Below are 71,492 nucleotides of genomic sequence, written 5' to 3'. Positions count from 1 at the left end.
TTCTTCTGCAGAGATTTTTTTTTTATATTTTAAATTAAGCATTTTAGTATACAAAATAATGGATTTCGCCGGGCGGTGGTGGCGCACGCCTTTAATCCCAGCACTTGGGAGGCAGAGGGAGGCGGATCTCTGTGAGTTCGAGGCCAGCCTGGGCTACCAAGTGAGTTCCAGGAAAGGCGCAAATCTACACAGAGAAACCCTGTCTCGAAAAAAACAAAACAAAACAAAACAAAAAAAAATAATAATGGATTTCATTTTGATATTTTTATACATGTGTGTCCTCATATTTTTCTCATATTCTGCCCCCTCCTCAATCACTCTCTCTTGCTGGTCACCTTCCTCCTCTAAATAGTTGTTTTTGTAGGATTTTGAGGGTCCTCCACACTGGACATAGTGGTAGCACTAATTTATGTCCCCAGAATCGATGTTGTAAGTCTTCTTTGTTCTCAACATTCTCCCCAGCATTTGTTCTTTTGAGGGTAGCTGTTCTCACTGGGGGAGGGGGGTAAGATAAAATCTCAATGTAGTTTTGATTTGCACTTTCCTATTGACTGAGGATATTATACTTACAGGCCATTTGCATTTCTTCTTACAAGAAATTTCCTTCCCATTCATCTGCCAACTCATTTATTGGATGGTTTGGGTGGTTATATGTGTATCACAGTATTTGAGTCATTTACATATTCTAAATATGAATCACATTTCAGGTGTATAGCTAGCAAAGATTTTCTCTCATTATGTGGTCTATTTTCCATTCTTTAGTTTCCTTTTCTGCAGAGATTTTGCATTTTCCTTTTAACAACATTCTTTTGTTTAAAGAAGGAGAGAGCCATTCTCCAACTCCAAAGCCAGCTTTAATTTTTAATTGAACTGGGACTACAAGAAGACCATTTGTATTAAGTGTCTGTAGAGAAGAGCAGAAAGAAACATTTAGAAAGACTTACGAAATTTTATAGGTGATATACCAATATGCCAATTTACTCTTTTGCTTGAGACATTTTTTCTAGATGATTTGTCCTTTTTCTTTCAGATGTCTCATTTGTTCAGTGTTCTTCAGATTCCTTAGCCTTCATTCTCCTGAAAGACAAAAAAACAAAAACAAAAACAAAAAAACAAACCAAAAAACCTTTCCCCAAGACTAACTTTGGGGAGGTTCCCTTTTGGCAAGTTATATCTGATTAAATGAAAAGCATTTGTTAGTGGTATAAGTTAATTTAAATTGGATGGTAATGCTGGTTGATGAACTATCACCTCCTCTAATTAAGAGGTCTCTCTTGTTCAAATCAAACCTTTATCAATTTTGATGGTATCCACAGCTTATCTTCTCCTGTAGAAACAAAAGCAAAACCTTGTCCCCAATGTAACACATATCCTGGTTTCCATTCTAAGGTCAGCACATCCTTAAAGTATATAGGCTGATTTAATTCTGTAGTTTTTTTCTATTATCCAATGTCTCTCTGCAGCTGTAATTCCTTTCTCATTAGCACTGAAAAAAATTCAAAGTTAATAGAGCATTATGTAATTTATTTCTGGGTTTTTTTGTTATCCCTTTCTATTTATTTAGCATATCCTTTAGAGTTCTATTTGATCTTTCTATAACTGCTGGCCATAGGATTATATGGTATGCCTGTAATATGCTTTATATTTTAATAAGCAAAAAACTGTTTCATTTTACCAGAGACATATGCTGGAGCATTGTCAGTTTTAATTTGTGCAGGTATACCTATGATGGCTATAAATTCTAGCAAATGCATGATTACAGAATCAGCTTTTTCAGAACTCAAAGCAGTTGCCCATTGAAATCCTGAATAAATATCAATGGTATGGTGTGCCTATTTCAATTTTCCAATTTCTGCAAAGTGAAACACATCCATGTGCCAGATTTCATTCCTCTGAGTACCCTTTGGGTTACATCCTGCTGGTAATGGAGTCTGATTGTAAAAAGAACAAGTAGGACATTTCCTTATAATTTCCTTGGCTTGTTGCCAGGTTATGGAAAAATCCTTTTTTAAACCTTTACTATTGACATGATGTTTTTTTTTTTTTTTTTTTTTTTTTTTTTTTTTTTTTTTGGTTTTTCGAGACAGGGTTTCTCTGTGTAGCTTTGCGCCTTTCCTGGAGCTCACTTGGTAGCCCAGGCTGGCCTCGAACTCACGGAGATCCGCCTGGCTCTGCCTCCCGAGTGCTGGGATTAAAGGCGTGCGCCACCAACGCCCGGCGACATGATGTTTTTTATGAAATTCTGAGGCCTCTAGCACATTTCCTATCAATAATTTATCAATTTCATCATTACTTTGTGCTAGAGGGCCTGGCAGATCCATATGTGATCGTATGTGAGTTATTTATAGGGGATGCTTCCTATTCCTGATTATATCTTGTAACTGAATAAATAGTGAAGTTAATTCTGACTCATCAGGGATAAATTCTGTAGTCTCAATATGTAATACCATTCTTTCAGCATATGGAGAGTCAGTAACTATGTTGAGAGGTTCTGAAAAATCCATTAATACCAACAGAATAGTATACAATTCCAATTTTTGAACTGAATTATAGGGTCTTTGAACCACTTTACTTACAATTTCTGATTTGTAACCTGCCTTTCCTTGTTTGTTTGCATCTGTATAAAATGTATGAGCTCCAGATATGGGTGTTTTCTGTACAATGTGAGGCAAAATCCAATCAGCTCTCTTTATAAGTTCAATTCTATTGCTTTTAGGATATTTGCTGTTAATCTCTCCCAAAAAATTACTGCAAGCTCTTTGCCAAGTTTCACTTTCTGCCCATAATTTTTCAATGTCCTCCTTAGTTAAAGGTATGACAATTTCTGCTGGGTCTATTCCTGCTAATTGACAAAGTCTCAATTTTCCTTTTAAAAACAAGTCAGAGATCTTTTCCACATAAGTTTTTAATTTTTTACTCTGTTTATTTGGTAGAAATATCCATTCTAATATCATATCTTCCCTCTGCATTAAAATTCCTGTAGGAGAATGCCTAGAGGGTAAAATAACCAAAATGCAGTCAAGCTTTGGATCCACACGATCCACATGTCCTTTCTGTACTTTTTTTTCTACCAAGGCTAATTCTTTCTCAGCTTCAGGTTATAATTCCCTTGAACTATTTAAGTCCTTATCACTTTCTAAGGTTTTGAACAAATTACTCAGTTCATTTTTTTTTACCCCAGCAACAGTTTGTAGATGGGAAATGTCTCTGAATAATCTTTGAAAGTCATTAAGAGTCCATAATCAATCTCTCCTAATTTGTACCTTTTGGGGTCTAATTTTTTGTAGACCTATTTTATATCCTAAATAATTAATAGAATCTCCTCTTTGTATCTTTTCAGGAGCAATTTGTAATCCCCAGAAGGCAAAATTTTCTTTACTTCTTCAAACATTCTTTCTAATGTATCTGTATTTGAGTCAGCTAGCAAAATATCATCCATATAATGATAAATTATAGATTTAGGAAATTTTTTATGTGTGACTTCCAATGGCTGTTGTACAAAATATTGACACAGGGTTGGGCTATTCAGCATTCCCTGTGGGAGAACTCTCCATTGATATCTCTTAACCAGCTGAGAATTATTGTAAGTAGGTACCGTGAAGGCAAATCTTTCTCTTTTTCTTGTAAGGGTACTGAAAAGAAACAGTCTTTTAAATTGATAACTATAAGAGGCCATCCTTTAAGTAACAGAGTAGGCAAAGGGCTTCCAGACTGTAGAGAGCCCATTGGCTGAATTACTTTGTTAATTGCTCTTAGGTCTGTTACCATTCTCTATTTACCAGATTTCTTTTTAATAACAAATACAGGAGAATTCCAAGGGCTGGTTGATTCTTCAATATGCTGAGCATTTAACTGTTCTTCTACCAGCTCTTCTAAAGCCTGAAGTTTCTCTGTTGTTAAAGGCCATTGCTGAACCCATACAAGCTTGTCTGTTAACCACTTTAAAGGTAGAGCTGTTGGTGTCTTTGGAAGATCAGAAGTTGTTGTGCCCTGTTCTTGTACAATCTGGATGGCTGGTGACCACTGGTTAGAATAATACCTTCTAATATTTCTCTCAGAAACATGTGTGAGTTTATGATTTGTTTCTGAGGTTGGAGGAATGTTAATCTGAGTATTCCATTGTTGTAATAGATCATTACCCCATAAGTTCATAGCTATATTAGCCACATATGGCTTTAATTTTCCTCTCTGTCCTTCTGGACCTATACATTCGAGCCATCTTGCACTCTGTTTCATTTGAGATAATGTTCCAATCCCTAACAGCTGAACAGTTACCTCCTAAAGAGGCCAATTTGGATGCCAAAATTCTGGTGCAATTATTGTCATATCTGCACCAGTGTCTACTAAAACCATCCAAGAAAATGTCATTTATTCATATTTTTAATTTTAGTCTTTGTTCATTTATAGAAGTTTGCCAAAAAATTTGCTTTATGGCTTCTCCTGAATTTTCTGTTCTCTCTGCCTCAGCTGTTCTATCACCCTGAGCAGCCTTGTTCATTCCAATAGGCATTTGGTTATTTAATTGCTCTGAGTTTGGGTTTCTTCTATGATGGCAGGAAAGGTCTGAACTGGATTTCCTGTGGGGGCCTGCATGAGGCCCTCTGGAAGTTTCCTGAGGACAAAGGCAAAGGATTACCTTGTCTGTCCCTTGATCTACATTGTTGGTCCAATGTTTATCCTAACCACACCTTCTGCATACTCCAGAAGGGAGTGGCATTCTGTTGCCATTGTTCCTGGAATAAACATTCTTTCTAGGAACACCCTGTTTACAGTCCCTTTTCAAATGACCTTGCTTTCCACATCCAAAACATCTGTCATTCCTCAAACCTTTTGAAATTGCTTCTCCTTTCCACATTTCATCATGGTCATGAGACTCAACATTCATTATGTCCCTGATCCAATCCTCCAAGGGTGCAGATCTTGCCTTTAATAGCCTGATTATTCTTTTGCATGCTGCATTCATGTTCTCAAAAGCCAAAGATTCAATTATTATCTGTCTAGCTTCTGAATCTGATATCATTCTATTTACTGCTGAAGACAGCCTGTGTAAGAAATTCATGAAGGATTCTTTCGGGCCCTTTATAACTTTTGTGAATGATTCAATTTTCTTTCCATTATAAAGATATTTCCCAGCTGGGTGGTGGTGGCACACTCCTTTGATCCCAGCCAGCACTGGAGGCAGAAGCTGGAGGAACTCTATATCAGTTCAAGGCCAGTCTGGTCTACAGAGTGAGTTCCAGGAAAGGCGCAAAGCTACACAGAGAAACCCTGTCTCAAAAAAACAAAAAAAAAGGGGGTTGGGGATTTAGCTCAGTGGTAGAGCACTTGCCTAGCAAGCACAAGGCCCTGGGTTCGGTTCTCAGCTCTGAAAAAAAAAAAAGTTTTTTTCCCAGTTTTTAATGTGGGAAAAAATTTCTTTTAACTAGTTTCTCCCTTTAAGATATCTGATATCTTAATTGACTTACCAAGTCTGCATAGAACATTAGAAGTCCAAGGGAATTTCAAAACAGCTACCTAGCATGGTTGCAGTCTGAGATGGGAATCGAGAGAGAGAGAGAGAGAGAGAGAGAGAGAGAGAGAGAGAGAGAGAGAGAGAGAGGAGGAGGAAGGAAGGAGGAGGGAGAGGGAGAGGGAGGGAGAGGGAGAGGGAGGAGGGAGGAGGGAGGAGGGAGGAGGGAGGAGGGAGCCTACTACCTACCAGGAGAATAGAAAAAAAGCTAAAAGCTAAGTCCAGCCACATGCTATGGCCTGAGCCATTTCAGGCCTGAGCTAGGGGTCTGTAAACCCACAAGCAGCCTAGCCACTAGTGGCTCCGGCCCCTTTAAGGTTAGGTCACATGAGTTGGAGATCTGGCCACAAGTAGCTCTAGCTGCGAGTAGCCGTGGTCAAGTGCAGCTCTGGCTGCGTGTAGTCCGGATCGCCTGTAGCTCCAGCCGGGCTTGGGGCCTGTAAACTCTGGCTGAGCCGGGGCCTGTCACCCCTGGCCTGTGAGGCCACCAACAGTTTTTTAATGAATTCTTGCCACATGGGTGCCATTGTAGATGAATTTCTAAACAGTCTTATTAAATAAGAAACACAGAGCCAAATACAGGGGTAATAGCCAAAGAGATCAGAGAACTAGAAATAGCCACCAACTAACCTTAGCTCACCACCTCGCTGTAGCTTCCCAAGAGAGCTTCTTCCTGTCTAACCTGCGTCTTTATTGCCTTCCTGTTCTGCCTTCTCATTGACTCTAAGCCCAGCCACATCACTTCCTCGTACCTCCAAATTGGAACTGCTCTGGAAAACAACACGTGGCCTGCCACTATCTTAATTAACTACAGCCTTGTGGGCAGCCACCATTTTGACTAAGGTTGGAGAAGAGGAGGTCATATCTTCAAAACAAACAAACAAACAAAAAAAAAAAAGAGTAATCACCTTGACTTTAGAAACACTAAATTGTTTGCACTATTAAAACTGGGTTTTGCCATCTAGAGATACTAAACTGTTTGTGCCTAACAGATAATGATCCCCTAATCCTCAAACGCTTCAGAGATCTGAGAATATGGCATTTAACAAAAAAGCTTCCCATGATAGAGACATGCCAGCTCCCGGCAGCTCCCTCTATGTCCTCCAAGGAGGATGGATGGCCACAGAAGAACTTGCACCAGGAGTTTCCTTTAAATGTAGCAAAGCCAGCCACGGAGTAGAAAATCCGCCTTGCACCCTAACTGCTGCTGAGACCCTGTCCAGACTGTGGCCAAGCAGGACACTGGGAAATTGTTTGTCCCACTTTGCCAAGACAAGGTAAGCCAGTCTCCCCAAATTCCTACTCCATAGCAAAGTTTGTCAGATCTTCTGGGCCTGCCAACTGAAGGCTGATACTGCCCTGGGACCCCTGTCCCGAATGGCGATGGGGAAACCTGGGGTGACTGCCTAGGGAGTCAGTAAGCTCCTGTCACTTCTGCTTACTCAGATAAAATTTATCCTTCTGAGATCTGAGGGTGTTTGATGACTAGGGTCCTGACATATTTACCAGTTTAACACTTCCCTGACCCTGACCCCCAAGACTACAACCACCTTGGTAGCTCATTAGTTCATTCGTTAAGTTTCTTGTTAAAAACACAGACAGGTTTGCTTTGGTCACAGGCCTCATAGTAAAGGATAAACGGGCTTCAGAGTTTTAACATTGATAACCGCAGTTTCGATAAACTGATAGAGCCCTGACCACAAACAGTCTTCAAGAGTTCTTCAATTTCCATGGATTTTACTGGTCACCGTTTTTAGGTTCTTTGTGACATTAACAGGACTGCACAGAGACTTTTTCAGTATTACTGTATCGTCTCCAGCCAAGTATGGAAAAATTCTGCTGAAGTGTTGCTGAAAAGCATGGTGCTGGTAACAGTTTAACAATGAGAGGCTGCTCATTCTTGTCTACTCCCCTGCTCTGAAACAGGTTAGCACTGAAGGTGGTGTGGAAGTCTGCAGGCCTGTTCAACTCTGTTCCGCCTCCTTTGCTCCTCAGCCTCCCTCCCTCCTCATCCTTCCCTCGCTCAACCTCTTTTGTTCAGTCAATTTCCTCTGGTTGTCTTCTAAGTACAGACTTGAAGGTATGCTTTACTGGACTTAAACCAGGCCCTAGGAAAAATGATCGTGCCTTCCTAGCAAAGATGTTCATGCCTTTTAACCCAAAGCCGAAGCCTCTGCTGTGACACCAAGGTGTAAAATCGGTTCCAGCTGTTTTACAGACACCTGCATGTTCCTGGTGGAAACTGTATCTGTCTCTAGAGCCCCCCTCTGATCCCACCCATCTTTGAGCCCATACTTTACAGGTCCACTCCCCCTGCCAGATGTGCACCAAGGCCAACTCACAGGGGGCCCTCCACATATGCCAGCCCTTGCACCAGCTCCAAGGACACCAACCAGGGGAGAACTCACAGGTTGACTTCACCCGCATGCCCACTCATAAAAAGCTCAGTTGTCCTCCCTTTGCTAATTCCCTGCCGGGTTCCACCCTCCTGAATGCTTAAGGGAAGTTCCTTGTCTGTGTATCCTGCATAATGGGTGTTAACAGCTTAGATGCAAGATTATAAAACATCGATAGCGAACTTCTGTCCTCTGGGGTTCTCCCATTGTGCTGTAAGCCTGTATGCAGGACCTCCTCCCTCCTTCAATAAATGGCATTCAGCAAAATAAATAAAATAAATTAATTTTAAAAAAGCTCAGTTGTCTTCTAACTCTTGTTGACACCTTTACAGTATAGATTGAGGCACTCCCCACCTCCAGGGAAATAGCAGATGTGGTGGCTCAGGTACTTCTGGAACACAGCATCCCTCCATTTGACATGCTACAGACCACCTAAACAGATAATAGACCAGCCTTCACTTCCAGGGTCATTGAGCTCATGTCTGAAGCCTTCAATATCTCTTAGAAACTCCATATCTCCCCAAGCTCCTGGGACATCAGTGCTGGTACCACCTCTCTAGGCTCAAGCAGGCACCTATCCAGGATGAATGGTCTGTCCAGCAACTGAGACCCTGCTGTGGGATGTTCTGTATGGCAAATATGTTGCTCTAATTGGTCAATAAATAAAACACTGATTGGCCAGTGGCTAGGCAGGAAGTATAGGCAGGACTAACAGAGAGGAGAAAAGAAAGATCAGGAAGGCAGAAAGAGACACTGCCAGCCACCACCATGACAAGCCTCATGTGAAGATGCCGGTAAGCCATGAGCCACGTGGCAAAGTATAGATTTATAGAAATGGGTTAATTTAAGATATAAGAACAGTTAGCAAGAAGCCTGCCACGGCCATACAGTTTGTAAGCAATATAAGTCTCTGTGTTTACCTGGTTGGGTCTGAGCGGCTGTGGGACTGGTGCGTGACAGAGATTTGTCCTGACTGTGGGCAAGGCAGGAAAACTCCAGCTACAAGACCCTCTACCCTTTGGTTTTCCTTTTTCTTTTTCTTTTTCTTTTTCTTTCTTTCTTTCTTTCTTTCTTTCTTTCTTTCTTTCTTTCTTTCTTTTTTTCTTTCTTTCTTTCTTTCTTTCTTTCTCTTTCTTTCTCTCTTTCTCTCTTTCTCTCTTTCTCTCTTTCTCTCTTTCTCTCTTTCTTTCTTTCTTTCCTTCTTTGTTTTTGTTTTTGTTTTGTTTTGTTTGTTTTTTGTTTTTTGAGACAGGGTTTCTCTATGTAGCTTTGGAGCCTTTCCTGTAATTCACTCTGTAGCCCAGGCTGGCCTCAAACTCACAAAGATCCATCTGCCCCTGCTTCCCAAGTGCTGGGATTAAAGGCAAGCGCCACCACCGCCCGGCTTGTGGTTTTTCAAAATGTCCCCATGAAGGGCCTATCTGTTCCTCTGTCCTGTTCATTCACCTTTGCCATTCACTCTTACCTCTTTTATCCAACCAGGAAACACCTCTATTCCATTCTTTCTGGCAGTCTCCGCTCTTCCCGTTGCCAACCCTGTTCACAGGGCTGGTGGTAATAATCTATTTTCTCTCCTAGCAATTTGCCTTCTCCACTTACTCAAGAAACAGATTCCTAAGGTCATTGCAGTTAACCAAATGCTTCTTCATCCATACCTCCCGCTGAGCATGGGCCCATTGACTCCTGATTCTCCCTCCCCATGTCATCCCATGCCAACAGGAAGTAGCCAAAATTGAGCTAATGTCCATATAGCCAAGAAGGTCAGGCTATCTGGCTGGACCCTCCGCCTCTTCCCTATTTCTCCCCATTCCAAACCCCACCCCTCTCAGAAAGAGCACCAAAAACCTGGGCTCCTCCCCTGAAGCTTAAGACTACACCTGCGGAGTGTTTAATCTCACCTCTGGGGGAGGAGGTTGAAGTGTCACCCAAGGGCACTTGGCCCAATAAAGCTGGTCTTTTTAATCCAGCTTGATTTGGCTTACTGTGTTGAGGGAGAAACTACCATCGGGTGCCAAAACAAAAAGCCTATCACTGGCCAACTGCCAAACCACTGGAGAAGCCATCAACCTCTTCCAACAGACTGGAAAACTGGGGACAGATAGGATAGTATCCTTCCAGTCTAATGTACAGAATCGATGCAAACTAGCACCATGGAAAAACTCACCTCAAAGGTGGCCTTTTTTAGGCAGAGGCTAGGCAAGACCACCGACCGCCCAGACCCAACCCTCCCTTCTTTCAGAAAATCAGGGATATAAGACCATTTGGAAGATGAGATCAGATACCAATAAGACAGCCCCCAGGAGGATTCAGAAACAGATTCCTAGGCAGACCAAAGAGTGTATAGAATCAACAACCCCAAAATCAAGGACAGACCCCAGACCCTTCATACAGATCTCAGCAAAGATCAGGAAATGGTCCAACAGATAAATTGGCTGATAGCTACAAGGAGTACGGTGAAAACTTTTAACCTCTACCCACCCCTGCACCACTACAATTATGTAATTATTGAAGAAGTAGCAGGAAAACCATTCAAAGCAATAACAGAATATATAGAATTATTAGTCTATAACTTATCTCTAATAATTCCCACAATATTTATACCAGCACCTAACTATGTGCTAAGGATGGATATCATACTCAAATTATTTACCCAATGGCATCACATTAAAAAACTTAAACCAAGCCAGGCAATGGTGGCACATGTCTTTAATCCCAACACTCATAAGGCAGAGGCAGGAAGATCTCTGTGAATCTGAGGGCAGCCTGATCTATAGAGCAAGTTCCAGGACAGCCAGAGATACAGAGAAACCCTGTCTCAGAAATAAATAAATAAATAAATAAATAAATAAATAAATAAATAAATAAATAAATAGGGAGCTGTACTGCTCTTCTAGAGGACCTGAGTTCAATTCCAGCTACTCAGGTCAGGTGGCTCACAACCACCTGTAACTCCAGTTTCAGGGATTCTGACGCTTCTGGCCTCTTTAAACACCTGCACCTATGTGCATGTCCCCCAACATATGTATACATATACATAATTAAAATGTAAAAACAAGGGCTGGAGAGATGGCTCAATGGTTAAGAACACTGGGTCTTCTTTCAGAGGACCCGTGATCAATTCCCAGTACCCACATGGCAGCTCACAACTGTCTATAACTCCAGTTCCTGGGGATCTGACACCTTCACACTGATGTACATTAAATAAAATAAAAAGTAAATGCATAAATATTTTAAAATAAATAAATAAACAAACCCTTGGACTATAATATCACCCAAATCTCTCTTACAAAACTCCCAAAAATTAAGGAATCATTTACCAAGCAATACTCCATTAACAGAGGCAATGAAACCATCACTGATACTATAAGTAAATTATTTGAGGAAGATATTGAACCCACATAATCCTTCAACTTCAGTAGTTCTGTTTGGCCAGTAAAGAAGCCACAATAATCAATGGAGTAATCAACTTTCTTCACAAATACCAGGAAATTTACCTGATGTGGAAGATATATTATTTTGTTTTGTTTTGTTTGTTTGTTTTGTTTTTGTTTTTCAAGGCAGGGTTTATCTGTGTAACCCTGGCAGTCCTAGAACTCACTCTGTAGACCAGACTGGCCTCAAACTCACAGAGAATCTCCTGCCTCTGCCTCCAAGTGCTGGGATTTAAGGCATGCACCACCACCACCTGGCAAGAGATATGTTCTTTTTTTTTTTTTTCCCCGGAGCTGAGAACTGAACCCAGGGCCTTGTGCTTGCTAGGCAAGCACTCTACCACTGAGCTAAATCCCTAACCCCAGAGATATCTTCTTAAAGATTAGGAATTAAAATCCAAAATTCTTTGGCACCATAGGCTTATCAGACATGTTTTTAGTGTACCACTCCATGTGGACTCTAGAGACATTACTACTACTTTTACCTGGAATAATAAAAAACACAGATTCAAGAGTGCCTCAAGGCTGTAAGAAGAGCCTAGTCATTGCCCATGTGACACTAATACAGTCTTTGGAGAAGCGACCTAAATTGGACTGCCTACTATTAAGCTATGTAGATATTTTGGTTGCAGGATTGTAGTAGGAAGTTTTCCTGTGTTCCATCTGGTCCTGCAGCCGCTCAGACCCAAGTAAACACACAGAAGCTTATATTAATTATAACTGCTTGGCCATTAGCTCAGGCTTATTACTGACTAGCTCTTACACTTAAATTAACCCATAATTCTTATCTATGTTTAGCCACGTGGCTTGATACCTTTTCTCAGTTCTGCCTTGTCATCTTGCTTCCTCTATGTCTGGCTGGCGACTCCTGGCTCAGCCTTCTCTTCCTAGAATTTTCCTTGTCTGTTTGTCCCGCCTATACTTCCTGCCTGGCTACTGGCCAATCAGCATTTTATTTATCAACACACATTCACAGCATATAGAACAACATTCCACAGCCCAGGTTACAATAAGGATAATGTTCAAAACTATATGGTGACTGTACTTGACACCTCAGTACATGATGGCTGGACCATTAATAAAGACAAGGAGTAAGGGACAGATATAAAATTTCTAGGTTTCTTATGGATATCTGAAGGACCCCAGGTCCCAGATAGCATATTGCACAAGATTTAAAATATCCTAGTACCCAGGGACAAAATTCAGATGCAACTCCTAGTTGGTATGTTTGCAAACTGGAGGAACCACATACAATATTTACAAATTATTATGAAGTCCCTCTATGGAGTCATTGGAAAGGCAGCTGGTTTCCAATGGAGGCAAGGACAAAGAGGAGCCTCTGAGACAGCCTGTAAGCTCATCTCTGAGCATGCAACCTGGCCAATACTGAACTAGTTAATACCCTAATTATGGACATCATATTTATTAGGGACGATGACAATATGACTCTTCATAAAGCAAAAGGGAGCCCACCAGCATTTGCTTGTTGGCTTCTATTGCAAGTGTTTCTCATATGTGGAGAATACATACTCACTCTCTGAGAAACAAATCTGGACATTTTATGAGGTATGAAGAACCCTACACTCGGTCATTGTCAACCACCCTATGGTCATCAGGGAGCCCATTCTAATGATGGATTGGATCCACTTGAAGGCAGAGCATTCTTCAAAGGCTCAGCCATGGAAGGAAAGGTATTTCAGTGGAACTGGTACCTATCTGAATTCCTTGGTGACCAGGATGGGGTATCAAAGGGATCTGTGCCTTCCTGCACTGAGGAAATAGCTCAGTTGCCTATAACCTCCATCCCTAAACTGTTCACCCCTCCCTGAAAAGAGCTACCTATGGGACTGTGGGGACCAATGGAATGGTCACAACATGTGGCTACCGCGTGGTCCACTGATAGCTCATCAACAACTGATGGAACCAAAACTAAATGGAAGATGGCAGCCTGTAGATGGTGTGTGTGTGTGTGTGTGTGTGTGTGTGTGTGTGTGTGTGTGTGTGTGTAGAGGTGGGTGGTGGGGGTGGAATGGCTGTTACTGAGGAAGGAACCACAAAAACAGCTCAAGACACTGAAGTAATATCAGCACTACTGGCTGTTAACAAACAGCTAAGGAAGGCAAAAGGAAAATCTAGATCTTCTCCAATTCCCAGTGTGCGTGCAATGGTACAGCTATGTGGTCGTCCAAATGGAAAACCACTGCCAGGCAGTGGTGGCACACACCTTTAATCCCAGCACTTGGGAGCCAGAGGCAGGAGGATCTCTGTGAAGTTTGAGGCCAGCCTGGTCTACAGAGTGAGTTCCAGGACAGCAGAGCTGTTACATAGAGAAACCCTGTCTCAAAAAATCCAAAATAATAATAATAATAATAATAATAATAATAATAATAACAACTGGCAGATAAATGGCAAAGATATCTGGTCAAGGGAGGCAGGGATGAAAATGGCAAAACTTAGCAAAGACATCAAAATTTATGTCCCCCTACCGGCAAGACAGACAAGATGTCTAAACATAATGGAATGGTGGACAAACTGCTATCATGTTCAAGTAAGACTAGAATATTATAACTTGCTAGGAAACACACTCAGGACAAACCAGCAAGGAAGATAAATCACACAATTGACAAACTTGAAAGTTTACCCCTAATACTAAAAACTAAGGGAAGATCCAATTGAATCAGGGTAACCCTGTGAGAATAATTATTAAAAGGAACTCAGACTGGGAAACTAAGAAGCCTGAGAGCATTAGCATAACCAGTGAGGAAGAAATCCTAGAATTAAGACATTGGGACATAGAGGCATGCACACTCTGTTCCAGTGGTTTGATAAAAAGACCCTCAATGTATCCTGGCAGACCTGGAAACAGGCCATTAGAGACTTCCACCATTGCCCAACACTTAAAACCAGATCCAGACATCAAATACCAGCTGTCACTTGGTATTCTAAACAATTTCATTTTAAACTACAGATGGACTTCATTGGACTCTTGAATACTCCCAGGGGCCTATATGACTGCACCCTTATAGATGTAAGCACAGGACTTGAACTAGCCAAAGAAAGTCATAGACCAGACCCGGGTAGCAACATTATATACCCTCTGGTCTGGGATAGCCAGATACAGTTGCCCAATGATTATTGAATCAGATCAAGGAACAAACCTTACTGAATCTGAAGTCCAGAAGTGGTCCCAGACTCTGGACATACAATGGGACTTCCATCTAACATATGACCCAACTGCAGCTGGCAATAGAGAATAATGGGATAGATAAAAAGCAAGTTATTACAACTCAAGTGTACCATTAAGGAAGGCTACTGAGATTGCACGCTATGAGTTAAATACTAGACCAAGATTTAATTGAACCTCTGCCTTAGAAGAAGCCATTAAATTAGGCTTAGAGTTAGAACAACCACCAGATATTTCTAGACCACACAGAATAATTCCCTGTAAAAGTGTTTACAGGAGGGCTGGAGAGATGACTCAGAGGTTAAGAGCACTGGCTGCCCTTCCAGAGCTCTAAGTTCAATTCCCAGCAACCACATGGTGGCTCACAACCTTCTGTAATTCGATCTGGTGACTTCTTCTGGCCTGCAGGCAGAACACTGTATACATAATAAATAAATCTTTAAAAAAATGTGAATGGAATTTTTTTTTTAAAGTGTTTACAGGAACAGAAATACTCAAGACTTAAAGGAGACAGAAGTCCTGGCACCCAGAACAGGCAATACAATCTGAACCACAGACAGAGGGGAAATCTGAACCTTAGGGAACTAGATGATCTATCTAGAAGCATAGTGTGCCTAGGACCTCCCCGAGCACATCAGACTTGCACTTTCATAAGGACAGTAATAGTCTTAGGATTAATTTACTCAGCACTAATGCTAACTGGGCATTACCTCCTCTGCCTGGACAGAGAGGGGAATAGCACATGGCAAGGCAGGGCCATAACAAAAGACACCCTGTGTCTCATAGAAACTTTAGCAGGAAATAAAAGAGAACACGCGACGGAGCAACACCATAGCATTGATATGCTGGGCCATGGTACCCAGGACATTGCTCCTGGGACTCCTCCTGTTGAATGCTATAAGTTTAACATTACCCAACAAGTCAAGCTCAGGTTCTTGGACAACACCATTGTCTACTTCACTGTCACCCACACCAACACCACTGAGCAAGCTTGTCAGAATCAGAGACATCATCAGCAACCACGTCTACAGCTATAAGGACAATAAATGAAGCTACAGGGGAGGTAACCACCATACCAACAGCTACAAAAACAGGAAACCAAGAATCAAATATGATACTGGTGACTTACCCTACTACACCTTAGGTGGATTCCTACCGGAATACTGGGATCACGAACACTTCAGCGTAAACCTCACACACACCAGAAATGCATTCTATGTCTAATATGCTCATTGTGAAGCTATTGGGAATATGGTTTGGTGCTGCAAGCTGCAAAAATATACAAAGTAGGATTTCAGCTGATTATGACAAAGCTAATACCTGGAAGAAGCCAAGGGCCTTCCAGAGGTCAAGCTGAGAGGCTCAAGGAGCCTTGGTGATATTTGGCTTTTGATTATCAACCATTTCCTGCTATGAGTTTCTTGTGTGCTATTGTATCTTTCCCATCATTTATTGGGCACCATTCTCCCTCTACTAAAGGAATATTTAGATAACCTTCTGCGCTGACAGCTGTGCACAGCCAGAACCCCACCAGTTCAAGCCTCCCTATAATTATCGTCATTGGCAGCATCCAGCCATGCCTATCCCCAGATGGAAGGAAGTACCTTATCAGAGATACCCCTGTACTCTCTTAAGAACAGACTTAAGCGTCCAGACTGTCCATTTGAGAAGGCCTGGCGGATGTGCCAATTAAGCTTAACTTCCTCCTTCCCCAAATCTTACCTCTAGTTCCAAATCTCCCTTTAACTATCACCAGAGGCATCTAGCTGTACACAGGTTGCCTAGAGACCGAGCACACTTTTCCCCCACCCTGCAGAAAAACGGCAGATAGCTTGGACAGATAGGAGCCACAGGAAAAAAGAAGGCAGTTTTATTTTCTCCCATTGACCTAGCAACTTATAGACTCTTTTAAGACAGGGTTTCTCTGTGTAGCTTTGTGCCTTTCCTGGAACTCGCTTTGTAGACCAGGCTGGCCTTGAACTCACAGAGATCTGCTTGCCTCTGACTCCCGAGTGCTGGGATCAAAGGTGTGTGCCGCCGCCACATGGCCAATTTATAGACTCTTAACATTTTCTACCAATCATGTTTAAGGTTATAGTTGAGCACATAAGATCCCTCTTCTTAGATATTACCCAAATTTAGCCTTTAGTTAATCCATTAGTCACTTCCTTTTTGGGTTGCAAATGAAAATTAACAATTACTGCCCCTCTATATGATTCTTATCACCCCTCCATTTGACCCTGAAAGCCTGGTGGTCACTTTTGAGGAAAATTCTTACCTACCTTTGTGACCCCATAGAATTCAAGCCTGGTGACCTTGCTCAACCAGGGGCTTGCTATTGCTTGGGTTTATAACTGGATTCCGGGGAGACTTAAGAGGAATGTGGAGAACTTAGAGACAGAGAACAGAGAGGAATAAGGAGAATTTTGACCAGAGAGTATATGTGGATGAGACAGAAGATGAGGAAGAGTCAGATGGGGAAGTCCTAGCTGGGTAAGAACAAGCTGAAAAGGACCTAGATGAGGCAGAATTAAGATGAGAGAATTAAGATAGAGCTTAGAGGGAGCAGTAGATAAATATGGAGAGAAATCAGGCAAGAAAGGAGCTAGGCATGAGAACAGAACTGAAGCTGTGTATAAAGGATGTTATGCCAGAGGAATTAAAGCAAGTGGACTATAGAGCTCGGTGTGCTGATATTCTATTTCCCGGAAATAGTCCTCGCCATTAGTAGTTCTCTCCCCTGAGCCCCTGGGATGTATAATATTAAGGCTGGTCCCACTAATATTATACAAGAGTTTGTATAGCTATTGTGATGAACGGAGGAAGGCTAACGCCCGCTGTGCACCAGTTTTGAGAGCCATAGTCAGCAACGGCCACGAGGGAGCAGAAAACACCAGTTTTAAGGAAAGAGACCCTTTGGAATTGAAACACAGATTTGGAGAAATATCACAGAGCATCAGTCATCTACAGTTTCAACTGGACAGAAATATCTCTTAGGTCATCCTTCCACCCTTGTGAAGAACAAGGGGAGAAAAAGACAGGACAGCAGAGATGGAAGGCTCCATGTTTGACTGTGAAATAGCTGCTAACACCGAATTCCTCTCAGCATTCTTCGCCCCGTATGTATGGCAGATGCACCCCATTTGGCTACCGATACAATAAAACTACTGAGACTGAAAATGAAAATTATATGATTATATCAACCCAAGAGTGGATATGATACAATTTGCAACCAGGGGATGCCCTAGATCCTATGACTCCTTTCTGCCAAGGTATCACGTAAAAAAGGCAAACCACAGAAATTTACATTGGTGGAAAACTGCAGGTATGGATCTTTCCAAACTGGAACTCCAGAAACACACACACCCAGGTGTGGTGGTATTGTATTCCCCAAAATATTGTGCACCCTAATAAACTTATCTGGGGTCAGAGAACAGAAAAGCCACTAGATACTTAGGATAGGCAGTGGTAGCACACGCCTTTAATCCTAGCATTCCAGAGGCAGAAATCCATGTGTTCAAGGATACAGACAGGCATGGTGACTCACTCCTTTAATCCCAGGGAGTGATGGCAGATGGCAGAAAGGTATATAAGGTGTGAGGACCAGAAACTAGAGGCATTTGGCTGGTTAAGCTTTCAGGCTTTCGAGCAGCACAGTTCAGCTGAGATTCATTCTGGATGAGGACTCAGAGGTTTCCAGTCTGAGGAAACAAGATCAGCTGAGAAGTTGGCCAGGTGAGGTTAGCTGTGGCTTGTTCTGTCTCTCTGACCTTCCAGTGTTCACCCCAATAACTGGCCTCAGGTTTGATTTAATTAATAAGACCTTTTAAGATTCCTGCTACACCTAGGACTTTCCCATTATTTCTACAGGGTTCGTCCACTACCACAGCTCAAGGAATAAGGCACTGGAATTTTTTTTTGTGTGTGTGTGTGGCCCATAAGCCCATACTCAATATATCACATGCTGGAACTCTGCACAGGGGACCTCAATTCGATGAGGTATATGTCCTCCCCTAATGTAGAAATCCCGTGGAATCTAAGAAGGCAGCCTAACATCACGCATCATTGATGGGGAGAACTGGGTGAGAAAAACAAATTCTTCACAGTCCACTACACGGCAGCATTTATCAACCCTCCTGCTGTCCACCAATGGTCACAGGTGAGCCCATAATGGTGCCTGACCTTAGCCTGTCTGCAAGACTTATAATTATTCCTGGGATCCAGAAGATCTCACTTACCTTCAACCTCAAATCATGGCTCCCACCTGAAGGACTCTGCTCTGAGCCTGAATTTAGAATAGCAATCTTCTCCTCAGGGAACAGATCTGCTGCGAGAAAACCCTTACAGTTGGTGGATGCTGGAGCTGTGTTGGTTGGCTCCTTACATGGAGCTAGCATATTGTCTTCTGTTCTTTTGGACACCAATGCAGACATAGCAGACATCAGAAATCTCACCAAGCAACAAACATCGGCTATTAATGCCTTTTCTGACGGACTAGTTCCTGCTCACAAACTGATTACTGGCCTCCATCTGGAACTGAATTTATTAAACCAACATTGGCAGATACTAACAAGCATACAGCTGAAAATGTGAAGAGACTAGCTGTAGCCAACCAGATCTCTCAAAAATTATCTGCCACAACTCACTCAGAGGAACAGACGAAGAGGAGAATGTATCCAAGTGAGACTCGCTTTTCACAGAGTAGAGAGAGACCTGTCTCAGCTCTTTTCAACAGGATTTGGAGCAGAAATGGCAGTCTACAAGACTCTGCCGCACCCAAGGCAAACCTCTTGGTGTGAGCATGCATTCTGCAAAATACATTTACTCTTAGGTTATACAGTCAATGTGGTCCCAGGTTATCACACACACCCATTGCCTAGGAAACTTGGGGATGGGTTATTATACTCACAGATTCTTTCCTATGGACTAGCTGGACTAAATACAGAAGATTTCTCCTACTTAGAGGAACATAAGATTTCACTTAGGGCCAGTACCTTTGTGACCACCCACCCTCTGTCCAAATATCAAAACTGACTGCTTCTGACCGACTCACAGACCTTGGCAATGGAGTCCTCACCACATGTTCCATGAAAGCCTTCAACCTCATAGTTGACATCTGTAACATCACCATGGACACCTTGGACTCTACTTTTATTCTGTAGAACCTGATTGTAGGGCTATATACAAAGCTATTAGAGTTATAGTACATTTCTTGGGATAGGTAAACATGTCCAGGGTATATACCCTAATCTTTGAACGAGACATGCTTTTGACTCAGGTATTCTATATAACGATATAACAATATAACTATATAATAATATAACTATATAACTATATGACAATGTAAGTATATATATATAGTTTTATATATATGTATGTATGTATGTATCAATGAACACAAAGGTGACTCGCTAGGAAAGACTAGGAAAGCCTTTAATGACATTTCCACTGTTCTCTTCTTTAACATGCCACAGTTACAGTCAGTTGAGATTACTAGGGATAGTGAGACCCTGGGAGGACAGATAGACAGAATCCAACATTTATCAGCTGCACTCAAAGCAGACATGATTGTGAAGTGCTAATCTAATTAATCTTAAAAATTGGGAGTCAAATATTGGGGTAAGAACCTGAAAGATCAGAGAACCGGGAGCATCCACCAGTTGCTTCCTACCTCTTCCATTCCTCCATCCAAAAGGTCCAAGATCCTCTCTCAGCCCCGCCTTACCACTTCCTGTCTCCCCTCTCTACAGTCCTCCAAACCTCTATGGTCAGCTAGTGGCTAGCTCTGCCTTCTGACTCCAAACAAGCTTTCTTTGTCAGAACACAATCAAAATATCACACAACTGCTGTGGGATGTCTTTCTGTATGCTGTGAATATGTGTTGCTACTATTGGTTAATAAAGAAGCTGTTTTGGCCTATGATGAGGCAGGATAAGAGCCAGGTGGGAAATCCAAAAGAGATACAGGGAGAGACAGGGCAGACACCATCCAGCCACCCAAGGAGCAAGATGCCAGCAGACCAGTAACGCCACAGTTATGTGGCAAACATAGATTAATAGAAATGGGTTACTTTAAGACGAAAGCGCTAGCTAGCAAGAAGCTTGAACCATAGACTAAACAGTGTGTAATTAATATTAAGCCTCTGAATGATTACTTTATAAGCGGCTGCGGGACCGCAGGCCGGGCAGGACAGAGAAAGACTTCAGGCTACACACAACACTATTGCCTATACCCATAAAGTTAGCAGGCTCAAGAAATGCTCTTTATCTGATGCGATGTGATTGGTAGGATGCCTCCATGTGACTCTCCTTGCTTTCCCATGTGGAACTTGTTCCGCTGGATAAATGAGAGCTTTGGGCCTTTTGTATACATCATGTTGGCCCTTTGGGCATGTAAATTCCTTATGATTATTTTGGGCTTGTTTAATAAACTTCATTTCAGGAAGAACTATGACAACGAGCTCCAGAGGTTTTCGCACCAGAAGGAACAAACCAGGTACGTATGATTCCGGCTGATACATCTGGGCAAACCGTGATTGGAGAAACTTCTTTAGCAGATGTTTCGTCTCCAGGGTGGCACCAGGAATGTTGTCCTCCAGACTCTTGGTTCTACCCCACCAAATAAATGCCATTTTTTCCCAGAAGAGGCGGTCTGCATACATTGGTGACCCACCACTCGCCTTTCCGTAATACTGGCATACAAAAACCTGAAACTACACGGGAGGCTAGTTATGAAGCTCACTGGACTCCTAGTTGCTCTTTTCATTAATGAAAGAAGAAATACCTGGCCCACAGCCATGACCCACATGCCCCTACTTGACCCCGATCAAGTTAGGATGATGCTGTACTATGACTGGCTCATCTCAGAGCCCTACAGCTCCCACCCCGATATGCACCCTCTTTACTCTACCAACCATTTTTCTCTGAAAGTGATTGCAGTACCCTTTACTTCTGAATGTGTTTTTCAGCTTGCACACACCAACCCTGGGGGAAGTACAAATTTGGGGAAATGCGCATATGCCGTAGGGATCACTGCAATGGCCTGGGATGTGCCACCAGACACTTGCTTCACCGTGTTCTGACCATTTTGCTCAACGGTAGCATGTCTCATTGCCTGAGAGTTATCTCCTTACATTTATTTGTCTCTCGATGATTAGGATGTTCCTTTTCCTCAGCCTAAATTAGCAACTTCCTGTGCAACTACAATGTTAACAATTCTTGCCGGGCAGTGGTGGCACACACCTTCAATCCCATTGCTGGAGAAGCAGATGCAGGCAGATTTCTGAGTTCGAGGCCAGTCTGGTCTTCAGAGTTCCAGGACAGCCAGGGCTACACACAGAAACTCTGTCTTGAAATTCCCTCCCACCCCCCACCCACCCCCAAAAAGAATTCCTTTTTTTTTTTTTTTTTTTGGTTTTTTGAGACAGGGTTCCTCTGTGTAGCTTTGCGTCTTTCCTGTAACTCACTCTGTAGCCCAGGCTGGCCTCGAACTCACAGAGATTCGCCTGGCTCTGCCTCCCGAGTGCTAGGACTAAAGGTGTGCGCCACCGCTGCCCGGCCAAAAAAGAATATGTGTGGTCCTCATTGGCACTGTGTATGCCACAAGGACCATAATGAACATAGTAAAAGATGCCTTTTAGATATGTAAACATAGCTTAGTTAGGGTCCCCACTACACCCAAGGCTGCACCTGATGACCAGAGCCCAATGACATCACTCACTCAAGATAACTGGACACAGCACTAGAACCCCATGACACCCACAGGACAATATAGGTAAGTAGAGACCAAGAGCAATGCTCTGCTCTGCACATCTGGAAAGACGCCATCTTGACCTGCCCTGCAGCTGGAGAGTCTCCCTTAAGATCCTGACTCTCAAATCAGAGACTCCTGTTAGAGACTGGACCTGACCTTCAGCTAAGATATGTCGCACAGACGAGCAGCCTTGGAGAGATAGGCTTAGGACCGTAGTTGGGAATTTAGAGTGTGAACCTTGTGTGATGACCCTTGGCATAATAAAGTATTGCTTTTGTTGTACCAACTGCACACATCTGCCCTCTCGCTCGCAACAAGTAGCCACCCCTCTTAGCCGGTCAGCCATCTCCCCTGCTCTGTTTTGTTTTTCTGAGATCGGGTCTTATATATCCCTGGCTGGACTGGAACCCACTGTCTAGGATGACCTTTAACTTCTGATTCTCCTGCCTCCATTCCTCAAGTGCTGAGTTTAAAGGTGTACACCACTGCTGGGTGGTGGTGGGACACACCTTTAATCCCAGCACTCAAGGGAGAGGCAGGTGAGTGCAACCTGGTGAATTCCAGTGCTGTTACACAGAGAAACCCTGTGTGGGGGCTGGGAGGGGCAGAGAAGAAGGTGTGTACCACCATATCTGTTTTATAGGGGGCTGGGGATATTGCAGGATAAAACATTTTTGAAGTGTTTCCAAATGGCTTGTTTTTCCCCTCCCTCCGCCTCAGACTCAGGAGCGCTTCCTTCTTGGTGAGAAGTATTTGGTCTTGTAGATCTTACTCCTGAGAATGTAGGCCCCCAAGAGCTAGGGATCCTACCTGACTTCCTTGTCTCTTTTGCGGTGCTGGGACTGGAACTCAGGGCCTCACCTTTGCTCCTGCTAGACAAGCTCCACCGGGAAACTCCACCCCCAGCCCCTGGATCTTTTCAAAACTAGTTCACTCTTTTCTCTGCCTTGGGAAACCTTCCGCGGCCCCCCACGTGAGTACAAAGGGAACTCTAGACTGTTGTCACCACCAGGGTTTCAGCACCTCTGCACCCGTTCTTCTCTGGCTCCTCTCAGTCCCCAGTGTCCCTCAGAAATCATCCATTCCTGTCCTCTTGTTCACCCTGCAGAAACTTGGGCAGGTGGGTGGTTTGCTTCAGGTGGAGGCAACACCTGCCCTCAGCCCCGCATGCTTCCAGGCTTACCGAGATAGTATCATCTCCATCCGGGCCTTCCTAGGGCTCCCAAAGCCTGTTGGGACTCTGGTAAACTTTAACCGTTCACCCTGTGGGTGTTGGGTTACAGACCCTTCCGCTGCCGCCTGTGCACCCTCCCCACCCCACCCCCACCTCCTGAAGCTCTCTGGTGGAGGAGAAAATTGATAAGCCAGTGTACTCTGGCCTCCCAGTCTACTTCCCGACGCTTCCCCACATTCAGTCCAGGCCCAAGACAATCTTGAATCATAAGCTGACTTTATCTAGTGCCTTCCTGCCTGGGGACGCCTGGCATTGTAATAGGCATGGCAGGGATGAAGTCTTCCTAAAGGGACACTTTGGCCATCAGACTATTGAAACAGTGACCCCCAAGAAACTAATTCCTTCCAGGAAAACTTGTGCTGGGGGAGGAGAACGTCCTGAACCAGGATCAGCCATAGGGGAGACATTTCTCCCAGAAAGTCACCGCTTGTTAGCGTGGTGACTCACCACACAGAAGAGGCAAGGATAGTCACTCAGTACTAGGTGGGACCACACCTTGATTGACAACTGCTGAGATGGGTGTGACTCTGGCTTTTACTGAAACCTCAACTTCACTTCAGGAGCCTGAAGATGGATTGGGGCAGGGGGCATGGATAACTGCGTCTCTTTAAAATAATAAAAATTAAAAAATTTTTCTTAATGTATGTGTGTCTGTGCATATGGATGCAGGTGCCCATGGAGGCCAGTAGAGGGCACAGTATTCCCTAGAGCTGGAGTTATAAGAAGCCGTGAATTGCAAATGTGGGTGCTGGGAACAGAGACCCAAACTCTGGACCGCAAGAGCAGTACTCATTCCTTTTAAATAACTTATTTTACTTTATGTGCATTGGTGTTTTTGCCTGCATGTCTGTGTAAGAGTTTCAGATCCTCTGGAACTGGAGTTACAGACAGTTGTGAGATACCATGTGGGAGTAGGGAATTGAACCCAAGTCCTCTGGAAGGGCAGTCAGTGATCTTAACCACTGAGCCATCTCTTCAGTCCCCAGTACTCACTCTTAACTGTTCTCGACCTTCCTAATGCTGCAAACCTTTAATACAGTTCCTCATGTTGTGGTGACTCCCCAACCATCACTTCATAACTGTAATTTTTTTTTTTTTTGAGACAGGGTCTCTCTGTGTAGTTTTGGTGCCTGTCCTGGAACTCGCTCTGTAGACCAGGCTGGCCTCAAACTCACAAGACATCTGTTTGCCTCTGCCTCCTGAGTGCTGGGATTAAAATAATGGGCTGTCCACATTAATTTTTGAGACAGAATGTCACTGAACTTATAGAGTTAGATGTCACTGAGTTAGATGACTAGCCAGCAAGCTCCAGGATCCTCCCAAATGCTGAGATTATAGATGTACCCTGCTGGGATTGGCTTTTTTTTTTTTTTCTTGATGGATGGAAGGACTCACACTCAATCTCAAACTTGTCTGAGAAGGCAGTTCACACCTGTTCGTTACCAGCTAGCGATGACTCCAGTCGTGGGTCTGTGTCTCCCCCTCCCCACCCCCTCCCCGGCTACCCCTAGGCAGGCCAAAGGGTTCTGCAGACACCTAGCAGGCCGAGAGGGACCCGCGGGGCAGGGCGGGCTAAGCCATCTTCCCAGAGCCTTGTCTGAGGGTCTTTGTGTGTGTAGTTGTTTTTGAGATAAGGGTCTCAGTATGTAGCTCTGGCTGTCCTGGAACTCACTCTGTAGACCAGGCTAGCCTTGAACTCACAGAGACCTGCCTGTCTGCCTCCCAAGTGCTGGGATTAAAAGTGTGCAGTGTTATGGGCAAAGTCACTTGAGTTTTCAGATGGGAGAAGCCTGCCATCCCAGCATTTGGGAGGCAGAGGCAAGAGGCTTGTCACAAGTTTGAGGCCACATATACATATATATTTATTACCAAGAAAGCCGTGGGTTAAAATGAAACCCAGTCTGAGAAACCCAAAACAAAATAAAACCGGGGAGTCATGAGCACTAACCGGAATGAGAGGGGCAGGCTGGGCAGATAGCTGTCAGTTGGAGGCTGATCTCCTGGAAAAGAAGGGGTGGGCATAACCCGAGGTGGGGGACTGGGAATTTTCTACAGATTTCGCTTATTCGAAACCTCTTCATCCAGAGTGTTCTGAGGGTTGGGGTAGGGTGTTTCCATCTTCTCAGCGTCCTGGACACGGATTTGTGTGGTGAGAGTGACGAACAGGGGCGGACGGGCTAGCGAGGGCGCAGCGACTTCCAGCTGGAAAGGAGCTGGCTGGGAAACTGCCACTAAGGGATTGCAGGCAGTGGGCCTGGCCCTTCCTGAATCCTCGCAGAGCTGCGGGGGTCCAGGGGAGTGGCGTCTGGCTGACTCAAGTTCAGACTCTACCCTTCTCAACTGCAGAGCATTCAAGTAACTAACCAAACCGCTTTGAGCCTAGCTTGCATGCCTTCCTTCCTTCCTTCCTTCCTTCCTTCCTTCCTTCCTTCCTTCCTTCCTTCCTTCCTTCCTTCCTTCCTTCCTTCCTTCCTTCCTTCCTTCCGTCCTTCTTTCCTTCCTTCCTTTTCTCTCTCTCTCTCTCTCTCTCTCTCTCTCTCTCTCTCTCTCTCTCTCTCTCTCTCTCTCTCTCTCTCTCTCTCTCTCTCTTCTCTCTCTCTCTCTCTCTCTCTCTCTCTCTCTCTCTCTCTCTCTCTCTCTCTCTCTTTTTTCATCTGTTAAAATGAGAAAACGGGGTGGTGGTGGGGGGGGCTGAAGAGATGGTTCAGTGGTTCAGAGCACTGGCTGCTCTTCCAGAAGACCTGGGTTCAATTCCCAGCAGCCACATGGCAGCTCACAACTGTCTGTAACTCCAGTTCCAGGGAATCTGACAGCCGCACACACAGGCAAAACACCAATGCACATAAAATAAAAATAAAATAAAATGAGAAAACGGAGCCAGGAGTTGGGGATTCAAACCTGTCTTCCCTGAGCTTGGAAGAATGAGGCAGGAGGATCGCTAGAAGTTCGGGGGCGGGGTGGGCTGGAGAGAAAACCCTCGTAGTGTAGGTGGCCCGGAGGCTGAGAAGGCGGTTCACACCTGTTGGTTACCGGCTAGCGATGACTCTGGTTGTGGTCTGTGTCTCCCCCTCCCCCGCCCTCCTCGGCTCCCCGTAGGCCAAAGGGTTGGGCGGGCACCCCGCAGGCCGAGAGGGACCCGCGGGGCAGGGCGGGCTGACCCCGCCCAGGGTGGAGGGGCGGCGCTCCTGTCCGCTGGGCTCACGCCGCCACCCTCCAGGCCAGCAGTAGCTGCCCGCCGCCGCGGGAGCCGGAGGTACTTGGGGTTTGGGGGCAAGGCAGCGGGCGGGGGTCCTCCTTGGGAACTAGGACTCCCCTGGTCTAGGCCTGGCGCAGGGAGGGGGTGAGCTTCGAGACCCTAGAAGCCCGGGTCCCCACCTGGCCACCTGTTCCACAGGTGACAATTGTCCGCGCACCATTTCCGCGCTGTGGTCCCTCGATCGCCGCCGGTACCCGAGCTGCCCCCCGAAGTTAAGCGCGCTGCGGGCTCGTCTGGGCTGGCTAGGGTTTCGAGATTCACCTCGTAGCCCCGGTGGCCCTTGGTGGGTGAGGTTCACGGGGGAAGGGGGGACAACTGGGGATCCGAAGCCCAGATGCCAAAGCGCTGCTGGGCGACCTTGGGTGCGCAGGAGACCTGGGAGGCCGCGGCGGGGCGCGTCCGGGAGAGGACTGGATCACCGTGCCCTGCTGGGAGGACTGCGGGCCGGGAGTTGGCGCTGACCTTTCCGATGCTCCAGCTTCGGACCCGCCGCAGGGGGGAAGGGTCTTCGGGCGGAAGGGGTAGCCTGGGAAAGGGCTGGAGAGCAAGGAAAGGCGGCGTGGAGCCGCTGGTCCCAGCGCTGGGTCTCAGGATCAGCACGCTCCCGCCTCTCCGCTTCTCCAGATGAGAACAATTGAGGTGGGATTGGAAGCCTGAAGGGCTTAGAAGAGGCTGCGGCTGGGAGATTTATCCTCTGCACGCCTCTTCCCTGTTAGGGCGAGCACCATTGCCTTCAGTTTCCCCGCATGTCATCTGGGGCTAGAAGTTCTCATCTCCTTGACAGATTCCACTGAGCCTCTCGCCCGCTAGAGATTAAGAGTCTCCACTCCGTGGACCCTCTACTCTCTCACAAGCACAGCCAACCAGCTGCTGCAACCCCTCTGGGCTCCCTCCCGGCTCCCCCCCCCCCCGCTCCCCCCTCCCGGCTCCGAAGTGCCCGCCCCCAGCCTCTCCCTCAACACAGCTCTGACCTTTCTGCTCTCTCCTCCCAAAGAATGGAGAATCTGATAGAGCAGGGCTGCCCCCCCCCCAGCAACAGCAACTGCACCCACAATCACCCCAGCTTCTGACCTTCCACGGGTCCCTAAACCCACTTACCATGCACTTCTTAAACAGAAAGCCCACAAAGGAAAGTCCTCAAATCAAAGACCCAAATCTACAGGAACTAGGAGGAGGAGAAGGGAGTCCTGGTCTCCTGGTTTCGTGTTGTTGGTTTGTTTGTTTGTTTTTGAAAACGGTTCTCCAACCCTCAGATGCTGGTCCCTGACCGGACTGCTCAGTATGAGGGGACCTACTTGGAGATTCTGTCAAGAGTTTGCTTTGTTTTCTTCCAACAATGAGGGCCCTGCAGCTGTCTAGTTTGATGGAATTAGTTTCAGTATGAGATTGTGCCCTGGTAGGAGGAGTGATGAACGTCCCAGGGTGTGGGCAGGGTTGGTTGAAACTCTAGAGGTGACTGTGACTTACCACATCAGCCCAAATCAGCCTGGTCTTGGTGCTGATGGAAAAGGGGGCAGTCCAGACCGTCAATGAACCTAAGCAGCACCGTTAGTGACTGAGCCACTTCAAAGTGCCCGTGGTTTTGTTTTGTGATGTATTTGCTTCTTTTAGCCGCTGTTACTTTTCGTTTTGTTTTGAGACAGGGTCTCACTGTGTAGCCCTGGCTGCCCCAGAACTCTGTGGAGACCAGGCTGGCCTCCAACTCGGAGATCTGCCTGCCTCTGTCTTGGAAGTACTAGAATTAAAGGCCTCTGCCACCCCCTCCCACTTAGATACTGTTACATTTTAATAAATGCATACATGTAGAACTTGCTGGATTTTCCTGGAAAAGAATTAGCTGGTCAGTGTGTGAGAATGTGTCACAGCAGGCTCTCCTGAAGCTCTGAGCCTCGGCATTCTTCCTCAGGCTGGGGGTGTATCTCCATTTTCCCTAGAAATAAAACCACAGAGCCAAACAGGAGAAACGTGGAACAGCTAAGGGTTTGTGTGCTGCTTATCAACGGGTGTGAGCTCTTCAGTGAGGAGTTTGCTCCTTGTCTTCCGCAAAAGTTTCTCCTCTATTGTAATTTAGCTTTCTACTGCTGCTATATGTAAATATTTAAAGAGCTGAGGTGGGTTTTTGTTTGTGGTGGTGGTGGTGGTTTGGGTTTAGATTTATTTATTTGACTTTCTGTGTATGAGCATTTTGCTTGTATGTATGTGTACCCCACTGGTACCTGGTGTCCTTGGGGGTCAAAAAGGGTGTCTGATCCCCCGGAACTGGAGAGTCATCACCGTGTGGTTCCTGGGAATTGAACCTGGGTCCTCTGAAAGAGCAACAAGTCCTCTTAACTGCTGATCTATACCCCAGTCCCAGGAGTTGAGTTTTATGTTTTTGTTTGTTTAGGTTTTTTTTGGTTTGAGTAGAATCTCAAGTAGCACATACATGCTACGTAGCGTTAAGGCTGCCCTCAAATCTCCAATTCTCCTGCTTCCCCGAATGCTGGAACTAAAGGTCACGGTGCCCAGTTTTATGGGGTGTTGGAGATCAAACCTAGGGCTTCATGAAACCTAGCAGTCTAGCAACTGGGCTCGACCCCTCCTCCCATGAGGAACAGGTTTTTAATTTTAATTTTTGCTGTGTGTGTGTGTGTGTGTGTGTGTGTGTGTGTGTGTGTGTGCATGCGTGAGTGCGTTGGGAGAAAGGGACTGGGAGAGCCCTCTTTGAACTGGCTTTGAGCCCCTTTCGGGGGAGATGAGACTCCTCAGGGAGGGCAAGCCTTCTGCACCCCAGATGAAGACTGTCTGGGGCTCCCTAGGGTTGGACTGGCTGTTTGAGTCTGGGACCTCTAGAGTCCTCATGTGAGATAGCAGCTGTTGATGTCCCCCATTGACACACTCCAGAGATGGAGAAATCCTCGCAGGTGGCGGCTTCCCTTGTGGGGCTTTGTGTCTGGTAGATTTCAAGAAGTGGAGCCCAGCAGCTCCAGTGTGAGTGAGTGTCCCCCGGTCTCTCCCTGGGGACCTTCATTTCCTTCTGGGTAGAGAGCCCTACCTGCAGGACTGGGAGAATGGCCTTTCTTTCTGTTCCGGAGTCTGCACACCCTTGAACCTGCACCTCTCCCCTGGGCCCGGGGTTCTCCCCCAGCTCTGACAGCACAGCCTCTGAGGCTACACCTGCTGATGGAAGCTGGCAGACAGGAAGCCTGGGCCACCATGCCCAGCCAGTGTGGAAACTTTCAAATGGACCCAAATCAGTGCTTTACTAATTTAGGTTGAAAGGTCTCGACCCACCCCACCCGCTACCTACCCTAAACCTTTCTAGCCCAGCTCCTCGGCCCTATATAAACCTGTCATTCCATCCATGCCTTCTCTTGGTTCTTCTCTTCTCTTGGTCCTTGGCCTCTGTCTTGGTCCTTGGCCTCTCTACCCACCTCTCCTTTACCTCCCTTCTCTCATGGCCCGGTTCTGTCTTGACTCTTCCAGATGCCTCTGGCTGTACTTTCTCATATCTGCAATAAAAACCTTCTCCTCAACCAGACCTAGGATTGATCACGTCCTCATTTTCAGTCATGGGTGCTCAGGATGTACTCTGCAACTGAGATAACCCACCCTTACACACACACACACACACACACCTATATAATGATATATTGTGTACCCCAATAAAGCTTGCCTGAGGATTAGAGGACAAAGCCAGCTACTATATTAAACATAGAGGTCAGGCAGTGGTGGCACGCACCTTTAATCCTAGCATTCAGGAAGAAGAGATCCATCTCCATCCAGATCTCTGTGAGTTCAAGACCACACTGGGAACAGAGCCAGGGGTGGTGGCACACGCCTTTAATCCCAGCACTTGAGATCTCATGCCTTTGCTTGAGAAGCATATACACCTTTAATCCCAGGAAGTGATGTCTGTACACAGAAAGGTATATAAGGCGTGAGGAAACAGGAAGTCTTGATCTTGAGGCTAAGGATTTTGTAGAGAGGTAAGATCGTGGCTGGCTTGTTCTGTTTCTCTGATCTTTCAGCTTTCGCCCCAATATCCGGCTCTGGGTTTTTTACTAAGACTGTTTAGCAATTCTCGTTACACACACACACACACACACACACACACACACACACACACACACACACACACACACACACAGCCACCCTGGATGGGTGGGGCTCTGTGAAGGTCCCGGAGCCCCAGGTTCATGGGGCTTTACTGTGCCTTTCATGGGACATCAGAGGGTGCCCTCACCCTGTCCCAAGGAAGCCAACAGCAATTCCAGGACAGGACAGGTGTGACCCTGGGAGGAACAGGGAAGGTGTTCTTAGGAAGTCCAAAATATGCGTCTTTATTTGCACCCTCAGGTGGTGAGGTGGATTATGGTAGTTACAGGTGTGACTTAATCCTTAAATCCCGGCACTGGGGAGGCAGAGGTAGGGGGATCTCTGTGAGTTCCAGGCCAGCCAGGGTACATGCAGTGAAACCTTGTCTCAAAAAGAGTTTTGAACAGGCGTGGTTTTTGTCTTTGGATGGGAGTCAATAATTTACAAGCAGCATTAGTAACCTGACTTAGTTACTGCATTGGATCCTGAAGGAAAGACGACAAGTAATTCACTCACTATTCAGAGACTGTACAGGCACACACACAGTGTGGTCCTGCGGTGGTCCTGGGCTGCTTCAGGGAGTGACTGACTGTCCAGAGTCGGTCCCCTTAAGAAGGACCTTGGGTTTTTCTAATCTTTTCTGATTGTAAACAAATCCGTGACCTAAGACCTTGCACAGATGTTGCCTTTCTGTAGGACAAATCCCCGGAGCAGGTTAGTCACGACAGAGATTTGTGTGTATCTGTGTATGTGACGCGGAGGTCACACCCTCCAGTGTCTCCTCAGGAGTTGACCCCCTTGCTTTGTGTTGTTGAGACAAGCACTGACCTGGAGGCACCAGGGAGGCCAGACCAGCTGGCAAGGGAGCCCTGGGGATCCTCCCTCGGCTCTGTCTCTGCAGCTCTGCCATTACAAGCACACTCTACCACACTCAGCTCCTTTTCTGTGGGTTCTGAGGATCGAACTCAGGTCCTGGTGCTTGGGCAAGCACTTACTGCCTGAACCTTCTCCCCAGCCCATGCCTTGGAGGTTGTTTTTTGTTTTTTTTTCCCAATTAATTGATTTATTTTTATTTTCTGTGCATTGGTGTTTTGCTTGCATGTATGTCTGTGTGAGGGTGCCGGATCCCCTGGAACTGGAGTTGCAGACAGTTGTGAGCTGCCATGTGGGTGCTGGGAATTGAACCCCGGTCCTCTGGAAGAGCAGCCAGGGCTCTTACTGCAGCCCTTGTCTTGGAGTTTTGGTAACTGTCTAAATGCTGTCTGCTGCTGAGCAGCACTGTTTGGGATGCATACCATATAAAATGTCTACTTAGCCAGGCGGTGGTGACGCATGCCTTTAATCCCAGCACTGGGAAGGCAGAGGCAGGCGGATCTCTGTGAATTCGAGGCCAGCCTGGGCTACAGAGTGAGTTTCAGGACAGGCTCCAAAGCTACACAGAGAAACCCTGTCTCGAAAAACCAAAAATAAATAAAATAAAATAAAATAAAATAAAATAAAATAAAATAAAATGTCTACTTAGCCTACAGCCTTTCTGCAAGCCAGTGTTTGGGGTTTTGCTAGTTAATTAGGTGAGATGTTATCTGCATGGTTCAATTTGCTTTTCTCCTCCATTGAAAAGTAGCCTGGGGGGCTGAGGATTTGGCCCAGTTGGCTGATTGCTAGCCTAGCATACTTGAAGCCCTGGTAGTGCTCCACTCAGGAGGTGGAGGCAGGGGAATATGGAGTTCAAGGTCTTCCTCAGCCTGAGGCATTGAAGCCCCCAAAGCTGAGTTACAGATGGTTGTGAGCCTCCTGGCTTGGTCGCTGGGAACTGAACTCAGGTTCTCTGCAGGAGCAGCAGGTCTCCTAACTGCCAAGCATCTCTCCAGACTTCTTTTCTTGTTTTGTTCCTCTAATTTCTTCCTCCTGTCAACCTGCGTTCAGGAGTGCAGTATGTACAATAGTGATCAGCCAGGCTGGCAGTTGTATGCGTGTGTTAAGCCCCAGCCCCAGGGGATGGACCCGAGATCCCACATCCCCCTGGGTGTGGATCTGGCTTTTGTGTTAGTCTACGTAACTCAAGGAAATATCCCTTGATTTCTCCCTTACTAAAAATAAATGTGGGTTGTTTTTACCTGAATGTTTTTTAATATCACTGTGGACCCTTGGATTTATTAATATGGTTAATTACATTAATGTGTTCCTAATATCAAATCACAAACGAATTCCATTTAGATTGGCCATTTTATCCTTTTAATCTGTTCTTGAATTCTCTCCTCCTGCTGCCACCTCCCAAGTGCTGGGATCACAGGTCTAAGCTACCACCCGCAGCCTTCTTTTTTTGTACTTTTTCTGATACTTTCTTTACAACCACTTAAATTATTTGATCTTATACTTTTTGTTACCAGTAGTGATGATCTTCTGGTCTTTCTTGTAACTGTATCCTATAGTTTTGGTCACATGGTATTTTGTCTTTTTTTTCTTTTTTCTTTAAAGACAGTCTCACTGTGTAGCTCTGGCTAGCCTGGAACTTATCATGTAGACCAGGCTAACCTGGAATTTACAGAGATCCTCCTGCCTTTGCCTCCTGAGTACTGGAATTGAAAGTGTGCCTCACCACACCTGATTGGGGTTTCTTTTTATATTTAATTTCTTAATTAAAATGGTTTGTTTTTATCTTAACATGGACAGGTGTTTTGCCTGCATGCATGTCTGCGTATTATATATTATGTGTGTGCCTGGTGCCTTCAGAGGTCAGAAGAGAGATCCCCTCGAACTGGAGTTACAGATGTTTGTGAGTTTCCATGTGGGTGCTGAGGATTGAACCCAGGTCCTCTGTAGGAGCAGCTGGTGCTCTTAACCTCTGAGTCATCTCTCCAGCCCCTAATTTCTCAATTACTAAATTAATTTCTACTTATTATTGCTTTATGACCATAAAGTGTTTATGATCATAGATGTTCTTAGAATTCCCTTTCTTCTCCTTCCTCTCCTCCTCCTCTTTCTCCTCCTCGTAGTCCTGGCTTAACTCGGAGATCTGCCTGCCTCTGCCTCCCTAGTGCTGGATTAACAGATGTGTGCCAGCTTGTCTCTTGACTACAAGATAGGGTTGGGGTTTGCTGGGATATAACCTAAAAATCTTTTTCTAGGCTGGTCAAATGACTCAGTGGGTAAAGGTATTTGCCACAAAGCCTGATGACCTGAGTTCAATCCCAGGGATCCACGTGGTAGAGGAGAAAACTGACTCCCACGAGTTGTCCTATGACCTCCACATGCTTGCCATGGCACACATTCCCTGCCCCCATCACACACACACACACACACACACACACACACACACAAAATAAAACAAGTAAATAAATAATGTAACGTTTAATTAAAAACCTTTTCTTCTTAAAGATATGTGAGTTCAAATATGAATTTGGGGCCAAACTGTTTTAAAAATGAGAGCTAATTGAGTTTATCCTGTTTACTCATGAGACAGATGTCTCCAATCTTCCCTGCCACGTGATGGGGTGGGAAAAATTCTGCTTTATAAAAACTGTGGTCCTAGAGGCCGGAGAGATGGCTCAGCAGTTAAGAGCATGGGCTGCTCTTGCAGAGGATTGGGTTCAGGTCCTAGCACTGTCTGTAACTCCAGTTCCAGGGGATCTGGTGCCCTCTTCAGACATGAGGCATGCACATGGTGCAAATACATACATACAGGCAAAACACTCGGACACATAAAATAAAAATAAACCTGGGGCCAGAGAGGTGGCTCAGCAGTTAAGAGCACTGCTGCTCTTCCAGCGGACCCAGGTTCAATTCCCAGCACCCACATGGCAGCTCACATACAGCTCTGTCTGTCTGTAACTCCAGTTCCAGAGGATCCAGCACCTTCACAGACATAAATGCAGGCAAAACACCCATGCCCATGAAATAGAAATAAAAATTTTAAAAAATAAATTAATAAATCTAAAAAACATATCAAAGCTGTGGTCCTGTCAAGCCTAGGGATACGCACTAGGGAGGTAGGAGCAGGTGGATCTCTTTTTAGTTCCAGGCCAGCCTGGTCTACATAGTGAGCACCAGTTAGTCAGAGATACCTAGTGAGACCCTGACTCAAAAGAACAAAATCAAACCAAACCAAACTGGTCTGAGCCATAAGATGCCTTAGAGCAGCGATTCTCAACCTGTGGGTCATGACCCCCATATGGGATTGTGTATCAGATATTGAAGTAGTAACATTAATTTTATGGTTGGGGGGGGTCATCCCAACATGAGGAACTGTACTAAAGTGCCACAGCATTAGGAAGGTTGAGAACACTGCCTTAGTGGGTAGAGGCACCTGACATTCGAGTATTGGGTTGTGGCAGGGAGCACAAATAATAAGGTACAGACCACCAGAGTCTATTAAACCAGAAGCAAACTTTATTCCAAAAAAGCAAAAAACAAAAACAAAAACATGGGGTCAAAGAAAGCTCCCAGTTGACTGGGACCACAGTCAGTTCCGGCTTCTGTTTCTGTGGCTATGGGGTCAGTTTTGAGCCCCTTTTTTATAGTAAAAATTAAGCATCAGGCATGGGATGTATACTAGGAGTCACGTAGAAACAACTAATAAAATTTAACTTTGGAGCAGGGCGGTGATGGCATGGTGCAGGCCTTTAATCCCAGCACTCGGGAGGCAGAGCCAGGCGGATCTTGGAGAGTTCGAGGCCAGCCTGGTCTACAGAGAGAGTTCTAGGACAGGGACCAAAACTACACAGAGAAACCCTATCTTAAAAAGCCAAAAAAGAAAAAAAATTAACTTTGGTCCACAGCAGTTATTGGCTATAAGGGGCAAGGGGGTGATGGTTAAAAGTTAACCCTGGCTGTTGACAGAAGAGCTGGCTGTGAAGCAGAGAGCCATTGTGAGCAGTTAACCTTTAGTTGTTGACAGAGCTGAAGACTGTCAGGCTCTCATTTCTTTAGAATTTTATTTTTTTATTTTTATATTCCTATTCCTGGACCCTTCACAAGCTTCACTGACAACCTGAGTTCAGGTCCTCAAACCCAAGTAAAGCTGTCCTCTGATCTCCACACAGGCATGCTCTCTCCACCCCATCTCACACACACAAAATAAAAACAAATGTCTTAGTTAAGGGTTTCTACTGCTGTGGTAAACACCATGACCGAAAGCATCTTGGGAGGAGAGGGTTTATTTCATCTTTGAGCTTGTACTTCATTATCCAGGGAAGTCAGGGCAGGAACCTGGAGGCAGGAGCTGATGCAGAGGCCATGGAGGAATTGCTTACTGCCTTGTACCAAAAGCTTGCACAGCCCGCTTTCTTATAGAACCAGGACCACCTGCCCAGGGGTGGCTCCACCCACAATAGGTTGGACACTCCCCCATCAATCACTAGTTAAGAAAATGTCCTATAGGGCTGCCTACAGCCTGTTCTTACAGAAGCATTTTCCTTCCTTTTTTTTTTTTTTTAATGCCGTTTATTGAAGAAGGGAAGAGGTCTTAAATACAGGCTTACAGCACAATGGGAGAATCCCAGAGGGCAGAAGTTTACTACTGATGTTTTACAATCTTGCATTTAAGTTGTTAACACCCATATGCAGGATACACAGACAAGGAACTTCCCTTAAGCATTCAGGAGGGTGAAACCCAGGAGGGAATTAGCATAGGGAGGATATCAAGGTCAAGGTCAGCAAGCAAGGCAACTGTTACCCAAAACTGAGGCCAGGGCCCTGCAGGTCCCCCTTTTATTAAAAAATGAGCTTCTGACTTGGGTTGCATGGGACGTCAGCAGGTCACCTTACCCATCATGGAGACACCTGCCCAGGCCACACAGGCACTCTGTCTTAGGTTGGTGAGCACCCCCCAGGCATTACCCATCTCTGAATACTTGTTATCATACAGGCTCAGTCATGTGAGCTGCAGAGTTAACTGCTGCCAAAGATCTCAAAGTGGTGCTGGGCTTGCAGAAGCATTTTCTTAATTGAGGCCCCCTCCTCTCAGATGACTTTAGTTTGTATCAAGTTGACGTACAACTAGCCAGCACAAATAACTAAAGTTCCATGGTCCTGATATTGAGGAAGGATTTTTTTCTTCTTTGTCTTAGTGGTTCTTCTCTCTTTCTCTTGTCTAATCTGATTTTTTTAATTTAAAGAAATTATGTATTTTGTCTGAAGTACGTATGTGGACCAACCACATGCATGCCTGTTCCTGAGGAGATCAGAAGAAGGCATCAGTTATCCTAGGACTGGATTTCTAGATGGTTCTGAGCCACTGTGTGGGTGCCGGGAATCAAACCCGGGTCCTCTGCAAGAGCAGCCAAGTGCTCTTAACTAAACTGAACCACCTCTCCAGGTCCTGTGTTTGATTTTTATATAGGGTCTTGACCTGTAGCTCAGGTTGACTTTGGACTCCAGATCCCATGCTCCATCTCCAAAGTCCTGGGATCACAGGCGCATGTAGCCAACCCTGCCTTCCGACAAAGACAGATGTCACTTGTCAGCCCTCCTCACCCTCCTCATGGCTCTGCCCCATTTTAGCTGATACTGTGATCAGTTCTAGGGAGACGTGTCAAAGTTTTGCCATCTTTCAGGGCAGTGGACGCACACAGCACACTTGTGAAGATCAGAGGACACCATTCCTTCCACTGTGGGTTCTGGGGTTCGAACTCAGGTCATCAGATTGCACAGTAGTCACTTTTCATCTGCTGAGCCATCTTCTCGGCTCAGTAACTATAGTTTCTAGGACAAAAGCCAAGGCTCTGGTCACAGCAGTCCTGTTAAACTCAGCAAGGCCGCCTGTGCCAGCATACTATTGAGAGGAAGAGTGTAGCTACAGTTTTCCTGCCTTGCCCACAGTCAAATCGTTGTCACCAGCCAGTCCCACAGCTGCTCAGACCCAACCAAGTAAACACAGAGACTTATATTGCTTACAAACTGTATGGCCGTGGCAGGCTTCTTGCTAACTGTTCTTATAGCTTAAATTAATCCATTTCCATAAATCTATACCTTGCCACGTGGCTCGTGGCTTACTGGCATCTTCATATGCTGCTTATCCTGGCGGCAGCTGGCAGTGACTCCTTCTGCCTTCCTGTTCTTTCTTTTCTCCTCTCTGTTAGTCCAGCCTATACTTCTTGCCTAGCCACTGGCCAATCAGTGTTTTATTTATTGACCAATCAGAGCAACACATTTGCCATACAGAACATCCCACAGCAGAAGAGTTGAGAAAGCCAGGTTTACTTGATGTGACCACGTGGAAAAAGGAATAAAGAGGTCCAGTAACTCCCAGTTCTGGCTTGGGTCACTTTTTTAAAAACTTTTTTTATTTAATGCCAAATGTTGTTTATTGAAGGAGGAAAGAGGTCTTAAATACAGGCTTACAGCACAATGGGAGAACCCCGGAGGGCAGAAGTTTGCTACTGATGTTTTACAATCTTGCATCTCAGCTGTTAACGCCCATTATTCAGGATACACAGACAAGGAACTTCCCTTAAGCATTCAGGAGGGTGGAACCCGGCAGGGAATTAGCATAGGGGGCTTGGGTCACTTACTGGCATGGACTTCAGGTTTAAATGATAGAAGAATTAGGGCAGGAGGCAAGGGGCATGTCTAGAGAAACAGTCCTGGTCAAGGTGTGATCTGATTGGTCATCGACTGTATTCTGGTTTAAGCAGTGTGGTCAGAAATCATTGCTGTCGTTACTCAAGTGGATCAGTGTTGTTCCTCCAAGATCTCCTCTGCCCCAGGGTCTAGTCACCTCTTCATAGATAATTGCCTTCATCTGGGCATTGGTCTTCAGGTAGGGTGTGTGTGTGTGTGTGTGTGTGTGTGTGTGTGTGTGTGTGTGTGTGTGTGTGTGTGTGTGTGTGTACAGGGTCTCAACCTGTCCTGCTTCAGCTTCCCATGTGTTGGGACTTCAGAGATGTGTCACTATGACCACGGCTCCTTCCTTCCTTCCTTCTTTCCTTCTTTCCTTCCTTCCTTCCTTCCTTCCTTCCTTCCTTCCTTCCTTCCTTCCTTCCTTCCTTCCTTCCTTCTCCTGCTTCTTTGTTTGTTTTTTTTTTTTTGAGACAGGATTTCTGTGTGTAGCCCTGGGTGTCCTGGAGCTCTCCCTGTAGACCAGGCTGGCCTTAAACTCACAGAGATCCATCTGCCTCTGCTTCTGCCTTCTGAGTGCTGGGATTAAAGGTGTGTGCACCATACCTGGTGAAGTTTTATGACACGTTTGTGGGGGCCAGAAGAGGGAGTTGGATCCCCTGAATCTGGAGTTTCGGGTAGTTATGATCTGCCCCATGTGGGTGCTGGGAACTGAACTTGGTAATAGGTTTTCTATACCCCAATAATAGGTTTCTCTCCCAATGCAGTAAGCCAGATCAAGCTGAATTTAACAAGTTAAAGACCAGGTTTATTTGGGCAAAGCAACTCCCAGGTGAGTCCTCCAGCCCCCAGAGATCGAGGCAGGAGAAGTCACGCACCTGAACTAAAGCAGGGAGCTTATATAGGTTGTGGGCAGGGGGTGCTGATGTGTCTGCCACAAGCTGGGTTTATGCCCAAGTATGGTCAAAATCTGTAATGCTTGGGCAGGGACTTGGGCTGCTGGCTGTAACCGGAAGGTTTCTCCGGTCTCACCTGGCCCTCAGTCCCTCAGCTGCTTATAAAATAGTCATTCAGAAACTTAATATTATTTACAAACTGTATGACCTATGGCAGGCTTTTTGCTAGCTAGCCCTTTCATCTTAAATTAACCAATTTCTATTCATCTGTGTTTTGCCATGTGGCAGTGGCATTACCCGTCTGCTGGCATCTTGCTTTTCTTTGGGCGGCGGCTAGGCATCTCCCCCTCCTCTCCTTTCTTCTTTCTGTATTTCTGCTTGGATTTCCCACCTACCTCTAAGCTGCCTTGCCATAGGCCAATGAAGCTTTATCTGATCAACCAATCAGAGCAACATATATTCACAGCGTACAGAAAGACATCCCCCAGCAGCTAGAAACTTCAGGGGAGGAGCTGCAGTAGCCAATAAGAATGTGGAACTGGATGTTTTGGTGGCTTCCCTTTGTTAGATATTCTCTGAGAGGGTGGGGTTTAGAGAGAGAGAGAGAGAGGAATGGCGCTTTCCGGAACAAGCAGGAAAGTTCTGGAGGTTCTGACCGAACCCTTGGGTCCCTGGGAACTACAACAAGCAACCTTAACCATGGAGTCATCTCTCCAACTCCCATCAATAGTATTTTTAGAAATGCATGTACATTTTTATTTTGGTTTAACTTGTCTGGATTGAGAAACATCTAGACTAGGGCATTGCTGAAACACCTTGGTCATGTCTTTGAGGGGGTTTCTGGAGATCAACACTGGTAGGCAGTATTTCCCCTAGGCTGGGGGAGAAGAGCAGCATCGGAGTAGCCTAAGCAAAAAGGGAAGACAGGAGAAAACCATTGTGTGCTGGCTTCTCTCGGATTCACTGCCCACAAGAGCCATCAGGAACTCCACCATGCCTTCCCTGTCATGACGGACACCACCTTCTCACAGCGTACACCAAAACAAGCCCATGAGCTGCTTTATATGAGGTATTTGGTGACTAATTAAAAAAACACAGTGACTAATGTTGATTTCTAAGTTATTACACAGGGGCACTGTTTAGAGTGCAGTGTGCGGTCAGGTCTAATTCCCTTTGCTTAAGGGTCATAGTCAGGCAAGGGTGCAGCTCAGTTGTACATTGTTTGTCTCACACGCACAAAGCTCAGGGTTCCATCCACAGCACCGTAGACCCCAGGCATGGTGCCGTGTGCCTGTAATCCCGGTGCTATAATAACTTAAAAATATAGAGGTAGAAGCAGAAGGATCAGGAGTTCAAAATCATCCTCAGATACATAGAGCTCAAAGCTACATGGGGCTGCAAGAGACCCTGATATAAAAAAATAAAAGGCAACTACCCCCCCTCCCGCCCCCGCAATTCTCACATCTTGTCTCTCACCTCCATACACACATATTGTGGATTATTCGTGTACACATGCATGCACACACGTGCACACAATTAAACCAGAGGATATGCCTAGATAAACCATAAGCTTATAAAAGGCTAGTTTTCTCGAATTCGCCACAAGACCATCAAGATCTCACAGACTTAGCATCTCCCATAGTTCCATATGTTACAATAGAAATGTCTGTGTCCCAACACTCTTGTTTCTGTGTGGGTTAAGTCACAAAATTAGAGAATTCAACCTCCCCTGTCACACTAGCATATGCTCAAATACTTCGCCTGAGCCCACGTCTGCTTGCAAGAACCCCCAAAGACAGATGGGAAACACTTAATTCAGTAGAGCTCCAGATTGGCTCCAAAAAGCCTGGAAACTGACAAGGAAAATGGAGGGCCTGATGTGCACCTGGTAGGGAAATGCTCCCCTAGTGTCAGAGTTCAGGACCCACAGAATCTAAACACCCACCTCTGCCGCTCTGGCTAGTGGTAGGAGCAGCGGACAGGCCAGGGTGAGAGACAAGAAAATTCCCGCAATAAAGAGATCCCAGCCGCTTTGTGGACCATCCAATCTTTCCTCTCTTTCCGGGGCCAGCCTGCTCTGAGTGGCTGACCCCAGAAGGTGGCTTTCCCCTGGTTCTGGCTGCCACAGTCATAACGGGTATATTTAGGGTGAAAAGCCTGGACACCCACCCCAGCTTGCTAATTAAGGGTAGTGGCAGTGAATGACAGCGACGAGGCTGGCTCAGTGTAGCCACACTGGGGAGCAGAACAAAACAAGGGGTTCAGTGACACCCCAGGTCCGTCTCTGAGGTGCTGACATGCACTTTAGTTTTAAATGAGGTGCTGACATGTACTTTAGTTTTAAATGGCGGGCGAGTCGGGGCAGAGGGGAGAGGTAACACGAAACCGGGCAGCCCTGGTCAAGGTGTGGTCTGGCTGGTGTTTTCACTTCTGGTTCTGTAAGATGACTGGGAAAAGCTCTTAACTGGCTTGCTCCACCCTTGGGATGGGGGAGGGGCAGTTCCGAGTTGACTCTGGGCAGGGTTAGAGACTGACTTCTGTCTTTGTGCCTTCAACCACAGTAAAGGAGATGGGCACCAAAGGAAGGCAGAGATGCCAGACATCCATCTTGCTTGTTAGCTAACCCAATGATCCCAAGCAAGGAGCCTATGCGTTTGGTAAAAGCAACTTCCTAGCCATACGGGAATATTGGCGTATCTTTGAGAACCATGGGCTCAGTTCCTGGAGAACTAGGGTCCCAGCAACTTGATTATTGTCAGATCTGGCCCAAGCCAGTAGCTTCTGAGTTCTTGTCGTGGGGAATTTGAAGAATAAAACTGATGGACCACAGAGGGTGAATTTTAAGAGGGAGGGAGGAAGCCATTTCTTCTGAGTTAGGAATGGAGCTCAGCCTTGAGCCATCTAAGCAGCCACATGCAATGGGGTCGGGGAGAGAGGTTTTCAAGACAGAGTAAGAAGCCCAGAGTGCCTGCAAAGCATGCTTAGGCTCTGACCAGTGCTGAGAAAGTTAGCCATTCTGCGTCAGGACTCCAAAATTTCCAGTGACCCAACAGAACCTCATGATGGGTGCGGAAGACTATGCTTAGGGGCAGGAATTCTGGGAAGGAAGAGTCCATTATCTCAATAAAGGGGTAATTATTCCTCCTATCCCTTTAGTGGGCTTAGGATGAATGGATCTACTTTGGTAGGGGTGGTCCTGCCTTCCTGAGAGGTGACCCTTTAGCTAGGTGATTAGCCTGTCCAACCAGATTAACTCTTTCATGTTTTGGGTAGCTTGGAAATGCTTACACCCCCCGCCCCCCCACTCCAGACCAGAGAAATAGCTTTCCCCAATGGGCCACCCCAGAGTCCTAACCAAAGCTACTGAATATTTAACCCTGTTTCAATCACTCAGAAACCAGGAGAGGAATCAGCGGCTTGAAGAATTCTGGAGGCCATAGTGAAGCCATGCCCCCACCCCCACAGTAGAGGACACAGGGGCCAAAACACAGAGGAGTCAGGCTGGACAGCTGTGAATGAATGAGTGGCACAGCCTGCTTAGCAGGAGCCAGGCCTAGGGTCAGTCCCCAGCTGTAGGCGGAAGTTTCTGTCCCACCCACCAATTCCCAGATAACCAACTCAGAGACCCAATGTTAATTACAAATGCTTGGCTAATAGCTCAGGCTTATTACTAACTCGCTCTTACAACTTAAATTAACCCATTTTTATTAATCTATGTATTGTCACATGGCTCGTGGCTTTACCTGTCCTTCAGCATGTCTTGCTCCCTCTATCTCCTGGCGACTCCACTGATTCTGCCTTCTTCCAACATTCTCAGTTTGGCTGTCTTGCTTATACTTCCTGCCTAGCCACTAGCCAGTCAGTTCTTTATTAACCAATGAGAGTAATATATATTCACAGTATACAGCAGGATTATCCCACAGCACGCAGCACTGAAGAAAAAGAGAGAAAGGGAGGAGACACTTCTTTCAAAACAAACATTCTGTATGATAAAACAAAGTGGCCTGATGTAATTGGTACCGTTTTATTTCTTGGTGGCTCATGATGTTAATGGTACACCTTTTGAACGGGGCATATGAGATCAATGTCAATAAAAATAGAGCCGAATCACGCTTCATTGCAGTTATCTTTGTAATTTATAAACATGCTGAACTCTCGCTATTTGGTTCTTTTTTGGTGCTTTTTCCCCTTGCCCGAAGATGGTGCAGCCAATGTAAGGGGTCCACTCTCTGCTCTCTTCCTGGCTCTCTTGCCAGGTTTTCAGGGTGGTTTGGTTTGGTTTTGGCGTTTGAATCTTGCACCTTAAATGCTCTAGTCAAGTGCTCTTACCAATAAGTGGCACCCGACCCTCCCTGCTGGTTTCATTGTGGTTTGAGATAGGGTCTCATGAGGTAGCCCTGGCTAAGTTGGATCTTAGGGTCTCATGAGGTAGCTCTGACTAAGCTGGAGCGCAGAAATCCACCTGCCCCCTGAGTTTCTGGGATCCTGGGCTTTGCTGTGGAACCACGGGTATATGCCGGTAGAGAGCCAGAGACAAGGGAAGATAACGGAAGTGTCTCCTTTCACAGGCTCCCAAGGAATGCTGACTTCTATCTATCTACCCACAATCCTTCAGAATTTAGCCTGAGCTGAGGGAATGGGACCTAACAACTGGATCGCTGTATTTTCATGATAATTTTCTTTTTTCCTAATTTACTGAAAGTCAGAGGGCAAACTTCCCATCTTTCCCCCCACCACATGGGTTCTAAGGACTGAGTTCGGGTCGTCAGGCTTGGTCGTAAGCACCTTTACCTGAAGCATCTCTCAGGCCTCTAGTCAGTCCTTTTCATTTTTTTAAGTTTGAGGGGACAATTTTATTAGAGTTTAAAAGAAAAACATTCAGGACAGGCAAGGTGTAAATCTTAGCAGCTACCCAGAGTTCCAAAAAGAATTTAGTTTCTAGCCAGCCCCTGAGAGAGAAAGAAATATTCTATCGTTCCATGTGAAGACACAGAAAAACAGATGGACCCAGCCAAATCTCGTGATACTCGGCTAGTAGGACAGCCTGGAATTTTCTTCATGTCTTCTAAAGCAGAGTCGAGCTTTTCCTTAACCTTTAATTTTCTAATTTACCCCCATATTCAATTTAGTAAAATTGTCCTGGCTTAACAGGTTTGTTTGTTTATTTGTTTCTTTTAGAAACGGTCTTGCTATGGAGCCTTGCCCAGACTGGAACTTGCTGGGTAAACGAGGCTGGCTTTGAACTCACAAAGATCTGCCTGTCTCTGCTTCCAAATTAAAGGTGTGCACCACCACGCCGGCCCTGACATTGGATTAGAGGCCTGGGCGCTAGGTCTCGGATGAAGGGCATCCTCGTCCTCTGTGGCTATGGTTGCTGTGTTCCTTTCAGAGGGAACCCTGGTTTGGGGTGAGCAAGCTGTGTTACGGTGTCGAAAACCAGGAGCTAAAACCGAGATACTGTGAGGTACACTTCATTCACAGCCGGAGCAAACTTAGAGTTGCCCTCCTCAGGAGTAGAGGGTAAGCGACCCTCAGCTGCTGCATCTTTTATAGGTCCTTTACGACCTTTGTGAGCAAGCTTAAGCAAAAGTGGAACTTTTCTGCTGTTAGCATTTAGCATAAACACATTGTCAAAGCTTTTGACGTTGTTGTGATCGGCCAGCTTCAGAAAGCCTCTTTTCCAAGTCAAGTCGACCTGGTGTTTCAGAAGGTCTTTGTGGTCTGTTGGTTTGAAAAATAGTCTACTCAACAGGAACATGAATCTTCTCTCACCTAAGAAAACCACGTAAAAACAGCAAGGTTCTGGGAACAGGCCTGGGAGCTGAATAATGGGAGGACTGGAAACTCTGTGAGTTTATCAAGTAAATTATTTAACTCATATTAAAATCAATAATGAAAATAAAAATGGGGGAGTCAGCCTCTAATGAGCTGCCTCTAGCCAGGAGCCCTTTGTCAAGTTCAAAGGAAACTCCATTATTCCAAATTCTGGCTGTTAGACAAAAGCATTCCTCAGAACTTGAAAGGCCAGTTCCCCTCTACCAAAAGGAGCCATTTCCCTTATTACTGGCAAGAGGAACATGTGGCTTCTTGTGGTGTCTGTCAGCTGGCCTCCAGGCTCCCTCAGCATCACAGGTACCTACTACACATTTCAAAGTCCCTGCTGACATCTTGGCACTCTCTTCCCAACTCTTCTCTCCTGCCCTTCCCCAAACCGCTCCAGCTTGTGGGCTTCCGTCTCTGAGCTACTCATTCTCCTTATAACCCTGCTATTTCGGCTGTGTTCTCTTTTCTGCTTTTCCTTGCCCGCACTTCTTTCTCTCTGTCTTCATTTCTCATGATCCCTTTCTCTCTCTTTTTCCCTGTCATTCTGCTCCTGGCCAGGTCCAATCTACTACTTTCTCTGCTCTGGACTCTTCCAGATGCCTCTGTCTGTTCTCTCCCTCGTAGCTACCACAAAAACCTTCCGCTGGGCCTGGCGGTGATGGCGCACGCCTTTAATCCCAGCACTCGGGAGGGATCTCTGTGAGTTCGAGGCCAGCCTGGTCTACAGAGTGAGATCCAGGAAAGGCGCAAAGCTACACAAGGAAACCCTGTCTCGAAAAACCAAAACCAAACCTTCCCCTTAACCATAATGTGGAATAGCCATGTCCATTTAGGCCACAGTTCCTGCCTTCTCCCACTTCCTCTTAGAAGTGAGGTTTGGGGCCAACATAATCACTGGGGTTGTCTGAGATCTTCGCTCCTGGGTCCCTGTGCATCCCGTCCCACACCTCACTAATGTGTGTCCCAGTTACAGGTGCTTTGGGCCACACTTACATATGGGAGCAAGTTTGGGTTTTCTCTGTACCCCAGATTCTCCAAAGTTGTAACTTACTTCTCTGTACTGTGTTTGATTCCACAGGAGAAGGGTCAGGACTAAGCTCTCCTTTTCTTCCCATTGGCTGGAGCCTTTTCTCCTCAATACTGCTTTCCTGTAAGTGAGGGTGCAGTAAAAACCAAAACAAAACAAAACAAAACAAAAAAAACCACCAATGGATAGTGGTGGCGCACAATTTAACACCAGCACTGGGGAGGCAGAGGCAAGCAGATCTCTGTGAGTTCAAGGCCAGCTTGGTCTACAAAGCGAGTTCTAGGACAACCAGAACTATTACACAGAGAAACCCTGTCTTGAAAAAAAGAAAGGGAGGGAGGGAGGGAGGGAGAAAGGAAGGAAGGAAAGAAGGAAGGAAGGAAGGAAGGAAGGAAGGAAGGAAGGAAGGAAGGAAGGAAGGAAGGAAGGAAGGAAGGAAGGAACCACTGAAATGGATGCTCCATGATTAGGGGGAGGCTTTCATTGTGGATAAAAGTGAGAGAGGGGACATCCAGAGGAATCTGGAAGAGTCCGGAGCAGAGGGACTGGACATGGCCAGGACTATCTGTGAGAGAAGTGAGGATAGCAGAGAACAGCAGGAAGGGCAGTGGGCGGGGAAAACCCTGTCATTATAGAGAGTGAAGGCGGACCTGCAGAATGGTACCTGCAACAGCCCCTAGGCTAGCATCATGGAGGAGGCGTGGGGAGGTGAGGAGAGCCAGGATGCTCGCCAGCCTTGGGGTATTTAGCAAGTGCATGTAAATAGAGGCCAGCCTAGGCCTGTGTCAATAGACAGCCATGTGTCCCTTCTGCCAGAGGCAAGGGAAATGGTGTCCTTCGGTGGACAAGTTCCTGAGGAATGCTGGCTTTTTCTAACTGCGAGAAATCCTTCTAGGTCAGTGGTTCTCAGCCTTCCTAAAGCTGCCACCCTTGAATACAGTTCCTCATGTTGTGGTGACCCCCAGCCCTGAAGTTATTTTCATTGCTACTTTATGAGTATAACTTTGCTACTGTTATGAATCGTAATGTACATATCTGATATGCAGGATGGTCTTAGGCGACCCCTGTGAAAGAGCCATTTGACTCCCAAAGGGGTCGAAACCCACAGGTTGAGAACCACTGTCTGTAGTCCAGCTTGAGCTGAGCCTAGACTCAATTTTGGACCCAGTCAATCTGAAAGGCCCTTTGGGGAGGAAATGGGGTGTCCTTTGGGCCTGACACATTTCTTTCTCCCCTCCCTTCTTTTCTCTCTCTTTTTTTTTTTTTTTAAGACAGGATCTCATGTCCCAGGTCAGCCAAAGATGACATTGAATTTCTTATCTTCCTGCCTCTACCTCCCAAGTGCTAGAATTATGGGCATGTGCCACCGTGCCTGGTTTGTGTGGTGCCGGGGATGAAATCCTGAATTTCATGGGTGCTAAGCGAGCACTCTGCCAACTGAACTACTTCTAGAGCCCAGCCCCCTGTGTGGGATGTCCTACCCTCTCTCCAGCCCCAGAGCATCAGCTTTAGTGGCCCTGATGGCCCAGGAAGCACAGTGGAGTCTTCTTTCCTTTGCCCCCTGGGTGAGCCTCTGCCCTAGGCCTACGGTCCCCCATAGCCTAGCTGCTGCAAGGGACCCCAGGCTCAGAGAGGTGACTTGTCCTGTGGCATGTGTCCTGGACCCAGCCCTGCTAGGAAGGGGCATTGGAGTGGGCTGGGGGACTCTGGGATACCTGACTGTCTGTTGGGAAGGGACCCTGAGTTGACTGTACCAGAAGCAAGTGTGATCACGGAATGGGGACTGTGTGCTCTGACAGTTCGCTCTTGAGAGCCGGGGGTCAATAATAAGAAAGAGGGACAGTCGTGGTCAAAGGCTGCTTCCTGGCCACATGCAGCCATACTGCTGAACTTAGAGATGAGAGGGCCACGGTGTCCTCCATGGCCTTAGAGAATGTCCATATTAATTGAAAAGAAGAAATAAGCAAGGACAGACATGCCTGCTCCTAGGTATGGGGGAGGAGGTCTACTGTAGCTACCAGGGGGAACGTAGCCAGAGGCAGGGACCTCTGTGAGAGTCCAGAGTGGATATGGCCAGACTGAACTGGGCCATATGAGGAGAGGTGGGAGGGGAGAGGGGAGAGGAACCACTGACCAAGAGGGGCAGCCTGGGCTAAAAGACTGGCCAAGAGAGTAAAGGGTAGACCAGAAAGGGCCAGATAACCAAAATGGCTGGATTATATAGAGAAGGACGAGTTGGGGGAAAGGTAACCCAGACCCTGGCCTGGAGAAGTTGAGGATAAGGATGGGGTATACCAGCCAGGAGGGCCCTGTACCAGGTAGAAACTGAGGGATGCTGGGAGAACCTGGCAGCCAGGTCCACTTTGGTAATGTTAACTAGGCACCTCAGCCGTCGGGACCTAACGCCAATGTCCCTTCTTTCCCAGGCCCTTCCCGGCTGCCTGACAAAGCACACCTGTCACTGTGGCCTGTGGAGGCCTGTCTCTCAGGCAGGGCCCCAGACATACGTCGTGCTCTCCAAGGCCGGATGGGCTTTGTTTAAAGCCTGGTCTACAGAGCAAGTTCCAGAATAGCAAAGCTCCACAGAGAAACTCTGTCTCATAAAACAAAACAAAACAAAACAAAGAGAGCCAGAGGTGATGGCTCCGCAAGGCTTAGAGCCTTTACCTAACCTGGGGCTTTGTCTTGCCACTCCTGGGGCCACGCGCCGTCATAGGTCGGGGGATTCCACCCCATCCCAGCCTGACTTGTCCGGTCACCTGGAAACCCCAGCAGACTAGTCCCTGGATGCTGATGAGGTCTTCCACTCCCTGGATGTCCCTGGTCCTATTTCCTAGGCATGTCACTAAGAGACCCCGCTTGGTTATCGATGGAGTCGTTTGTGATTCCTTGCATCTTATGAGGATCCCTAGAGAGGGTGCAAGTTCTGTCTGCAGAGGCCTGGGGAGGGAGCCGGGGAGGGACCACACATAGCAAGCCTGGGTGGGGACCTTGCCTGAGTCAGCCTCAGAACATCTGACCCTCGGCGGGCTCGGCACTGGTTTTCTGTGAGCCATTCCGTTGGCACTGAGCCCAGGTGTAGGATCGATGGAGTCCAGCGTGGGCTGCATCTGACCATCCCCATGACACTGTCCTGGCTCGAGGTCAGCCAGGGAAACAGATGGAGGGACAGCCATTAAGGGTGCAGCACTCCGGTTGGAAAACAGGGCTTGGAACTGGTGCCAAGCTCCGCCTCTCTGCCAACTGGTATTTCTGCTCAGTCTCATTTGCCTGCCGTGAATCGTGGAAGGTCCTGCTAATAGGAAGCCACGAGAGCAGCAGAGTGGCCAGTTAACCCACTACCTGGAAATAGCTTCCTGCCCTAGGGAAGGAAGCCTGGGGGTGGGGGGCAGGGGCAGGTAACAGGGACATGACAAGCTCTTCTGACAAGGGCCAGGACTTAGGGTGCAGCCACAAGGCCCACCGGGGGGGGGGGGGGGGGGGCTGGGAGCATGCTTTGGGCCTGAGGTCACATGGGTATTGAGCTGTGGCCAACTTGGCCTGGGATATAACTTCTATTCTTGGGTCTTCAGCTCTGACACCAAATATGGCGTGGCTTGAGTCTAGTACTTCCAGTGTGGCCAGGCACACTCTATCCCACCTCGGGCCTGGGCTCTACCCTATACCATTGCACAGTCAGGGCATCCCAGTACTTGGGGTCCCCCAAATACTCAGAGGTGCACGCTACTGATGTCTGATGATCCACATTCAGGTGGATGTCTGTCTGTCTCCCACTAGATTAAAAATGCTTATGACCGAAGGGTGATAGTGGTACCCTTAATTCTAACACTTGAGAGGCAGAGGCAGGTGGATCTCTGAATTCAATGCCAGCCTGGTCTACAGAGCGAGTTCCAGGACAGCCAGGGCTACACAGAAAACCTCTGTCTTGAAAAACCAAACCAAAACAAAACAAAAAAAGTACTTATGACCAAAATAGCCTCACTCCCCATAGGAGGACAGAGCTGGTGCTATTCTGGGGTCTGTCTCAGCTCCCTCACATGCATGGCCCTGGCTGGGGTCCCAGGCAGCTCACTGGCCTTGACTCCAGCTTTGCTCCCTCACGGATGCTCTGGGTCATTCAGCAGTTGCCCCTCTGCTTAGTGGCTCATCTGCTGGCTCACTGATTTCCTCACCTGCTCATTTGTTAACTACATCTTTCAAGAGCTGGACAGGGTTCCAGATGCTGAACAAATACAAACCCAAAATATACTTTTCCAGCCGGGTGGTGTAGCACATGCTTTGTTTGAATCCTAGCATTCAGGAGGCATAGGCAGGCAAAATCTCTGTGAATTCGAAGCCAGCCTGGTCTACAGAGTGAGTTCTAGGACAGCTGGGGCTACAAAGAGAAACCCTGTCTCAAAAACAGAAAGTGTGTGTGTGTGTGTGTGTGTGTGTGTGTGTGTGTGTGTGTACACTTTTCCTTGAGTATTGTGTCATGCGCTTCTAATCCCAGCAGGAGGGGAGGTTGGGAGCAGGACCATGAGTTCAAGGCTAGCCTGGGCTACTTTAAGATCGTGGCTCAGAAACAAAATGAAACACAAGGCTGTGGTGTAGCTCAGTTGGCAGTGTTTGCCCTGCTTACCTGAAGCCCTGGGCTCCATGCCTGCAAGGGATAAACTGGTGCAGTACTCACCTAGAATCCCAACACTGGGAGGCAGGAAGATCGGAAGCTCAGGGTCATCTTTGGGCTATACAGTAAGCTGGAGACTAGCCTGCTCTACATGTGTCACTCAATAAAACACCATCGGTCTTGCTGGGCTATTTCTAAAGAAATCCCCTAAAGAAAAAAGCCCACTATGTTGGGATAAGTGCTAGGGAGAACACAGGCAAGTAGAAGGTGGGGGGAAGGCTGGGGTCTTGGGGGTTTGTGGTGGTGGTGGATTTTACTCTTTTTTGAGAGGCCCTCCGCCCAGCTCCCAAATAAATCACACACGGAGGCTTATCATTACTTATGAATGCCCAGTCTTAGCTTGGCTTAGTTTCTAGCCAGCTTTTCTTATCTTAGATTATCCTATCTTTTGCCTCTGGGCTTTCCCTTTTCTCTAATTTCTGTAGATCTTATTCTCTGGCTTGCTGTGTAGTTGGGGGGCTGGCCCCTGGAGTCGTCATCGTCCTCCTCTGGCTGCTAGATCTTAGTTCGCCAATCCCTCTTCCCAGAGTTCTCCATCTATGTATACTCTCTGCCTGCCCATGCTGCCTATCCTTTCTCCTGCCTTGCTATTGACCAGTTCTTTATTAAACCATCAGGTGTTTTACACAGGCACAGTACCACAGCCTCACAGAGTTAAACAAATGCAACATGACCAAAAGGAACACACCTGAAAATAATATCCTACTACAGGTTTGAGTCATGAGGGTGAGTTATGAATGGAGAAAGAGCTGTCCACACAAACAGTGGCAGGTGTCCAGGTCCTGAGGCAACATCTTGAGTTCTGAGTCAGGCAGATACGGTTTAGATCAGGAACCAGGGCGAAAGTGGTATGAAGTCAGGGGTGTAAGGCAGATACAGGGAGATACTTGGAGACCTGAGTTTCTCACATTACTTAGGGTCTGTGCAAGGCTATGATGTGATCTGCTTGGGTTTTTGTTATTGTTGCTGTTGTTATAGATAGGGTCTTATGTAGCTCAAGCTGGCTTTGAACCAAGGAGATATTATAGATAGATAGATAGATAGATAGATAGATAGATAGATAGATAGATAGATAGGAAGTCAAGGATACCCTTGAGCCTCTTGCCTCATCTCCCTAATGATGAAAATATTTTTTTGTTTATTTGTTTTTGGTTGTTTGGTTTGGTTTTTCAAGACAAGGTTTCTCTGTGTATCCCTAGTGTCTTGCAATTCATCGCTTTGTAGACCAGGCTGGCTTCCAGCTCAGAGATGGGCCTGCCTCTGCCTCCTGAGCACTGGGATTAGAGGTGTGTGCCACCACCCTCCCCACTGTTTATTGTGTTTAAATAATATCTGGCTATTTTGCTCAAACTGGTCCTAAACTTGTGAATGGATTAAAGAGCCCCTCCCCCCAATCCTGCAACCCAGTCATTGTGTTTAGCTCTGAGTTTATAATTGTTATTGTTCTTGGCTTTTGAGACAAGGTCTCACTATGTAGCTCAGGCTAGCCTGCTACTTGTAGTGACCCTCCTGCCTCTGCCTGTCCAGTGCTGGGATTCAGCCTTTGACTCTCATTTGCTGAGAGGGAGCTGGTCGGGTTCCCCAGTGCTTCCCACAGTCCCTTCCAGGCGGTAGTGCTGAGGAAGGTCCATGGTTCCAACTGGCCAACACCTCCTCCATTTGACCGACCCTTTCTTCTTCCCCCTGGAGCCCCGTCCAAGTGCCATTTCAGCCAGTGCCATTTGAACCTAGAATTGAGTTCTAGTCGATCATATTGTCCCCTGCCTCCAGATAGTGCTCCCACGGGGCTGAGCACGGGCTAATGTGCTCAGTTTGGCAACAGGGCTGAGCCCTGAAAGCCGAGGTAATGAGCTGCCTGCCGATGGCCTACCGCTCTCTCACGCTGTCTGCCTTTCATCTTTTGCAGGGGGGCTGGCACCACTAAGCATGAGAAGACAGGCCATGTTGGCATAGAAGATGGATTCCTAACCCAATGTGCATACCCAGGATGCCTGCAGGTGGCTAGGACTCCACCTCACCATGGGCTGCCCAGGCTGGTCAGTAGCCCTTTAACCTGGAGAGTGTCCATCCATGTGGCTCCAACTCCAGCTCTTCCCTGTGGGATGGCCATTGGCAGAGTCCCGGAAGGGACTCAACTCTCGGGTTCCCGTTGCACCTACCCGGCTGTGCCTAGTCCTTTTGCCTCTTTCTGTTCAGTGGTTCTATTCCTGGTTCCTAATGTCAGAATTATGCAACTGTCCTCTGGAGTGGCCAAGGGCCTGAGGGGTGTGAATGCAACCTGGAACATAGAACAGGTATGGTGTGACCCAGGGCCAGGGTTGCTGTTAATCTTCTGGGTATAGGACTGAGTTCCTCCACACCCTTTTGGCCACTCCCTTCCCAGACCAACTCTCTCCCCAAGAAGAAGTAATGTGGTAAGAGCCTAGGCCTGTACCCCCAGCCTACCCACTCCCGCCATACACATCCTGCCACTTTCTGTCTGGGGACAGCATGAGGGAGATAGACTGTCCACTTCCCTATCCTTAAGGCGGAGGTGAGGATTAACCCTTTCAGGTGCTTGTAAGGGTTTGATGGGTTTGTACGTATGAAATGCTGCTCTGTTGGTTAGATGGTCAATATTTATTGAAGGAGCAAACGTATGAAGTAGTAGGGCATGGTGGTGCAGAGCTACAATCCAGTACTTGGAAGGCTGAGGCAGGAGGATCACAAGTGAAAAACCAGCCTTGTTTACGTTGTGAATTCAAGGTCCCCCTTTCCAACTTAAAACGTCTGCTACATAGCCGGGCGGTGGTGGCGCACGCCTTTAATCCCAGCACTCGGGAGGCAGAGGCAGGCGGATCTCTGTGAGTTCGAGGCCAGCCTGGGCTACCAAGTGAGTTCCAGGAAAGGCGCAAAGCTACACAGAGAAACCCTGTCTTGAAAAACCAAAAAAAAAAAAAAAAAAAAAAAAAAAAAAAAAGTCTGCTACGTATAGTCGTCGCTCACGCCTTTAATCCCAGTGCCTGGGAGGCAGAGGCAGGCAGATTTCTGTGAGTTCTAAGACAGCCAGGTCTATACAATGAGAACCTCTCTTTAAATAAATAATAAACAAACAAACTTGCCTTTAATCCCAGCACTCAGGAGGCAGAGGCAGGAGGATCTCTTTGAGTTAGAGGCCAGCCTGGTATACAGAGTGAGTTCCAGGACAGCCAGGGATACACAGAGAAATCCTGTCTCAAGGACTCCCCTCCTCAAAAAAAAACAAGTCTGAAGGGGTTGGAAAGATGGCTCAGCAGTTAAGAACACTTGCTGCTCTTACAAAGACCTGAGTTTGGTCCCTAGCACCCATGTTGGGTGGCTCACCACCACCCATAACTCTAGCTCCAGGTGATCCAACACCCTGTTTTAATCTCTGCAGGCATCTGCACTTATACACAATGTGCCCCCCACACACACACACAATAATTAAAAATGAAATAAATCAAGGCTAGAGAGCTGGCTCAGTGGTTATGAGCACCAACTCTTCCAGAAGACCCAGGTTTGATTCCCAGCACCCACACGATACCAGCTCACAACCTCCTGTTTCTAATCCCAGGAAATCCAGTGCCCTCCTCTGGTATCTGAGGGCACTTTGTGCATGTGGCACACACATATATACACAGGAAGAACACGTATGCACATGAAATAAATAATATACAATAAATAAATCCTTAGATGAAAGACCACTTGCTCCAAGTATTACTGCCTCTACCTCCCTGGCATTGGTACTGCTGTTCCTGTCTTCCATGGGCTCCCAGGATCCGAACTCAGGTCCTCCTGCTTGTGTATTTTACCTACTGAGATGTCTCTGCAATCCTGAGCCCAGGTCTTTCCGCCAGATGTGTTTGAGACATTGAGCAGCCTGTCTTTGAGTGAGCCAAGACCTGGTCATGGAGCCGGGGGTGGGGTGGGTGGGGTGGGGTGCAGAGGGGTCAAAGGACAGGCTATCACCCCAGTGGGCCAAGAGAGGCAGATTTTGTCAGGGTTAGGGTGCCATGAGGCAAAGTTGTTGCTTCTGACTGTCCTTGTATCTGCTAGACTCTGGCTGCACACTGTGAAAGACACTGGTTCTGGTCCCCAGACATTCACAAGTTTACTACGAAAGACAAAAAGGACCTTGCCCAGGCTCCAGCCCACAACTCCTGTTTTACAGGTGAGCAGCCAGCTGGCTAGGGTGCAGTTCATGCCTCTTGGGTCCCAGAGACCCCAGGCTTTGGAAGCTAGTAGTTCCCTGGTGTTGGCAGGAAACACGTTTCTTGAGAGTCAGGGATCCCTGCAGCCAGCCAACCTGAATGCTGGTCCTCATTTCTTACAGGCCAGTCAATCCTCGTGGGCATCTCCTGCCGTGATCTGGGGAGACCATGTTCAAGTCCCCTGACTGCCTGCTGAGGATGCTCAGGGGCACCCCCAGACAACGGGTCTTCACCCTCTTCATTATCTGTTTCAAGATCACACTCATTGTCTCCATCATGATCTATTGGCACACAGTGGGTGCACCCAAGGACCAAGGACAACAGAATAGCCTGCCAGTGCACATCTCCTGCCCCCAGCTGGCCTTTCCTAGCATCCTTGCCCCAGGTAGCATCTTCTTCCTAGAGACCTCGGACAAGACCAACCCCAGCTTCCTGTTTATGTGTTCTGTGGAGTCAGCTGCCAGGGCACACCCAGAGTCCCAGGTGGTGGTGCTCATGAAAGGGCTGCATGGAACCAAGAAACTGCCTCAGAATTTTGGCATCTCTCTTATGAGATGCTTCCCCAATGTCCAGATAAAACCTCTGGACCTGCAGGAGCTGTTTGAGGACACGCCATTGGCAGCCTGGTACTTGGAGATGAACCATCGATGGGAGCCTTACTGGCTGCCCGTACTGTCTGATGCCTCTAGGATTGCACTTCTCTGGAAGTCCGGTGGCACGTACCTGGACACAGACTTCATCGTCCTCAAGAACCTGAGGAACCTGACCAACACGCTGGGCCTCCAATCCCGATACGTCCTCAATGGAGCCTTCCTAGCCTTCGAACGCCACCATGACTTCTTGGCACTGTGCATGCGTGACTTTGTGGACCACTACAACGGTTTGATTTGGGGCCACCAGGGCCCCCAACTGCTCACCCGGGTCTTCAAGAAGTGGTGTTCCACCCGCAGCCTGGAGGAGAGCCACACTTGCCGTGGGGTCACTGCCCTGCCCCCTGAGGCCTTCTATCCCATCCCCTGGCAGGACTGGAAGAAATACTTTGAAGACATCAGCCCTGAGGAGCTGGCCCGGCTGCTCAATGCCACCTACGCCGTTCACGTGTGGAACAAGAAAAGTCAGGGTACATACCTAGATTCCACATCCAAGGCTCTGCTGGCCCAGATACATGCCCGCTACTGCCCCACGACACATGAAGCCATGAAGATGTACTTGTGAGGGTTCTCCAGGCTGCCTTCATGTTATATCAGCACTGTGACTGCCTTTCCCAGGGAGGCAAGATGAGCGAGCAGGCGGGAAAGATGGCTCCGGGCTGCTGCTGCCAACTTCAGAGGAGATCAAAGCTGGCACAGGGAGCATGTGCCACCTCTACGCACCTGCCCCTGCAGGCCAGGGTGAGACTGGTGGATACAGTTTGCCCAGTGTTCTGGCCTGGCAAGTGATGCTAGACTTAGTAGCATCTGGGACCTTAATGAGCTAGATCAGCAAGCCTGGAACATGGGAGAGCATCCTAAAGTAGCTGGAAGTCAACTGGGGCCAGGAGCAGAGCTCAGAGAAGCCTGGGTAGAAATGCCAAGAAGGGTGGGGCTCTCCCAGCTTCCTGAGCCCAAGGGGCAGGGCAGAGCTGGCTGGGAACTCCATCTTTCCTCCCGTAGGGCACTGCTCTGAAGATCTGCCACAGTCCATTCCAGTGTGGAGGGGATATGGAAATTCTTTTGGCTAGGGAAAAGTATTCTTTGGTTTGGTTTGGGTTCTGTTTGGTTTTGGTTATTGGTTTTTCAAGGCAGGGTTTCTCTGTGTAGCTCTGGATGTCTTAGAATTCACTATAGACCAGGCTGGCCTCGAACTCAAGGAGGTCTGCCTGCTTCCACCTCCCGGGTGCTGGGATTAAAGGAGTGCGCCACCACTGCCTGTCTGGGGAAAGTGTCTTACATCCCCTTCCTGTTGTAGACACTGGAGGCTATAATAAAAGTGACTGACCAACATCTAGTACCTCATAGTCACATAACACATTTGTGAACGCCGATTTCGGCCAACACACGCCGTTCTACAGACGGGAAAGGAGCTGGAGGGTGGCCATCTCCTGGGTCACAAAACTCACTTGGAGAGGCTGGGCTTAGAACTGGGGGGCTGGCCGATAAGGCATGAGAGGAATCTGTGGTGTCACCTCACTTCTCAAGGCACACAAATCACAGAAGTGGAGCCCCAGCCTACTCATGCCTCTCAATAAGCCTACATCTATTTTAGCCTACATGGGGCTCAATGTGAACAGCCAAGTGTGAGGCTAGGGGCCTAGTCACAGCCATGGGAGGGGACTCTGGCCTCACATGGAAGCCCGGCCAGGCTTCTGGGAACTCCTGGAAGTGACCTGCTATGTAGTCGCAGGGCTGGGCCACAGGAGCATCTATGTGGTTACAGCTGACTCCTTCCTCTGATGGCTGGCCATTCCTGTGGGTGGTGGGAGGTCAGGAGGCTGCCAGGATCCCTGGGCTGCTCTCTAGCCACCAAGCTGGGAGACATATCAGCCTCTGGGCTCTCTCTGCCTGCACACAGGCTTGGACGGCTCAGTAAGGGGCTGAGCTGCCTGGCTCCAAAGGTATTCAAGAGCGGATGAGGTTTTCATTGAAGGCAATAAACTGTAAGCCAGGTCTTTCTCCAATCAATCAGAATGTCATTTGAAGACGGTTCAACTGTAGGGGCTGGAGAGTCGGCTCATCTGTTAGGAGCGCTTGCTCCCCTTCCAGAAGACCAAGCACCCTGGTGGGCAGTTCACAAGCCCCTGTAACTCCAGCTCCAGGGAATCGCCACTAGCTCCTCACTCACAGGAGCACATATACACGTGCACACTAACAACAACAACAAAAACCTCTACAATCACAGCCAGCTGGTGTGGACTTTATAGCAATTCTCCTGCTTCAGTCTCCCGAGAGGTAGGATTCTAGGCATGGGCCACTGTGCCCTGCTCCACCAATCTTGTTAAATTTCTTTCTGTTTTTGAATTACAGGCTTTAGCAACACAAACACTATATGTGATTACATATTGGAACAAGTGAAGTGATCTCTTAGGTTGGGGTTCTTTAACCTCATGATCGTCCTATGGTGAGATCCTAACATGCTAGCACACACACGAAATACCTCCCCCCCCCCCCCCCTAAGCTCATCCATAGCACCCTGTTGCCTACAAAACAAAACCTAACACTTAGGCCCAGCATTCAAGGCCCTCTATAGCTCGCCCCCCCCCCTTCATCCACACTAATCTCCTATGCTTGGCCCCTTCTCACTCTCATAGCTGAATCTTGACAGCCACTGTGCTCCTGGCCTGCTGCCTGCAGCCTCTCCAGCCATCTCCATCACCAGCTCTCATTGCTGCCCACAATGCACACTGCCTTTTAGGAAGCCTTCTAGGCCTGTGCCTCCCCCTGCCACACAGCGCCCAGGGGTCATCCTAGGTTAGTGTCTCAGCAGAGGTCTTGAGAGTAGGAACTTGGCCGAATGCCTCTCAGGGTCACTCCCAGGCTTGGACTCAGAATCCCGTGTAATCAGGTGAGGGTCTCAAAATGTTTGTGTCCCCTGCAGAGCTGAGGGCCCAGAAGGGGCCTGCCATGGTCTACCTAACTCCCTGGTGCACATCATCCGTCTGAGACATGGCCACATGACTCCTTGACACACAGCTGCAGCCCTCTCTGAAGGCCTGTGGGCTGGCTTTCCAGATGGATCCAGGCGGCAGCCTTGGCCCCAGATCTCCCTTGAGTCATGCTTAGCTGGGCTGCATCCAAGAGCAGGGAGCTGAAAGATGCTCTGAGAATGGGTAGCACTGAGCAGAGGTTCCTCTGCGTTCTCTACCTACCTTCATTCAACAGCCTGTGTCTCGCCCAACCAGCTGCCTTTCAATCCAGCTGCCATGAACTGTCAGTCAAGATACAGCACACCAGAAATAACATCATACCCTGGAGAACAGACAGAATAGGGAGGCAGGGCCTGCCTGGCTGACAAGAGCTGACTCATTCCTAGACTGAGAGGCTTTGAGACCCAGAGAGGGGATCCCAGCATCCACCATCACATGCCTTGTTCATGCACTTCCTGGGCTGGAAAAAGGCTCCCTAATGTCCGGCTAAAGAACTCCTTTGCCAGCTCTGAGTTGTGGCCAGGCATGGCTTATTCCCTTTTTGCAAAGAGGAGCTGAATGATGTCACCTCCCAGCATGGATGGGGCTGTCAGAAATCAGTTGGTGCCTGGCACATACACACTGTGTGCCCCCAAACCCATTATTATAACACCCCCCCTTCCACACTGGGGAGCGGAGGTTCAGTCTAGACCCTTCCTGCATTTAGAGAGCGATAGATGGAGGCAGGCTGGCAGGGCTTGTGTGGCCTGAAGCTGAACATCCTCATCACTCCATTGCACCCACAGACAGAGCCCCGGACCCCACCCCCTACCACCATCACCACCACACACACAACTCCCTGCAGGGTCCCTCACCCTCTGCCTGGGCCTAATTCCAGATACCCTGCAAGCATTTCCCCTGCCCTGGGCCAACCCCACAGTGGGCGGATACCCTGGCAACCTTGGGCTGCCTCTTTATGGAGAAGTCAGAACATTCACTGTGCAGCTGGATTCTGAAAAAGGAAAAGGGAGGGGTGCCTTGGGTGGAACATGTCCTGGGGACATGAAATCAGATCCTCAGGCCCCTATGGTTTCTCACTGGCTAGTCTGTTTACAGATGCCTTTGTCCAGGGCTCAGGAAGACAGAACCCATAGGGGTGCGAGGCAAGCTCTCTGTCAATTAACTAATGAATCTTCCAGGCTAGCCAGCCAGGCACTGGCCAGCAGGGTAGTCTTTCCCAGAAGCTCAGGCCTGAGGGACTAATTTCTCCCCTGCTGCTGTATCAACATTCAGCCTCTTGTTTAAATATTAAATTGGACCGCCCTCCATCTGAGTGCCTGAGCAGAGGCCAAGGATGGGTGAGCACTGTGGGCCCTGTTCCTGGAAGTCTGCTTTCCTGCTGTGCTTCTTACAGACCTCTGCTTAGCGCCAGCTGGGCGCTAGGCATGCTGGGAATGCTGCTGTGAGGCTGGAGGACCGGACTTGGCAAGGATTCAAATGTGATCTATGCCGGGGGAGTGGGGGGCAGCAAAGGGGATGGCAAGCATGTCCTCATTAGGGTTTCTAGGGCTGTGATAAACCCCACAGCCAAAAGCAACTTGGGAAGGAGAGGATTTAGTTCATCTTTCAGCTTATAGTCCAGAATCCAGGGGAGTCAGGACAGGAACTCAGGACAGGAACATGGAGGCAGGAGCTGATGCAGAGGCCTTGGACAAGTGCTGCTTACTGGCTTGCTCCCCGTGGCTTGCTCAGCCTGCTTTCTTATAGAGCCAGGACCACCTGCCCAGGGGTAGCACTATCTATATTGTTGGGCCTTCCTACTGATAAGTTTTAAATCCCCAATTGCTGGTTATCCGCTGCCACCAATGTAATAAGCCAATCAAACCGAATTAATAAACCCAGATTTAAATGAACAGAGCAAAGCAGTCCTGGGTGACCCTTGGAAGGGCAGGGGAAGAGTCACATGGCAAATATGGCTACCAGGCCTTAAGTAACCTGTAGGCATGGTCTTGAGCAGCTCCAGGGAAGGGGCTGACTTTTGGTGGACTTTGAGGAGGTGAGTTTGGGGAGAGAGAGATGGGGGAGGGGAGTTGAAGTGAAACTTCCACCAGAACATTCCAGACTCTTTGGTTATATGGGTGCCAGGGGCTGAGGTGGAGCTTCCACCAGACTCTTTGGGTATAGGGGAACCAGTTCAAATCTGGCTACTTCCTGCTGGCATGGCGCGACGTGGGGAACGGGAAGTCGAATCGGTGGGCTCACATTCAGCAGGAGGTGTGAGTGGAGGACCATCTTGTTAACAGCCATCCTGGAGACCTCAGGCACAGGTTTCTTGAGGAGGTGGAGAAGGCAGGTTGCTAGGAAAACAGATTACTAACACCTGCCCTATGTGTGGGGTTAGCCACGGGGAAAGTGATATGATTCCCAGAAAGAATGAAACAGAGATGTGCCCTGGTTGTACAGAAGAGACAACGGTGAATGAGCCAGACGGAAGAGCAAATATGCCCTTGAGTCTGGAGGGGAGGTACCAGCGCTGATGTTCCGGGAGCTTGGGGCGCCAAATCGAGGGATGATGTGTTCCAGGAGTACAGGATCCATCACATCTTCTGTTTCCCTGGAGGATGGGGGTGCATCCATCCGTAAAAGTGTCAGTAAGAGTGAAGAGATTACGTAGCTTTTCATGAGTGAGGATGTGGGTGCAATCAACCTGTCAGTACTCACCTGGTATGGCGTCCTGGGAGCTGGTACAAGGGCTGGCGCATCTGGAGGACCCCCTGTGGATTGGCCTTGGCATGAGTCTGGCAGGAGGGGTGGACCTGTGCAGGAACCTGCAGGTGTCTGTAAAACAGCTGGAACAGATTTATATCTTGGTGTCATATCAAAAGGGTTAAAAATCCATAGAAAGTTAAGGACCCCTAAAAACTGTTTGTAGCCAGTGCTCTATCAGTCTATCAAAACTGCATTTATAAGCCAGTTTATCCTGTATGGAGTCTCTGAATGAGGCTTACCTGTCTGTACTTTTAACAGGAAACTCACTAATGAGCTACCAAGGTGCTTGTAGCCTTGGGGTGGGGGGAGAGCTGTAAAACTTGCAAGTCTATCAGTACCCTGGTCATCAAACACCATCAAATCTGAGAAGAAGGAAAAGTAAATGAGCAGGAGTAAGAAAGTTTCCTAGCTACCTAGGCAGCCATCCCAAGTCTCTCCGTGGTTTTTGAGGACACAAACCCCAGAAGCGGTATTTGCCTTTAGCTAGCTGCCAAGCCCAGAAGATCTGACAGATTTTTTTGTGGAGTAGGAATTTGGGGAGACCCACCTTGACTTTGCAGTGAGGGGCAATCGATCCCCCTTACTCCACTTAATTCACAGTCTGAACAGGATCTCGGCCGCACTGTAAGGCAGCCTTTGACTGTGTGGCCAACCTTGCCATAAGCCTCCAGGAAGAAATTCTTCTGTGGCCATCCATCTTGGAGAAGATACAGGATGCTGCTAGGAGCTGACGTGTCTATCAGAAAGGGCTTTTATATTAAATGCTATATTCTCAGATCTCTAACGGTGTTTGAAGACTAGGGGAACAAAATCTGCTAAGTATATCTAAATTGGACAAATGTTGTTTGGGCTTAACTTTGAGGGCGTATATAAGTTAAATCTGGATACACAGTTTTCCCAGTTAGTTACAGCTTACCAATGGTAGTAAAAGCAAGAAGAGTCAGTCTCTAGTTTTCAGTTGTGCTCCTAAGATATAAAAAGCAAAATCAAGTTTTAACATTGTAAACAATTTAGTTGTAATATCAATGGCTTATTCTAAGGTCACAATATCTGGCTGCCTGTACATGGATGCAGAGGAGCAGCCTTAATACCTCAGTAAACCATCATGGCCCCGCCCACATGGTCATCCTCACCATGGCAGACCACGTGGTGTTTTCCAGAGCAGTTCTAATCTGGAGTTATAAGTTTTACAGATTTCATGACGTCAGATTCAGCAAAGCCCAGCGGCAGATCCCAAGCCAGGGCAGCTAGCTGTAATCATCCGTTAAGCTATAACCAAGACACACAGGACACGCAAATTCAGACACCCGAGACCAGTTAAAACAAGCATGCAGGCCACACATTTATACATTTCCATCCACATGCAGAAAGTGGACAAGATTTTAACAGAAACAAAACTTTTAACAGAAAGACGTATAAACTTTCCCCAGGAATCCATGTCAGATGACCAACTTAACATTTCCCGCCCGGCCATAATGCGGCTCCTGCCAGGTTGGGCAGCCGGCTACCCAGGGCTGCGGAGGTAAAGTGAAGAATACCGGAGAAGCACATGCTGTCGGGTTGAGTGAGTTGGAACAGCAAGCTGAGAAATTTGGGAAAAAAGAGATTTTTTAGGAGAGAGAAAGGTATACTAGAGCATACTGAAGGAGAATGGATTTAAGGGCGAGTGGAAGGTAGAATTTTAGGGTGCATGGGGGAAAGAGCACGGGAACCAGGAACCAAAGGGGGCAGCTGGCAGAGGGGCAAGAGCCACGTGGAGAACACCCCCGGCTGCAGCTTAAGCTGTGGGTCTCCCAGGCTGTTGGGGGAGGAGCAGCGAACAGCCATGTGTGAGGTATGAGTCCCAGCTGGCTGGACCAAACATCAGGGGAGCATCCAGGAAAACAACGAGTCGGGGAACTGGGAGAGCAGTTAGACAGAAGCATGAGACACAGGCAGGCAGAAGCCTGGGTCAGGGAGAAAGGGCAGAGACATAGACAGACGGCAGGAAGGGAGGGGCAGGACACAGTGCTCATGAACCTGTCCCGGGGGAGCTCAGACTGACCTACCATGAGACAGCCTCAGTTTGGATAAATCTCATAGGGTGTCTAGGGAACGAACTTGGATGTTATGCCCAGATTGCAGGGACCCCCAAAAGACCACCATGGAGACTGAATCCCGTATGTAAAAGTGAAGAGCCTTTATTTTCAAGCTGGGAGCTTGGACTCTGTCCGTGGGGTCAGCTTATGGCTTTTCCTGGGTCCAGGTGTTGCCTGCCAGAAGCTGTGTCTGGGCCTCTAAGCCTGTCATGGCAGCTGTGTGGTCAAGCTGTTTTGGAACCCCCCACCCGAAAAGGACCCGGAAGTATACATTCACAAGCTGTTAGCCTGAGACCCGGAGAGTATGACAGAGTGTCCTCCGAGATAGTCTGGAGCCAACAGTAGGGGTTTGGGGTATCCCTGTGCAAGATGTCTCTCAAACAAGGAATCCCAAGAGGCAGAGACTGTCTCTACCCCAAAATGGGCCAGTTGCCTGGCACTGAGGTGGCTTGGCAAGCAGACTGGCAGGAAGGTACAGAAGGGATCCCAGATCCCCTTAGAGCCCATTGGCTTGGATGTGGGTAACTCATGGAGCAAGTCCATTCAATGGCCGGAAGGCACATGGTTGTTGGAAAACTCAACTCTAATCAGGTTGGACACTAAATAAATTTTAAATCCCCGGTTGCTGGGTAGCCACCAACCAACCAAACCCAATTAATAAACCCAGATTTAATGAACAGAGCAAAGCAATCCTGGGTGACCCTTGGAAAGGCAGAGGAAGAGTCACATGACAAATATGGCTACCAGGCCTTAAGTAACCTGTAGGCATGGTCTTGAGCAGCCCCATGGAGGGGTTGGCTTTTGGTGGGCTTTGAGGGGGCAGGTTTGGAGAGAGGGATGGGGGAGGGGAGTTGAAGTGAAACTTCCACCAGAACATTCCAGACTCTTTGGGTATATGGGTGCCAGGGGCTGAGGTGGAGCTCCCACCAGAATACCTACATCATTAATTAAGAAAACACACCACTGCAGGCTTGCTCCCAGGCCAGTCTGGTGCGGGCATCTTCTCAGCTGAGGTTCCTTCTTCCAAAATGACCCTAGCTTGTGTCAGGTTGACATAAAACCAGCCAGCACAGTACTTCCAGGAGAGTCTGGGTGGGTGGAAACCAGTTAGTGGTGACAGACAGTGGGGACCAGAAGCCGTTCCTAATGTCCTTAATACACCAACAAAACTCATACTCGACCCAGCTTCACCAACTGCCAAGGAGAGAAGCAGGTGAGACCCTAGAGGAGTCTGGCTGCTACTCAACCAGGTGAGAACTGAACATATGCCCAGGATGGGTTGGTTCTACAGTAGCCTGAAAGCCTCTGTAACAAAAAGCCCAGTGGTTTGTGGAAGACCCCGTCTGCCTCACATTAGTCCAAGGCCAGAGGTGTCTCAGCCCTCCTTGGGTTGTGGTTTGTAAAGAATTCAGCTACTGCCACTTTCCTGTCAGTCAAACAGGGCCACGCGGGTGTCCAAGGCAGATGTCTGCAAGGACATTATCCAGAAGTTGCAAGACTTGCAACTTTTGGACCACATCAGAAAAGTAGACAGAAGAGGAAGGAAGAGCCTCACTCGGAGTGACCTAAGGACTGCTTCCCTCTCGGCTGCTCTCAGTGACTGCCTCTGCCATCAGACTGTGAGCTCCTCTAGAGTCTGATCCATCCACGAGCCTGCTTCCATCCTGCCTGAGCCCTGACTCGGGAAGACCCATGACTGCTTGCTAAAGGAATGAAAGAGTGCCCAAGTGATTGAATGAATGAGCAGAGTCCCTGCTGTCATTCAGTGTAGAATGTCCCTGAAGGTGGTACTCCTGGGAAATGGAACCTTTCAACACATGGGCCTGGTGGGAGGTCTTTAGGGGATTGTGGGACCCAGTTCCTTCCTGTTTTGCTCGCTGGCATGTGGTAAGCAGTGTGTGCCCTCCATTGCCATCCAGGGCTCCACCAGAGGTCTAACACCTACCTAGCCATGGATTGGGATGTCTACAATTCCTTGCCAAAACAAACCTCGGGCCTTTGTTACAGTCACAGAAAACAGGCAGCTGGTCTAGTCGGGAACCTCGCCAATTATATTATGACAAAGAATTCCATGAACAAAGCACAGTGGCACACCCTGTAAGTTCAGCATTTGTGAGGTAGAGGCAGAAGGATCGCAAGTTCATGGCCAGCCTCAGCTATGCATTAAGTTTGAGGTTAGCCTGGGCTACGTGAGACTGTCTCAAACAATCAGAAAAGGGAGAGAGAATTTTTTTGTTTGTTTGTTTGTTTTTGGTTTTTTTCAAGACAGGGTTTCTCTATGTAGCTTTTCGCCTTTCCTGGAACTCACTTGGTAGCCCAGGCTGGCCTCGAACTGACAGAGATCCGCCTGGCTCTGCCTCCCGAGTGCTGGGATTCAAGGCGTGCTCCACCACCGCCCGGCTTGTTTTTTTGTTTTTTGAGACAGGGTTTCCCTGTGTAGTTTTGGTTCCTGTCCTGAATCTCGCTCTGTAGCCCAGGCTGGCCTCAAACTCACAGAGATTCGCCTGTCTCTGCCTCCCAGTGCTGGGATTAAAGGCGTGCGCCACCACCGCCCCCTTCAGGAGAGAGAATTTAATGTAGGGTGTAGGAAAAGAGGCATAACAAGTCATTAGAAGGGGCAGGGGGCTGAAGGACAGGGAGGCGGCCTCTCCCAAGAAGTAGCCGCCACACCTGGAGGTGGACATTGGTAGAGGAGGCAGATTCCTTGAGCCAGAGTTTAGAGCAGCTGCAAGGTGGGAATAAACTAAATGTCCATCAGATGGTGAGAGAGAGCCTGAGTCTATCTGGATGTCGACTTGACAGGGCTGAGGAATCCCTGGGAAGCAGTAGAGCATTGTTTGGGGTACACCTGGGAAGTTAACCGCTGAGCCTGTGTGGACCAGGTGGGAAAGATCTGCCTTCGGTGCTTAGCATGGTCTAGTCCATCACATGGCTCCCAGTGAGAGAAACAGGGTGAAATAGTCTCTTCCGGCAGGGTTGGGTCACGCTCTTCCACTTCGGCCATTACCCCTCCGGGCTCAAGCTGGAACTGCAAGCAGCAGGACTCTCTGGTGTCCTGGTTTCCAGGCTTCCAGCTTCAGGCTGTGGTGACGCCATCAGCTTCCCTGGTTCTGAGCCTGGTCTCTGGAACAGGAAAGAAGATTTCTGTGCCAGTGACAGGGTGTTTCCCTGTAGGGGCCATGGAGATCTTTATGCTCACAGATATGCACTAGGGGGACCAGGAATGTCTAGCACGTAGAGTTGTTCCTTGAGGGGAGGAATGTAAAACCTGTTTTTTGCCTAGAAGGCTGGAGCAAAAGTGTGGTTTAGCCTGGTGACCTTTACGTAATCTGTGTTGCCAGAGCCCGTACCAGACTCTCCTCTAGAGCTTTCTCGTAAACTTGTTTTTCTCAGTCAATCTTAGAACCCATCTTTATGGAAGGTATCGAGTGTACTTTACAGAGAGTTTCAAGGCAATCACGTCTGATCTGTATTTAGTTTGCTTTGTTGCTCACAGCGATGTTGGCATGCTCTGTCGGGACTGAGTTAGTCGGCACAAGGACAGATATCAGCAGACTGTGCTGTGTTTAAATACACCTAAAATAAACAGCTCAGAGCCAGGCTTCCCAAGTCTGAACTCACCGGCTCCTGAGTTGTGTTGTTCCGAAAGTCTTGTCCCTCGTGGCTCGTGGATCTGCTGTCCATTAAGGTCACACAGACCCTCGGCTTTTCCTACTCCCCCACGAGATGTCTCACACGGATCAGCAAATTTACTGTGCCTTTAAGCCAGAGCCAGAATGCTTGTGTCCTGTCCTCAGCTGGGGTCGTTACTCCTGCTTCAGCTTCAGGCTCCCATTCTGGGTTTTGCCACAAAGACAATGGCCTACAAACCACCCATTCTGCCTTAGAAAACCCCCTCTGAGTTTTGGGTGACATCTGCATATTTGTACCTTGCCCCGCTACTGCTGAGCCAAGCTGGGACTAGGGACAAAGTGTTGGGGGGTTTCATCTTGACCCCAGAGGGCTGTACAGTCACCAGGACCCATCATCCTCCATCCTAGGGCAAAACCAAGTTGGTGGAGCTCGTGACTCTAGAGTCTTTTTTTTTTTTAAAGATTTATTTATTTATTATGTACACAGAAGAGGGCATCAGATCTCATTATAGATGGTTGTGAGCCACCATGTGGGTGCTGGGAATTGAACTCAGGAACTCTGGTAGAGCAGCCAGTGCTCTTAACCTCTGAGCCATCTCTCCAGCCCCAGGCTCTGGAGTCTCATAGGGATGAGAAATGGGATGGTGACAGTGGGGGCTGAGAAGTAACAGACTCAAGTCTCCAAGACTCAAAGTAAAAGTGAGGTGCTGTGGGTAGAGTGCTCGCCTCGTGTGCGTGAGGTCCTGGGTTTGATCCCCAGCACTGAACAGACCCAGTTCGTTGGTGAATCCCAGAACTTGAGGAGCGGAAGCAGGAAGATTAGAAGTTCAAGGTCATCCACCACTACAATCAATCAATAAAATGGTGATGTGTCACAACCAAGCACAGTGTGATTGAACTGTATCTTGACAATGGTTGAGAAGGAGCCAAGTGTGGTGTCAAACATCTATGGTGGCTGAGGCAGGAGGATCAATGCAAGTTCCAGGCCAGCCTGGATTTCATAGCAAGTTCCAGGCCAGCCAGAGTTACACAGTGAGAACTGGTTTAAAAAAACAACAAAACAAACAAACAAAAACAAGCAGGAACAGGACAGTGGCTGTAACTCGGTTAGTCGAGTGCCTGCCTAGTATGCACAGAGCCCTGGGTTCAATTCCCAGCTCCACATAACCTAGCATGGTGGTGCACACCTGTAATCCTGGCACTTAGGAGGTGGAGGCAGGAGGAACAGGAGTCTGAGTACATCTTTGACTAAATAGTAAGTCTGAGGCTAACCTAGGCTGCATGAAATTATACAACACAAAAACAAAACCACACTGGGTGCAGTGGTTTGTGCTTTTTAAAAAAAAACAACAAAAAACTGGGTTTGTTTATTTGTTTTATGTGTATGAATGTCTTGCCTGTATGTGGTGTGTGTGTGTGTGTGTGTGTGTGTGTGTGTATGGACCACATGTGTTTCTGGTGCCCCTGAAGATCAGAAGAAGCATCATATCCTTTAGAACTACGGTTACAGACAGTTGTGAGCCACCATGTGGGTGCCGGGAATCAAACCCAGGTCCTCTGCAACAGCAACCAGTGCTCTTAACCACTAAGCCATAGCTCCAGCCCCAAGGTAACTTATGTTTTTAATCTCAGCACTCGGGAGGCAGAGGCAGGTGGATCTCTGAGTTCAAGGCCAGCCTGGTCTACAGCGCAAATTCCAGGCCAGCCAGGGCTATGCAGAGGGACCCTTTTTCACTAAGAACAGAATGATGTGCAGTGAAATCATAGGGGCTGTCGTTCTCAGTGGCTGAACCTGAGGGTCACCTGCCGATGTGTGTCCATGGTGTGCTTATAAACAGATACCTCCACTCTGGGAGTAAGAAACAGAGACACCCACACCCATACCCACTTCGGGAGTTCCCCCAACTTTTCTTGGTCAAAAGAAACTCGGAACTTCTGTAAATAACTGTCTACTTAAAGAGCCGAACCAGCCCCTGAGGTGTCTTTGACTGTCTGGGGCCTATAGCAGAATAATTAAGCTGGCTAACTCAGTTTTCCTATTTTCCAATTTTGTAATTGAAATTATTTTCTCGCGGCCCCCCCCCGGGGGGGGGGGGTGCTGAGGACTGAACCCAGGGCCTTGCGCTAGCTAGGCAAGCGCTCTACCACTGAGCTCAATTCCCCAACCCCTAAAATTATTTTCATATCACATTTTATTTATTTATTTCTCTGTGCATGTGTGTGGGCGTGCCATGGTGTGAAAGACTCTAGGGAGTCAGTTCTCACATGTGGGTCCTAGAGATTGAACTCGGGATATTAGACTTCCTGTGTGAGTGTGTGTGGGTGGTGTGCACATATGCACACATGTGTGGAGGACAGAGGTGGCCACTGCATGTTTTCCTATAATCACGCTCCACCCTTTATTTTCACTTTACGGGTGCTTGGCCAGTGTGTATGTCTGTGTGTCACATGTGTGCAGTGCCTTCAGAGGCCAAAAACCATGTCAAACCCCCTGGACTACAGTTGCAGATGGCTGCGAGCCTCCGTGTGGGGGCTGGGAATGGAACCTGGGTCCTGAGCAATAACAGTCAGCACTCTTAACCAAGAAGCCATCTCTCCAGCTCCCAGCCTCCTTCTGTGAGCTGGGGGTCTCTCACTGAACCTGGAGCTCACTGATTGGCTAGGCTGGCTGGCTGTGAGCCCCGGGATCTAGCCATCCCCTCTTCCCAGCACAAGGGTTACAGAGGTGAGCCACTCCCAACAGCTCTGCCCCCAGGGGGTTCCGAGGATCCAGCTCAGGGCCCCATGCTTGTACATCAAGCCTTCTCCCCAGGCCCTTCGGTGGATTTCTGCTTCTCCCAAGTTTGTCTTGTCTGACTATGCAGTGATACCTTCAGGAGCCCTGGGATAGAATTACCCATCCCAGAGAGGCCCACAGGTGTGGCATCCCCTCTCCTGAACCGTAAACCTCTGTGTCCCACAACACCGCCCAACACCGCCCGATTCACTTCTGCCTGTGCCAGAGGCTCCGGTCATCCCCACCCCCCAGTTCTGTCTTGGTACAGCCCAAGCCTTTAGCTTCCCCATTCCCCTTCCCCAGGGAAATTCTCAGCTGTCTGCCAGACTTCAGAGAAACCACATGGGCCTAAATATTTCTTCACTGGGAAATGCTATATCCTAGGCATGCTGGGAAATCAGGCTTGAAGAATAAAAAAATCAGAGTCAATTAAAAAAAAATGACTCATGTTTTGGTAAAAGGGGGTAAAAGGAACAATATTTTATAATCTTCCTTCTGGACATTGTACAACGACCATAAACTCTCCGGCTTCCCAGAGAGACTTCAAGAAAGCCCTGTCTCCTACGGCGGCTAACTTTCCATCGGGGCTTTTTTTTTTCCATTTTGTTTTTAAATGTAGTTCAATCCCCAGATCAATCATGAAAGGTCAGGGCTGAGGTTAAGGAAAAACAGTTCATCTGAGGAAAATGTGAGAGGGTGGATAAGCATGCAGCCTGCCTCTCTGCTTCCCGTAACCACAGGATTTCAGGACTGGCAGGGACCAGAGCTATCCTAGGCTAGCTGCTGGAACCCCAGCGAGGCAACATCTACCTAACATGAGAGCTCCAGAAATGAAACAAGCATGTGTAATTAACAACAGCCTGGACAACAAAGGCTTCGTTTCTCTGAGGTACAGGACTAGAAAATGGAGAGTGTGGGCTCAATTAATAATTTCCCCTAATCATCTAAACATCTCGGGCTTCTGAAATCTTCCTCTGTCTCTGAACATTCAGCTTTTATTTCATGGCCCCTCAGTAGCTGCTCCAGCTCCTGCCGTTGCACCCACATTCACCCTGCAGATTTTACCCAGAGATCACTGCCACTTTATCACGTCCATGTTTATTGATTTGTTTTTGGTTTTTGTGTCTGAGTGCTTGCCTGCATGTGTGTGTGTGTACCATGTGCTTGCCTGATACCCAGGGAGGCCAGAAGAGGGAGTCAGACCTCCTGGAACTGGGGTGATTATGAGCCACTATGTGCTGGGGACTGAGCCCCCATCCTCTCGAAGAACAGCAAATGCTCTTAACAACTAAGCCATCTCTCCTTCCCTGAATTAATTAATTAATTTGAGGCAAGTTCTCACTGTGTAGCCTTGGGTGGCCTGGAACTCACTATGTAGACCAGGCTATCTTCAGACTCAGAGATCTACCTGCCTCTACCGCCTGAGTGCTGAGATTCAAGGCGTGGGCCATCAGGACTGGCCACACTTCTGCCATTATTGACTAGGCCATACTTCTCATAATTGCAAGGGGAGCTGGGAAAAACGGGTAAGAAAATAAGTACTGAGCTAACTAACAGTCCAGTGCAAGACCGTAGAGATGGATGATGGTTAAAAGCACTTGTGGCTCTTGCAGA

General features: G+C 47.5%; 1 protein-coding gene across 7 annotated transcripts; it reads left to right on the top strand.

Moving 5' to 3' along the window:
• Positions 1 to 26,652: 26,652 nt before the first annotated feature.
• A4galt (alpha 1,4-galactosyltransferase (P1PK blood group)) lies at positions 26,653 to 57,011 on the top strand. 7 transcript variants are annotated; one of them, XM_076556435.1, is made up of 4 exons: positions 26,653 to 26,759; positions 52,718 to 52,847; positions 54,868 to 54,982; positions 55,145 to 57,011. In XM_076556435.1, the coding sequence occupies exon 4, from the start codon at positions 55,191 to 55,193 to the stop codon at positions 56,235 to 56,237; it is 1,047 nt and encodes a 348-aa protein (XP_076412550.1). In that variant the 5' UTR covers positions 26,653 to 26,759; positions 52,718 to 52,847; positions 54,868 to 54,982; positions 55,145 to 55,190; the 3' UTR covers positions 56,238 to 57,011. The 7 variants fall into 7 exon arrangements, with proteins under 7 accessions (XP_076412550.1, XP_042120735.1, XP_015854278.1 ...); XM_042264801.2 differs by having other exon boundaries at positions 52,718 to 53,105; XM_076556434.1 differs by lacking the exon at positions 26,653 to 26,759 and adding an exon at positions 26,917 to 27,049 and having other exon boundaries at positions 52,718 to 53,105.
• The last annotated feature ends 14,481 nt before the right edge of the window (positions 57,012 to 71,492 follow it).

The sequence above is a fragment of the Peromyscus maniculatus genome, chromosome 20, assembly GCF_049852395.1.
Source record: "Peromyscus maniculatus bairdii isolate BWxNUB_F1_BW_parent chromosome 20, HU_Pman_BW_mat_3.1, whole genome shotgun sequence".
Lineage (NCBI taxonomy): Eukaryota > Metazoa > Chordata > Mammalia > Rodentia > Cricetidae > Peromyscus > Peromyscus maniculatus.
This window is presented reverse-complemented; position numbering and strand designations above follow the sequence as displayed.

Coding starts and splice junctions, on each gene's coding strand:
- A4galt (XM_015998792.3), top strand. CDS start 55,191: ATGTTCAAGTCCCCTGACTGCCTGCTGAGGATGCTCAGGGGCACCCCC.